General features: G+C 38.1%; 2 protein-coding genes across 9 annotated transcripts; both read right to left on the reverse strand.

Annotated features, from left to right (window-relative positions):
• Positions 1-6,062: 6,062 nt before the first annotated feature.
• On the reverse strand, positions 6,063-15,520 carry rcc1 (regulator of chromosome condensation 1). 2 transcript variants are annotated; one of them, XM_030157743.1, is made up of 10 exons: positions 15,428-15,520; positions 13,813-13,906; positions 13,539-13,726; positions 13,266-13,445; positions 9,742-9,838; positions 9,533-9,655; positions 9,288-9,428; positions 9,066-9,185; positions 8,642-8,794; positions 6,063-6,784 (listed from the first exon to the last, which is right to left on the reverse strand). In XM_030157743.1, exons 2-10 carry the CDS (start codon positions 13,886-13,888, stop codon positions 6,609-6,611), a joined length of 1,254 nt encoding a protein of 417 aa, XP_030013603.1. In that variant the 5' UTR covers positions 13,889-13,906; positions 15,428-15,520; the 3' UTR covers positions 6,063-6,608. The 2 variants fall into 2 exon arrangements, with proteins under 2 accessions (XP_030013603.1, XP_030013604.1); XM_030157744.1 differs by having other exon boundaries at positions 13,813-13,918; positions 15,428-15,495.
• A 2,007-nt stretch (positions 15,521-17,527) lies between these two features.
• Positions 17,528-54,853, reverse strand: phactr4b (phosphatase and actin regulator 4b). Of its 7 annotated transcripts, none has more exons than XM_030157739.1 (16): positions 54,794-54,853; positions 45,622-45,739; positions 45,120-45,164; positions 36,248-36,418; positions 35,623-35,703; positions 33,537-34,052; positions 29,244-29,588; positions 28,096-28,227; positions 26,503-27,034; positions 24,134-24,426; positions 23,035-23,233; positions 22,779-22,834; positions 21,547-21,608; positions 21,317-21,454; positions 20,252-20,328; positions 17,528-19,058 (listed from the first exon to the last, which is right to left on the reverse strand). In XM_030157739.1, the coding sequence occupies exons 3-16, from the start codon at positions 45,130-45,132 to the stop codon at positions 19,043-19,045; spliced, it is 2,631 nt and encodes an 876-aa protein (XP_030013599.1). In that variant the 5' UTR covers positions 45,133-45,164; positions 45,622-45,739; positions 54,794-54,853; the 3' UTR covers positions 17,528-19,042. The 7 variants fall into 7 exon arrangements, with proteins under 7 accessions (XP_030013599.1, XP_030013600.1, XP_030013598.1 ...); XM_030157740.1 differs by lacking the exon at positions 54,794-54,853 and adding an exon at positions 53,794-53,984 and having other exon boundaries at positions 45,622-45,736; XM_030157738.1 differs by lacking the exon at positions 54,794-54,853 and adding an exon at positions 53,794-53,984.
• Positions 54,854-72,089: the final 17,236 nt, after the last annotated feature.

Consider the following 72,089-nt stretch of genomic DNA (forward strand, 5'->3'; position numbering starts at 1 on the left):
GTTTGTATTTGCATTTTTTGTGAAACAATAGTTTCATAAATCTAAATATTTTCACAGTGCAGTGTTATTTTTTTTTCACTTAAATTTTTTCCAAATAATTTTTCACAAAGAAAATTTGTAGTTGTCATTAATTATGGGTTATTGTGTTGTTATTTTTACTGGAGATCACATTGGTTTGTATGTGGAACCTGAACCAAAAGGATTCTGACAACCTTGACTGTTCAGGTTCATTTTTGCACTTTCATCCCGCAGGCTGGAATGGAACTTGTGGTGGGCCAGATTTCGGCCCCGGGCCACATGTTTGACACCTGTGCTGTAGATGAACCCAGGACTGATGAACGTCCATTTGCAGATGGAGTTCCAGTCTGTAAAGATGCAGTAGGGTGGGGGCACATGAGAGGGTCCATCTTCTGTAATAGTTATTGGTTTTCTTAATTTACACTATTGTATGATGGTTTTCCTGTTCTGTGTCAGTGTGTATGTAGTTGGTCAAGTGTTTAGTCTTGGTATATTTTAATGTTATTACCCTGCCCCCCTGAAGGAAGGGCAAGGTGAATTATTTTTGGTTCAGTTTGTTTGTTTGTTGACACACTGGTAGCAAAACTGTTGGTTGAATTCATACCAAATTTGGTTTATACATTGCCAGTGATACAGAATAGTTCTGATTACATTGTGGTGAAGGTAGGTCAAAGTTTCTATTTTTTATGAATATTTGTAAAATCTTTTTTTTTTTTTTTTCCCCATTTCTTTCACAATATTTTTATTGGTATTTAAGTTTTACATAACAAACATGAATCAAAACAACATAAACACTCATACACACACCCATTCACACTATGTAGACTTGCACCAAATTTTATATATATATATATATATATATATATATATATATATATATATATATATATATATATATATATATATATATATATATATATATATACACACACACACACACACATATATGTATATATATATATATATATATACACACACATATATATATATATACATGTGTGTGTGTGTGTATATATATATATATATATGTATATATATATGTACATATATTCTTATGAAACTGTGTACATATATGTAGAAAAAAAATAATAATAATAAATATTAAAATACAGCAATCATGATAATAATAAAAAATAAATAAATAAAATTAAATATTGATCATTTATATGACATGTCCCTATTTTCCAGATACCATAATGTTCATATAAGGTTCCCATAATTGTACAGATTTCTCCAGTTTTCCTTTGGTAATGTCAGTCAGTCTTTCCAGTCCGATTTTTTTTCCTCATCTACTTATAATGGGTGAAATTTCAAATGTCTGTAGCAGCACAACTATTGGGTGAATTCATACCAAATTAATTTTATAGATTGCCAGTGACCCAGAATTGATCTCATTACATTTTGGGAACAGTAGGTTAAAGTCAAACGTTTTATGAATTTTTAAAATATCTACCCATTTACTTTTAGTGGGCAAAATATGTGGGAGGGGCGGGGTTTGTTGTGCCTGGTACCACTTGGTCTGTCATACTACTGTATTATTTTTTCTTTCAGTGTTTCTTCCAAGCTTAACTAGGGACAAGTTCTGCAAATGAGCTATAGCAGCTAAGTCTTACATACAGCATCAGCATCAGTTGCATTCTTTTATATATAATAATGTCTGTTTGATGTGTAACAAAGCCAATGGCCAAGAAACAAAACCTCCTATCTGCATATTTTTAGATTTTGAGTCTTCACATTAAATGGTGAGAACAAGGATGACTCCACATTTTCAGTCTATCTGGGAGATAATCCTGCCCTTTCTTATGACATGAAGGTCACCTGACAACAACAACAAAGACCATATTATAATAAAACCAAACCATCAATCAATCAATCCAATTTTATTTATATAGCTCCAAATCATAACAAAAGTTATCTCATAACACTTTACATATAGAGTTGGTCAAAACCAGACTCCAAGCCAATGTACAGAAACCCAACAGAATCCTCCAGGATCCACTTTTTTTTTTGTTTTGTTTTGTTTCCTGAAAAAAGTGATTTTTTTCAGATAGGAGGTTTTGTATTTTGGCCATGTGTTATCCCTGTCAAATAAACTATGAGTTAAAAAAGTGTTTGCAGAAATGTGCTCATTTTTCTCAGTAGAACTTTCTCGAACATTTCAACACTTGGCTGTGCTTCAATAATGAAAACTTCAATAAAGTGTAAAACCTGTCAAAAGTTTCCAAAATATTGCAAAAGGAAGCACATGTGAAATTTCAAGCAGAGTCATATTTCACTCATCTGTTCTGCTCACATCACAAAAGAAATAACCATGTGTTTGGGCAGAGCCTTCAGAGCATTTCACCAGTTTCAGAAAACTATTGGTTTGGTTTTCGTATCCACAATGAAACTGTGAAATGATCAGCAGGTTGGCGTGGTGGTGAACGGTGCCTCCAGCGAATCCCCAACATTTCTTCTTTGTCATGGAATAATAAACACCGATGCAATATAAACAAGAAAAGAGGTTCACTCTGATCAATTAACTGCTTGTGAAAGATTCTTTAGCATTTCAAAGCATTTTGAGAAGCTTTTGGCCACGAGGGCTTTTCACAGGACCCAGCCCTGATACTTCAGTCCTTTTGGTCAGATGAAAGAAAGATGAGACCTGCAAAGACCCCGTGCATTTCGCTCATGATGAAACACAAAAGCACACAGCTTTGATGTATGTACTTCTACCATCATTTGCATCCTTAAGTGTTTCTAATTTACATTCATGACAGTATGTTGTTTGTATCTGTAATAGATATAATGCAAGAAGAGTGCAGTGTTTAGAAGCACACTTTAATCCCACCCTTCAGCCTTTATATAAACAAAAAATTACAATAAATGACAAGGTGTGGCAGATCTGATGTTAATGGCTTCTTATGGTTACACAACCTGACCTAATTATGCTTGTTACAACAAATAAACAGGTTTGGACCACAATAATACCACAGTTTAAAAAGTTAATATCAAAAGAAGCAAGGTTTTAAGTAACTAAACTTTAAAGCAGGGGTGTCAAACTCCTGTTAGTTCAGGGGCCACATACAGCCCATGACCTGCAGTGGGCCGGATCATTAAAATAATAACATAATAATACATAAATAATTTAATTCCAAAATTTGTATGTCTAATTTCTATGTTTTGGAGTGACAAAAGTAAAATTATATTATCAACATTTTTACATCTACAAACTATCCTTTAAACTAGAAGCACTCGGAGAGCGCAGACCTCCGCCAAGGCTGATCAGTGGCGCCCCCCGTGGGCCCCCCCACCCCCGATCACCACCAAAATTTAATCATTTCTTCCTTATCCCATTTCCAACAAACCCTGAAAATTTCATCCAAATCTGTCCATAACTTTTTGAGTTATGTTGCACACTAACGGACAGACAAACAAACAAACAAACAGACAGACAGACAAACAAACCCTGGCAAAAACATAACCTCCTTGGCGGAGGTAATCATGACCAAAGTGAAATTTATTAAGAAAAAAAGTGCAATTTTAACAATTTATGCCAGGAGTGCCCAACCCTGGTCCTCGAGAGCTACTATCCTGCATGTTTTAGATGTTTCCCTCTTCCAGTACACCTGATGGTCATTTTCAGGCTTCTGCAGAGCTTGATGATAGGCGTATCATTTGAATCAGGTGTGTTGGAAGAGGGATACATCTAAAACATGCAGGATAGTAGATCTCGAGGACCAGGATTGGGCACCCCTGATTTATGCCATTATTTGGCCTCAGCTTCTCATTTTCACATGTTCATTACAACGTACAGATCACAGCAGATCTACAAATACACAAAACATTTAATAACAGACAGAATATTGGTAAAATTACTCTTAACCCTCCACTATCCCGTCCAGCGAGGCCCTTACTAAGCACCAAGTGTGCCTTTTTTGCACACTTGTGGAATAATGTCAAAAAAATTTCATACAGTTTGTTTTTAATTATTTTACACTTTTTTCTATTTCATCAACTTGAACTGTAAAAAAAAAAAAAAAAACAAATACTCAATAATTGTCACATTTTTTAACCCTTTAAATGCTGTGTTTGTAATGTAAACAAATCTTTTTTTTTTTTTTTTTTGGATGCAAAAAAACAAATTTTTTTTTTTTTTTTCAATACACTACATAAAAAGTGGATGACATATTATTACATTTTTGCAGCCTGGCATATGTCAATGATTAACTCCAACATTGGTTAATTTGCATTATTATTTTGCCACTAGGTGAAATGTTAAAAAATACTAGCATCTGTCACCAAGCGTGCGTAAAACACATGCCTATAAATCAAACTATTAAATATTATATATTGATTTATTTTTCTGCTCTAATTTGATTTAATTTTTGTAAATCCAGGTCAGCCCTAATCATACATATCAAATGGAAGAAACAGTGTTTTAGGCACACTTGGGAGGCAGATGCTAGTCTTGTAATTTTATTTTGTTTACAATGTGCACATTTTAGCTGGTGGTCAGAATTGTAAAAATCATGTAAAAATGAACAACTTTTGAATTCTAACCTTATTTAAATTGTGAAAAATAATATGAAGCTTTTTAAAGCAAAGTGTGCCGAAAAGGTGCACCTGAATACCGGAGGGTTAATTCTCTTAAGACATTTCAGATTGTTCATATTTGTTCAGGTTTTTCACATTTTTTGTAAAAGGCTAGTTTGTAAATGTAAACATTTTTCTGTAATTTAATTTTTTTGCACTAAAACAAAGAGAGAAATTTGTGGGTTTTATTATTTATAGTTTATTATGATAGTATTTTACTGGTCTGACCCACTTTAGATGGAACTGACCTAAAATTATTTTGACACCATTGATTGCTAATATCTTCAGTGTAATTTCTGCATTTCACTAATTCATCCCATGGGCCAGATTGGACCCTTTGGCGGGCCGGATTTGGCCCCTGGGCCGCATGTTTGACACCTGTGCTTTATAGCATGCAAATTTCTCATTAGAAGATTTATATACAGGTATCAAACAGTCAGTTGTAAAGCTTTTTCGAGACCTTTTCAAAGTAATTAATTAAAACTGACTTAAACTTTCAGACATCTTTTTTAACCCATAAAGACCCAAACAGCCACTGGTGACCAAAACCATCTACTGATCTCAACTGTTTAATACCCATTGATCCACTAATCCTACCAATCTATGTCAATAACTGGTGTAAAATACAGTTATTCATCTTTTCATGGTCATCTGATAGGACCCATTTGGATGTTCAGAGACTCCGTAGTTATAGTGGAAACACCGTCATCTTCTGCAACATTCATTCACCAGTAAAACCCATGGAGTTGGATCAATGACAGTGGATGGAGACGCTTGTTTTATGTTCATTTATTGATATCTTCACTAAAAGTCCCTTTTTCTTCAGTTTTCTGATATAGCATTTAATTTAATCTGAATTTTCATGCATATCTAAATGAAGTATAAGAAATTAAATATAGGAAGATACATAATTTACTGTGAACAATGCAAAATACAGAGGATAATGTTATAATAAATGGTGATAAATCATGGAAGAAAGGTTAAATAGACAAAAAAAAAATCATTTGGGAACTGATACAAAAGTTGCACTGGGTCTTGATGGGTTAAGGATTTCAGATGGATAAAAAAGAAAATGGTTTTTATGTGGCCTTTTGAAGAACCAGGTTTCAAGTAGGAATATTATTATTATTACAATGATTTAGGTTCCTCTTCACAGTGAACAGATAAGTACAAGTATTAAACAGAAACACAGTGTTCAGTTCAGAGGCAGGCAAAAGCATCCGTACTCAACTTGTAGACAATATGACATTAATAATAATAAAAAGGAGGATGAATTAAATTAGATAACAGTTTTAAAGCGATTAAGCCCAACCTCAAAGTCGACTCACTGGCACATAATATTTCAGAGAATAAATCTGGACACCCTGCAGATATTTTCAAATGAAGAGAATGAGGTTAGTTTCAGTTCAGTAAATTAAGTATTTGACGTTTTCAGTTCAACACTTTCACTACACAACAAAACAAAAGGCTTAAAAACTTAAAATGTATTATTTATTTCCAGACAGAAAAAAGCAACAGAATGCAGGATACAGTACATGTTACTGAACAGTCGCAACAACTGTATATACGCTCATGGTGGAACAACTGACAGATCCCTTCTGAACCAAAATAAAAGTGGAATTATTGCTTTAAAGAAAAACATTAAAATGACCGTTGTTTGGAGAAGTCAATAAAAGGCTTGCGCTCTCACTTTCTTTATGTACATGCACATTCACAACCACCTCATATTTAATCTTCCAGTCACGCCAATGACTTTTATGGAAAGAATTCAAAGGCAACGTCAAAAACTAGATTTAAAAAAATAGTCTCTCATTTGTCATGATCTACAGAAAACATCCTGGAAAAATGTTTCCATACGAGGAAGAGTTCTCAAAAGGGGCTAGAGCTGACCCCTCCCACCCAACCTCTGACCAGCACCTCAGCTCAGGAAATCACAGTAGGATCAAACCCCCCCTCCTCATATTTAGGCATCGTGAACAAGGCCCCCACCAGCATTATCTGCCTTCAAAAAGCCATCAGCTCTCCTGTTTGTCTTTCACCAAAAGCACCGTGTGCTGCCCCCCGCTGGACACCATCAGTACTACACGGTTCTCCAGCTGCTTGCCTGTCATCTTCACAGGACTCCACTCGTCATCCTCCTCTCCAGTGCCGAGCTGCAGGTTGGTGCCCATACCCCAGGCGTAAACAGAGCCTGCAGCAAGAAAAACAAACACAATGAGGCACTAGTCAAATATATTAAAGGGGTCATATTTAGCTAAACCCACTTTTATTTATCTTTGGTACATTTATTTGTGTATTTGGACCCTAATAGATCCAAAAAGTTTGAATGTGAACCCTCCAGGTGCTGCAAAGCTATCTTTATATTCATTTCGGCAAAAGTCGAGTGGATTTCTACAACTTGTTTCAATTCCTGCTTAATTTGTTATGTTTTATACATAGTTACATCATGACATCTGCACATACAGTCGTGGAAAAAATTATTAGACCACCCCTTGTTTTCTTCAGTTCCCTGTTCATTTTAATGCCTGGTACAACTAAGGGTACATTTGTTAGAACAAATATGAAAAGAACAACAATAGCTCATAAGAGTTTAATTTCAGAGCTGATATATAGCCAAATTCCATGTTTTCTTAATAATAACCAAAATCACTTGAGTTCTTACATCAGTATCTATGGCACTGTACTGACAAAAACAGGGCTTTTAGACATTCCATGTTTTCTTTTCTGCCCGTTTTAGTCACATGATACACACAGGTGTTAGTACATGATTGCATAACCATTGTTTTTGATGACTTTTGATGGTCTAATAATTTTTCTGTGGCTGCGTAAGGTCAAGATTTCTGACGAACATTTCTGCGGGTACGCCATAGTTTGTCAGCAGCTGTAGTAAAAAGTGCAAACATGTCCAAACTTCAAGCCAATTACCTAAAATGCTCAGTTGTTGGTTGTATTAGTGAACACAAGTGGCTGAACAGGACAGAAAGCACAGTTAACAAGCTGGAGGGGGTGGGGTGTGAAGTGGCTCATTTGCATTTAAAGGGCCAGCACTCAAAACAACTTTTCTGGTGTCATTAGTCAGAAATAGGGTTGAAAATGGACCTGTGGAGTTGAATTAATGAAGGATTCAGACCCAAGCAGAGCATTTACAGTTTATGTAGACCACAGGGAAATGTTTTAAAATGCATAATTCCATTTAAAAAAGCAAAATATTACTCCTTTAACATATTTTGAGAAAATTAAGTCTAAAACACAAAAAAGTTAGCGATAAAGAACATTATTTGCTGTATGTTGAACTGCACTTAATGAGCCATGTTTGTATTTTCCTAGTCTGATGGCGGAAAAAAACAAAGGTAGTAAGCAGCAAAGGCAAAATTCTACAAGTAAACTATTATACTGTTGCCAAACTTGATATGCAGTATTTCTGCAGGTTTCAACAAGTTGAATTAAATTAAATAAGACTAAGAATGTGTCACATTTCCCTATTGTGAAACAGAAGGGTTACTTGGAGGGCAATTGAATTGGAAAATTAATGAATTGATTTATAATGTGCTGTTCTAGTGCCAGATGTCACAGAATCTTACACATATTAGATGATATAATAACATAATATATATAATAACATAATAGATATAAGAAATGCAAAACAGTTTTAACTTATTTCGTAAAGTACAGTGTGTGTGCTCTAATTTGGTCTGAGCAGTTTGCATTAATGAATATTGGTTTCATGTTTAATTCTGTAGTTTTGTTACAGCATGGGTGATATGTCCCCCCCCCCCCCCCCCCAAAAAAAAACATTTAAAAGCTAGAGGGAAGAAGTTCTTTCAACTCATTAACATCATTGGATTTTGAAGTTATAAAATTTACAGGATTTCATTAATGCACAATCAGTAATAAGTGATAGAGCTCACTTTTCAAGGCACTGGCAAACAAACTTTACTGTTACTATTCTTTTTCTGTGATAATTTGCTGCATATTTTTCGAATTAAATCACAATCCAATTTATACACAGGAGACTGAATCATCTGCAGTGCTTTCCATGATTCCTCACCTTCTCTAGTGATGGCAAAGCTGACAGATGCTCCACACTCCACTCCACTGGCTGGCTCTATCCCAGTCACCAGTGAGGGCTCGCTTTTCTCTTCAGCTCCTTCGCCTAGACCAAGACGTCCATAGTCTGCTCTGCCCAGACTGTAGACCTGCCCTAAGAGGCAAAAAGAAAAGGGGCACAATTGTTTTTATGTTTTAAATAAAAATAAAGTAAAGCACAAATGGAGTACCCCTTCTTTGGGGAACTTTCCAAAGTAAAAAAAAAAAAAAAAATCTACTTATACACACATTTAAAAAGAGCTTTATTTAAAAAAACAACATATGTTTTACTGGTGTTCTAGATGAGCATGGTTATCAGACCTTACGGTCACACAGCCAAAACCTGGGCTGGATATGGTCTAACAATGCACTGTGTCACTGTTTACCTTCAGCATCGAGACAGACTGTGTGATGCTGTCCTCCAGAGAAATCGACCCAGGAGGTGGAGGAGTTTTTGAAGCATGTCAGTTTAACAGGAGTAAAACACATCTTTGTGCTTTTAGTGCCTGGATACACAAATAAAAGAAAGAGGTGTAAGGACTGAAAATAAGCATCTAACTTCAGATATCAGTTGCATTTAAATTCACAAACTGATGTGCAGTACTAACCCAGCTGGTGATAGTTGGCGAGTCCAAAGCCGTACACATGTCCGTCTTTTGACACAGCAAAGGTGAAATAGGCCCCACAGAAGGCATCTGTGAAATGAACCTTCCCTTTGACTTTTACCATCTGAGGAATGAGAAAACGGCCTGAAATCAGAGGACAGATGGTCAGAACAGCACAGAAATACATCACATCTACACACCTATGGTTAAAAAGTGATCCTTATTCAGTAAATGCTTGTGGAACTTACAGAGGCCTTGCCTGCCTCCACTGTGGGCAAACCGTTCAGGCACTCTTCCCAGTTGCCCCTGCTCTGCGGTGCCTGATGTGTAAAGATTTCCGTCCAGTGTCACTAGTGCAAGGTGGTCATTACCTGTTAAAAAAGTTTACTAACATTAGAAATTAATACCACAACAGGGTAATATGAAAACACAGGTATTTAAATACAGATTGTCTTACCAGATGCAATTTTCACAACACGTTCAGTCATGGGAACTTTCAGTGGAACAGTAGATGTTTTGAGGGGTTCCAGGAGACCTATAACACCATTGTTGTCCTGAAAAAAACAAAAAACAAAAATGAGTTCAACATATGAAGGACTAAAGTGAGAGGAAAACTGATGGTTAAAAGTTTAAATTTGACAAACAGATGTTCGTAAATGAAGAGAAGACACATAGTACTAGAAACAGATACTAGACATCTAATGTAGTCTGGTTCACTGGATGTATTCTGCTAGAATAAGGGTGAGTACTTCCATCTCTTAGTGGCCAGACTAAGAGTTAATCATAGCGAATCATGTAAATCATATTATATTTGTTCATAATAGGGCATTAGTGACTTCAGATTTTTTCACATCGACTTACAGGGTGGGGAAGCAAAATTTACAATATTTTGAGGCAGGGATTGAAAGACAGTGTATGACCAATTAGTAAGTAAAGTAAGTAAAGTAAAGTAAATTTTATTTATAGAGCACTTTTCACAGACAGAGTCACAAAGTGCTTTATCAATTCATTGATAAAAAATAAATTAGTTTATTGAAAGTCATGAGAATTTATTTGCCACAAGAAAATTTACATAATAGAAAATGTTTTTATTCTATGTGTCCTCCTTCTTTCTCAATAACTGCCTTCACACGCTTCCTGAAACTTGCGCAAGTGTTCCTCAAATATTCAGGTGACAACTTCTCCCATTCTTCTTTAATAGTATCTTCCAGACTTTCTCGTAACAGTTTTGCTCATAGTCATTCTCGTCTTTACATTATAAACAGTCTTTATGGACACTCCAACTATTTTTGAAATCTCCTTTGGTGTGACGAGTGCATTCAGCAAATCACACACTCTTTGACGTTTGCTTTCCTGATTACTCATATGGGCAAAAGTTTCTGAAAAGGTATGGATAATAGTGTTAGGTATGATTATGACATCAATATATGTTTGGTTTCAAAACAACTGACGTAGTGCCTGCTGAGAAAAAACAACTAAATGTTCATTGTAAATTTTGCTTCCCCACCCTGTATTTGTCAATAAAGTCAAAGTCGAGTCGACTTGTCGTATGATGACGTCATCACATTGACAGCGGAGGAACGACACACACACACAACCGTTCAACAATGAGGAACTTGTACAAACGTTCACTGTAACATTAACAATGTACAGTAAAGAGCAGAATAAAAAACTAAGACGCAAGCATCAACAGTCCTTCTCAGACATTTAACCAAAACAAAACATAGGTTAAAACCTTGAATTTTCTTTTAAATTCAACTGAACAACATAAAGTGGGAAAAAGTGAAGACAGCGGCAGAAAAGACGCACAGTATGTTAGAGAAAAGAGCACATTGTCTTCATGAAATAAATTAACAGAATAATCCAAACAAACTGGCTGTTCAATTTATTATTCAATATTGGTTGTGCTTACAGGGTTCACATAACATTACTTAGACTGAAGTTTTTCTAGATCACAGTCAGTTTAGTAATCCTACTCTGAGTCGTCTTCCTTCAGTCTTGGCCTTGCGCTAGTGATGCGTGGGTCATTTTTTACCTCCACCAAGAAGGTTATGTTTTTGCCAGCGTTGGTTTGTCTGTCTGTCTGTCAATGTGCAAGATAACTCAAAAATGTTATGGATGGATCTGGATGAAAATTTCAGGAAATTTTCTGACATGCCACGCAAATGCCGTGATATTTTTTGGACCTGCACCAACCTGAGCCGGGTCCGTTGATTCGCGGATCACTACCGCTCACTGCGCACTCTGTTTTCATGTAGAAAGATGAGAGTATCGATATGGACTGAAAGACAGCTTACGTGCTGTTGGGTGATGGAAAGGACAGAGAATAACACACGACTAGTCGACTCCTCCAAAGTAACGTCGACTTGTGCCACAGACGTCGACAAACCGACTTTTCAGTTAATGCCCTAGTTCATAATAATATAAAGCCAGAAACCAAATTATCTAATAATAAGTAACAGTCATATTATAGTATATTGTATAGATATGCTTAGACTAGGAAAATTATTATTGTTATTAACTATATACGGAGAAGGGGTGGGAGTTTACAAGTTATACCACTTCTCACTTCTTTTCAAATATGTATTATATGTCTTATGTTTAAGTGTTTCATTTATTTATTTTCTTCTGTTTTGGCATTCACATTTGAAATAAATACATCAATCAATCTGAGTTTCCACTTCCACTATCAGCATGTTATTGTTCCCCTTACTGCATGAAAGAACTACAATAAGCTGACAGCAAGTTTTGACAAATACAAACACCTTTGTATGTGGATAGAGATGTAACTGTGTTAATACCTCAGTGCCCTTCCTCTTTTAAAAACAAGTTCCCTCCTGACACTATTTTACAAGAGCAGCTATGTACAGTGCCACCCAGGACAGGTGCAATTCCTTAAAAAAAAGTGTGTGAAATAACACAGAAAAATCATTATTCCAACTTAAGAAGGATGTGGAGGACACCAGACCTATCTCTAGCACTGACACAGCATCAATAAAATGGGGAGGTAGATCTGTCTAGATGAGACTACATTTTAGGAATAACTACTGATCCCAAGGAAAATGCAGTTAGGGTTAGAGAACAACAAAGAAAAATATTTTTACTTTGTGTCTTAGTGGTACAGATGTTGAAAGATACTGTCAGGTTTCCCGAAGAAGCAAATTTCAGTCATGGGCTGTAATATGGTAAAAGTATCTGTCATATAGAAGCATGTAGAAAACAAAGAAAAGGAGCAGTTCTCATTGACAGCATGAGTGGACTAGTTTCTACTAGTTTGCTGTAAAACATGGAATGAGTTTGTCGTTCTGCAGTATGGTGGACATACTACACATTCATTCAAACACATTAAAATGAACTGTAGGAACTTTGTTGAAATAAACAAACAAAAAAATTTGTTTTTTTTCCAATTATGCTCCAGAAACAAAATGACTGATGAATGGACAGATGGACAGACATGCTAATCACTCCACCCACACATTATAATCCAGAGGAATACAAATTAAATGTGGAAAATAGGGGGTTCAAGTATGAAGCCAACTGCTAACATATTTACACACTGGAGATGTTACAGTATTGTCAACACTGCTGAACAGAAGACAGACTATGGAACGTATTAATATGTTTAGCTGTGGCTGATGAGCTTTTAAGTGTCTAAATCAAATATTGAGCAGGATATTATGTGTAATTCTCAAGACTTCCAGTCAGGAATAATTCTGAAAAGCATTTAACTCTGGAAGGAAATGGGTTGAAAGGAAATGACTGTGCTCAAATCGTTAAGAGGAATATTGTGAGGACACCAAACAGATAGTTTGCCTTAAGTGAAACTGGACACTTGACAAGAAAACACTGGAAAATACTTGAGTCTCAATGAATTATATTTAGTTTAACCTGATTTTGTCTTGGCCAGTGTAAAAAAGAAAGGCTTTATAAACCACCTAAGCACGCAAAAAACGCACACGCAGGTTGAAACCATGAACTCACCCTGAAGGAACCCCAGATGTAGACAGTTCCGTCTTCTGTGAGTGCAGCTGTATGGCTATCCCCTGCAGACACCTGGATCACCTTCTCTTCCAATGCCACCTTTCCTGGAGTCATCTCAGATCCCTCCACTGACGAGTCACGACCAAGAGCCCCTTCATCATTACAGCCAAATGTGTAAACCTGAAAACCACATTATGGTTCAAATGAGAAACTTCAGGACTGGTTTTAAAGGTTGAAGAATTATTTGTGGAAATGAGACAGATGTTCACTTACATGGCCGGTGTCACTGAGGCACACTGTATGCATGCCACCAGCAACGACTTGCACAATACTCTCGGGTAAAGACACAAGGGCTGGCTTCTTCCTTTCAACAATATCCTCACCTAAGCCCAACTGTCCAACATCACCCTGGCCAAGAACGAGAACCTGACCTGCTTCTTTACCATGACTCTTATGCGAAACTGGGAAACAAATACAATCAGTGTCAGGACAGCTTGCTATGACACAGCATAGAAAAAAAACATGTCTGAAGAGGCCAATTACTTACCTTTTGCTTTCTTGGAGTCTGTAGCTTCCACAGCAGCTTCAGGCTTCCTCTTGGTGGCGGACTTTCTCGCAGGCATGACAGCAACACTTTAGGCCTTTGGAAAAAACATAAGAGTTTGATTACCTATCAACATCACAAAGACTATAAAAACTGATTTTTCTACCTGTATATTCTGTATGATTTGATTCTTAGATTAAGATAGATAACAAAGGCACTAATGTTAAAGTGTTTAAGGTTTGTGAAAATTCTCCACATTCTCAAGCTAAATAAAGTCTTAAACCTTTTTGGATAGAAGGTCACAAGGCAGAAAGATGTTTTATCTGACAATTTCACAGGACAGTGATCGTTCAAGCATACAGTCATCATAGAAAATACAATGCACTGCTGTAGAGTAAATTACTCTGTAAAATATAAAGAATTCAAAGGTAGAAGGGTGCTCAGAGGGCTGATCTCCAAGGCCAACAGCAAACTCTTCCTCTGGTGCCACACATTATGGCATACGTTTGCATTTTAAATCAAATGATGTTACTGATATTCGCAGGTTGTTGAAAGCAATTATCAATTCCACCATTTTTATGGATTTGGTGAACCCTGACCCTCCAGCACTTTCAAACAGAACAGACTCTCACAGTCTTATCAAATAAAGATTGTAGGTGAAGGTCACACAACCTCCTTGACAGCAATAATGTTAATCCAAAAATGCATTAAAGTCAAACATTATTGTACTGCACGATTTTATTTTACTTTTCATACTTTTTAAGTTAACACCGATTGTGTACTTTTTCTTACAAATAGCTTTGGATACAGACCTTGTACTTACAAAGGAGCATTTTTAGTGTGATATTAGGTAGTTTCATGTTAGCATATGTTCTGAATACTGTAATACCGCAAGCTGTATATGGTCAATGAGACGACACAATCAGCCCTTCATTTATGTCGTAACATTAGGCGGGAGCTGTTGGTATTTAACAGTTGTCACAGACTCCTTTGAATGGCTGGCTCAGTGTCAGGTTCTGCTGAAGCAGACAGCTGGGGCTCTTCTTCTCTGGGACCCTGATACCATGAATTTAACTTCAGAAACATCAGCACGAGTCACACTCACCCCTCTGTCCCACCCAGATCTATAACCAACACATTTAAACCTACCCTTACTAAACTATGTAACACTTCAGTACTGTGTAGCATTCTGGGCTCCAATATCTCCTACAGACGTAAAGTTCAAGCAGCGTGATCTCACACACGTTAGCATGTGTCCTTACTAACATTAGACTGCTAAGTCACCTAGAGTTGTGCATGCCAGGGTAAAAAAAAAAGTGACGCACTCCATTACTGGTAAAATAGGAATAAGCCCTACCAAATGTATTCTGGGACTAACTAGGAAGTGAACCTAACTGTCTAGTTTTTAACCACAGCTAAAGCCAATTCATTTGACACAAGCTAACATTCAGAGCCTTCTGCTAGCCAGGGCTAACAAGCTAACAGGATTAGCATGACAACCGGGAATGACTGCACACAAACCACACAGTGTGTTCAATTAAAGGCATATACAGAACGACGTGTTAACAACTGATAGTGTTACTGATAGTGGCACACAGGTCTGGAAGGGTTTACCAACCTATAATGTGTAGAGCTTTGTAGTTTGCCCAGTAGTGAACGTGCGCAGCCTGTTCCCGGTCTTCATACACGCACCACGCGCAGGACGTCAGTGTGTGAACCACTGCCTCCTTAAAGAGACAGCGACCCCACACAGCACTGTGTGACAGAATAAACACACCACTGAGCCTGAAGACCCTGGGCTGGGTCCTACAGGAGCTTCAACAAGGGTCACATGGGTCCTGAGATTATTGTAGCAAAAATAAACTGTCTTATTTAAGATAGATAGATAGATAGATAGATAGATAGATAGATAGATAGATAGATAGATAGATAGATAGATAGATAGATAGATAGATAGATAGATAGATAGGCTTTATTACAGACTCATGGTCCACATTAAAAAGCAAACAGATAAAGACAAACACAATAAAAAAAACAAAAAAAACAAAAACCTCTATACTTTGAAGAGGCAGTCATACCAGTGTTTCCAGAACAGAGATGTGTAACGTACAGCACTATATGCAGGATTTGTCAGGAATAAAATTAAAGTATTTTCCAAGTGATTCAGGTGACACATAAATTTAACCCTTATGGACTGTTTTCATTCTTCAGGTGATGGCTTTCAGGCTGTGTTCATGTAAATGGAATACATTTTGTCTACATTGTGCATTTTTATTGGATATTGTTCAGCTCAGCCCCTGCGGTAGGTCTAAAATACACTAAACAAGCAACTGTAACACTCATACTTTTATGTGCCACTGAAACCCATGCTTATATAATACATGTATTCAATAATTTTTGGGTGTCAAATCTGGGCTTTTGCCTTGGAAATGGCCATTTTTACCACTCTCCATCAAATAGCATCTTTTACCATATTCAGCAAAATACAAGATAGTATTCCCAATTCCCAAAATTATTTTGCATGCAGTATGTAAAAATAAATAAATACATACATACTGCATGCAAAATAGTTTTTTTGTGTGTGTTGAATTATTACAGCCTTCCATCAGGAATATTTTCTTATATAAAAGAAAATATTCCCGATAGAAGGCTGTAATAATTCAACACACACAAAAAAGAATGGGTTTTACTCAAAAGGAAGGTTTTTCTCAGAGCTACCAGATATACTTCAAAACATTGTTTGCACTGAATATTACAATACATCAAACTTTTTATGGTCTTTCCAGTGGAAGATGTATATCTATTGCATAATATAGCAGTATCTATTGAATAAATGTACATAATGTGAAACAACACTTTGAAAACATCAATAAACCAGCAATTTGGTCATGTGCTTTCCAATTTGTCTTATGACATTATATAAGATTTAACACATTTTTACTCTCTGAGGCTGATCATTTCTAAAACAACTGTAGACTAATGTAGTCACAACTAGGTTTATTGTTTATATTAAACTAGCGGCATTGTACCCGTGGTGCCATTGTGTGTGAAAAGTGCCTATACATTATTGTAAATGCAGCCTTCACATTGTAGCATCGTCTGCTAGCAGTAGAAATTTCATGTACGGCAGCATAACCACTTCCGAAAATGGAGTATGGCGGCAGGGATGAAGAATTCAAAGTTGAGAGAGGCTAAAATCGTCCAGCATACCTCACAACATTTGAATTCGACGGACATAAAATTGTGCCTCGTAGATAGTCAGGTAATGTTTCTAATCATTTGGTGAGTTTGGTGGCGATCAGGCCAGTGAAGGCTCTGTACAAACGCCTTCCTGTGCTGCAACATCGATGGGACACAGAACGTGTATTATATAGCAGGATAGGATGACTTTTTCTTCCATATTGGTGGAGCTTACATCCTACCTTAAAAGATTACTTCGCCTGGCTCTTTCCTGTCCCCATTTTTTTTTAATCTAATCCATAATTCCTATTCATCTTTATTGTATTGGACTTTTTGGGATGTACAGTACATCCAGAATGCACATGTATTACTGAGTAAGTAAATGTATCCTACTATAATAGGTTCTGTGAATTAAATTGCCATATTCCTACCACAAGGTGTCACTGGAGTCTAATATTCCTATTTTACGGGTTACATATGTGAAGTTTCTTTGCTGAACACAACAGGTGAGAAAGGTCAGAAGAAAAACACAAAATGCTGAAGGAATTGTAAGATTTTTAATTAGATTCGGATGTAACTATTTACAATTAAAAAGAAAACTGTCGGTCCATACAATTCCACATTCATTTAGAAATGAACTTAGTTTTACAGAAAAGGTATACTTCCATATTCCCATTCTTGTAGTATTAATCATAAACTAAAATTCTGTGCTTAAAAAAATAGCAACCTATAATACTTTTATATTTAAAATTTCTTTTCAAATGAAAGGAAGACAAGATATACACAAGCATCAGTTAAACCTATATCAACCTGTACACAGCGAAGAGAACCCTGTAAGCTACTGGCCAGACAACAATACGAGATAAAATACATCTGCAGTTTCAAAATGTTCCAGCCAAAGTGACTCCCTGTTAACCGTTTACACATTTTTTTGATTTTTGATAAATCCCTGATCTACACTCACAGCAACTTACATTTAACTCTTAGTATAGACACTAATAGCTTGACCTTATTTTAGAATGGCTACAGAATGCATTGCATGTTGGATCTTTAAAGGGAAGTACAAAAACTCATAAAAAAAGTATAAATGAAGAGAGATTATCCAGATCCAATGGCACTGGATTCTGTGTTGGCTCATGCAGTGGATTGCAGAATCAGTGATATGGAAACCAGTATCCTATAGTCCTTTAGGCAACAGGTATGTTGGCACACATACAAACACAGCCTCCTGACCTCCACCCTTTTTTTATATCTAGTTTGATGCTTAAATAGCCACCTCACATCACAACCAATAAATACAGGCAAGCCAAATTAAAAAGGCTCAAATAAAAGCTGTTACTACTAACGTGATCAAAATTACAATATGAAATATCTTGTGCATTACAGAATATTTTTTAATTAGATCTCTCCAAGTGTCATTCTTAAGTATCACAATTGCAGTCTGTACACAATTATATAAAACAAACACAATATCCCAGAGATGTCCAGTCCTATAATCCCAGTCTTCATCCTCCAGTCCGTTCTCGCTGCACCAGTTTGTTTCTATCATCTATTATTATTGTGTGGAGTATTATAAGTCACTGTCATTATTACTATTGTATGTTTTTACATTAACAGGATGAGTTAGCATTTTCCATGTACAGTTAAGAAGAAAAAAGGCAACACAGAATGAGGCCGCATTAAAGGTTGTAAGTAGATCCAAGTCCCTGAGGGGTACCACATAACAGCAGAGTGAGAGTAAGCCCTGTAGGTCCTCTGCCACTTCTACACTTCATTGGCACGTGGTTCCCCCTGGTGTCCGGGAGGAATACTGCATCTGGTCCTTACCCACCACCACCACCACCACCACCTCCTCCTTCTCCTCAGTTTGGTGAAAGCAATGTAGTGAGAGGTCGATGGAGGGAGCGAGAAGCATTCTTGTTTTTCAGTCAGTTCCAGGCTTTCCCTGATAATCTGTACAGTACATTCAGGAAAAATTAAATCTGCCTGTATAAAGGCCAGAACCTTGCCACAGGAATCCTAAGTGCTTCGGTGTCCAGTAAGAGAGGGGTCGTTAAGGCCGATGAAACCTAAGACGAACAAAGGAGGAAGTGACAACATATATACACGTCTGTATTAGGGAGACATTACTGCAATTTTCTTTCTTTCTAAGACTTAAAATGATCTGGATGAGATTGCTACACTTTCCTGCCACTACATACTTGTACCTATACATGCTGAATTATTTATTCATTGCTGCATTGCCTAATTGTTTTTTTCACGTCACCTTTTACCATTAACGTTCAGCATATTAGTATACTGAGAGGACACAGGACTTCTGCATCTATTCCTTCCCTGTGGTTTTGGGCTACAGACAATGTAAGGAGGTTAAATATGTGATTGACAGCTATAATTACCAATCACTGATCAGATTCAGTCAGACGTGACCTAGCTTCTACTTCTACAGCATCAGACTATTTATATTAATATTTAGTCTTCAGATGTGGAAAACAAAAGCGCTGAAAAAAGTAGGTTTGTATTTTTTCCACATTATTTCAGCTCTTGCACCTTTAACTTATAGTATACTTTTATTCACAAGGGGATAAATAAAGTATCTACCTATGACTGACAGCATAGATAAACATTTTTGCAACTTTTCTTTAATAGAAAACTTGATTGTATGTTCATAGTGAAATAAAAAACTGTCTACAATGACAAAACAAAATTAAATATTAATATCTCAGAAACTGCATCACGTTTCAGGACCTTCTCTCACTCAACCAAATGTCAAAATAAAGTAGTACAAGTAACTGAATCGAGCTTTTTTGTGCAAATCCAAATGAAAATGATTTGCATTGCCGATACCAGTGAGAGACAACAGAAGCTGCTCGTTCATGAATGGTTTAGCGCTTAAATTTTTTGTCGTTTTGCCTTCGCTAGCTTCTACAAATTGATAATTTTGTGCAGGTTGATGTTTTAGTATTCGCTCTAAACATTATCATTGTTTAGTTTGTCTTGCAGACATTAGAAATTATGAGCCTTGTAACTTTGTTGCTCAAGGAGAAGATGTTGCACACCAACTACATATCTGCATGTGTAACTAACGTCTACATCTTGAGTCAATATGTGCATGACGTGAACCATGCATGTAAATTTGATTGGCACAAAATCCAATATTTCTGAGACAAATTGGCCTGTCACTGGTCATCAACCTGAAAACTCAATTCCAGTCACCCACGTATTGATTGGGACATTATAAAGCGTCAAACTGATAGATTTCTACCTCGTATAGATTCTGCTCTCTTCATGAACCTCCATTTCAGTGCTTTTATAGTCATTGAGCTCTTTCCGGATGGCCGCCTAGAAGAAGCAAGAAAGTAAGGAAGAGATTGAGTTAAATGCATAGTTACTCAAATACATACTAACCCTTAAAATACAAAAATGTGAGACCATTATCATAAAGAGATAAGACCAGACCTCCCAGGTAAAATAAACCAGATCACTGAAATAGCAGGTAAAGCGTATAAGAACGAAGGAGGAAAAGTGATATCAAAACTGTATCAGGGATTGGTGTCGAACAGGAAAACTTCAACTCTGTATATTAGAGATAAATGGAAAAAAACAACGGTTGGTAGAATTAAGTGATGATACATGGTATGAAATATGTGAAACTCAAGTAACTACATCTAATTCCAGAAATTGGAAAATATTTTGTTGGAAAAACAATGAGATTTTTTATAAAACCAAAGATCCAGAAGGCTTCACTATCATTACCTCAGCCCTGTTGGAGGGTGTGCGGTGAACAGGATGTGAGTCATGCACAGGTTTTTTGGCAGTGCAGAAAACTATCCCAATATTGGAAAAATATCAATGAAGAATTTGGAAAAATATTGGGATATGAACTACCAAGGACATGTTCTGTGTTATATTTGGGGCATCTAACAGGAAAAGACATACCAAGTAAGGATGAATATTTTATTAAAATCCTCTTGGCATCGTCTAAAAAAGCCATCACATGAAAATGGTGTAAAGTGGACCCCCCCTATCCTAAATAATTGGAGAGACGTTATGGAAGAAATTCACAATATGGAGAGACTTACGTATATCGTAAGACTACAGCAAGCAACTTATGAAGATCGATGGAAAAAATGGACAATATACAGGATGACAACTGACACTATGTTTTAATTGTTTGTGTTGTAAAATTTCTAGAATGTAACAAAATAGACATTTAAAAAAAAAAATACAAGAATGTGTGCTTGATAAATATGTTCAACACAATCCTCTCTATGGAGGTTTTTGTGCATTATTAAACTAGACTTTCAGAGAAGACAGACTGAATGAACACCTTGTCTGCAGGAGTCAGCTTGGTCCATGGCTTGTCTGCTCTGCGATCATAGTCTTGGGCATCTGTGACTTCTACATACTCGTGGAATCGCAGGATTTTTCTCGCCTGGAGTTCTGCGACTGTGGGTCTTTGACTCAGCTACAAGAAACAAAGAGGTTTTCAGTCCGTGTAATATCCAGCAGAGAGACGATTTGACACTTGGATATCTGAGGAGAGAGTGCTGCCCTCACCTTCCTTGTCAGCCGTCGTTTTATTTCTCTAACCTCAGCTTGTCTGTCAGCCTGATTTTTGGCTGAGGAGAAGGACAGAAAAAAACAACTGATCTTAATTTAGTCTGTATAAAAGCCTGCTTTGATGTGCAGTGAAGGTAAGTGAGTAAAATCAGTTTCTAAATTTAGACATCTACGTGATTGTCCACATTTCTACACATCTTTCAAGCTTCAAGTGTTGCTGTTACTATGGCTCAGTAATTTATTTGTTTATTTATCTATCAGGGACAATGCAGTGAAACATAGTGGACATATAGAACATCTGATGCTCTGTATAAGAGTCAAAACATGGTATTCGAAATCTCTCTGACGGGACATTTTAGAAACAATTTGACAGATTATTGTTGCTAAATGACCCACATTTTTACTTTTAAATAGATTTTTTCTTTAGTTGGACCATAAGGGATTATACAAAACAAGGAGCTACTTTATATTGAAATAAATGTTGGAATGGCAATCAATTAACGTTCGCTCTCTGATGGGACATTACCATGTTTTGACCCATAAAGAGTATATACCAGTGAGCTAGATAGCAACTCCTGTACCTGGTTGGGCTTTTCAACAGAGATATATTTACAGTATAAACAACAATAACATAAAAATAGCATAGTACAAACAAAGAATATAAAAGCCTAAACAGTCTGACCTCACCAAGTATTACATATTTTAGAAGTGAGTACATTCTTGTTTTGTTTTCAGCCAGTTCTTAATCTTTGCTGTAAATGTTTTGACATCTGTTACAGTTTTATGTCATTTGACATTGTCCAGATGTGGTTCTATAGTAGGATATTTCAAAGGTATAGTTGACAGAGCTCCTGTTGACTCTGCTGCCATCCTGTCTTTGGATGAGACTATGAAGTGGCTCTTATAAGTGCCAATTTATAAATTAATGTCAGAAAGTAGAGATCAGTGAAACTTTCAAAACTCAATAAGTTATATTTTTCCAGAATGTGACAGTGATGCCTATGAATTGGCTTATTATCCATAATTTTCAGATCGTGATTGTATAATGAATGTTAATATATAAATGGGAGTATCCATTTTGTGTGGAGGCAGTAATTAATAAATCAAATAAATCAATCTAAAACTAAAATAACAGTAATAAAAAAAATGTCTTTTTTTCCAGTTGCAGCATTACCAGGTTCAGTGATAAATAAAAAGGTGAAAAGTGGAAGAAAAGAGTTGATACTAACGCTGAAGGATGTTTCTTTGCTCAAGCTCCTCAACAGTGGGCCTCTGGCTAAGTCGTCTGAAGTGAAAAAAGAAAAAACAGTGGCACTATTTTTAAACGGTTTCATCATGTTGTCATTCAGGCAATAAGTAGGACAAAGATCTAAGCCATGGTCTCCTGATGTCTTTAGGAAATGCACACGGTGTAGTCACAGTCGAAGGGAATAAGCTCGTAGGTAAAAAAAAAAACAAAAAAAAAAAAACAAAGGTAGTTTTTACCTTGTGAGCGCTGTGCCGATCTGTGTGCGGATGGCCTCCCACTGCTCCCGGCTCTGCCAGGTCAGGCCGGTCTGCCCTGGAGGCTGGTCTTCTCTCTGGAGCCTGTCCTGGGTAAACCTGTCCCTGTCTGGGGCAGAGGGCCGGCTGCTTAGTTTCAGAGCTAGTGTGTCCTTCCTCTTGACCCGGCTGGCAAGGGCACCTGAATTAAAAAAAAAAAGGAAAAAAAAAAAACAAGCCAAAGAGAGATTTCATCAGGCTTGAAGGTGCAAAAACACAACTTCCTGGCTTTAGATCAGGGGTCTCAAACTTGTTTTCTTTCAGGGGCCACATTCAGCCGGATTTGATCTCAAGTGGGCCAGACCAGTAAAATAATAGCATAATAACCTATAAATAATGACAACTCCAAATTTTTGTCTTTGTTTTAGTGTAAAAAAACCCCCATTAAATTATGAAAATACTTACTTTTATAAACAATCCAAACAAAAAAAGATGTAAATAACCTAAAAAAAAACTGCAATTTCTCAAGAAAAATAAATGCAATTTTAACAATATTATGCCTCAACTTATCATTTATATATATTTCTTTAGACATTTCAGGTTGTTCATATTTGTTCAGGTTATTCACATTTTATTGTTACAGGAAGTTTGTAAATATTTAATGTTATTTTTTGCACTAAAACAAAGACAAAATTTTGAAGTTGTCATTATTTATAGGCTTAATGTAGTTTTATTTTTTTCACATCAAACCAAGAGGAAAATATGGAGTCATTATTTTTTGTAGGTTATTATGCTGTTATTTTGCTGTAGATCATATTGGTCTGTATGTGGAACCTGAACTAAAATGAGTTCTACAGCCTTGACTGTGGAATTTTTGCACTTTGCAAATTCATCCCATGGGCCGGATTGGAACTTTTGGCAGGCCGCATTTAGCCCCCGGGCCACGTGTTTGAGACCCCTGCTTTAGATGAGTCTGAAACATAAATCTCACAGAGACGAAGACCTTTTGTCAACTGATTGTAATTGTTTCTATGTCATTATCATTTTTGTCAAATTTTTTTTATTGTAAAGCACTTTGTAAAGATGTTAATATGAGGCTTACTAGGTGGGGGCTCATCTTCTTCATCCTCATCGGAGTCTTCATCTTTATAAAGCACAGGACCATCAGAGTCGCTGTCCTCACAACCCATGCCATGCTCTTCTTCCTCATCCTCTTCCTCGTCTTCCTCCTCCTCCTCTTCCTCACTGTTATTTCCCCCTGGGATTACACAAACACCTGCATCCCCAACCAAGCACCGGCGAGTCCTCGGCTCCAGCTCTGGTTGGGGTATCTCGCCATCGTACTCCTCCTCTTCCTCATCATCCTCCTCCTCCTCTGAGTAATCGTCCTCAGATCTGTCAGAAGGGAAAAGTTACAGTTACTCTAATCTAAACATAAACAATGAAGACACAGTTGCAGGGTTTCTGGAGTTTTCAAAGTATTACATTTTAGATCTAACAAATAAGTATGACCAAGTAGAAAATTCTTACATTTCAACAGGCATTAACAAAGAGCGTCATGCACAGTTTCAGAGGCAGGATAAGTTGAATTAAGTCGTATCAGATGAAAATAACATTAACAGAAACAGTATTAGCTCATTATAGCTAGAAGTAGCTATGGTTTCTTGATGAGAAGGAACTCAATGTTAGCCCACACACCACATCAACACACACTAACTAGATATGCTTGGATCAGTTCCCACACAGAGGAACCATTTTTGGACAAAATATACTTTCCATGAAGGATCTAAACACCGGAACAGTCTGCCACTCACAATAAATAAATGCTTCACATATCCGACCTTCAAACCTCTACTTAAACAGTGGCTGAAAGCAAAACAGTGATCATTTTTAACTTTTAAGCTTTTAATGTTGTTGTACTTTTACTGTATTGTTCCTTTATGGTTGTATTTGTTACCTCCGCCTGGAGGTATTGTGATCGCTTTGCTTTGTGTGCGTGTTTGTTTGTTAGCAAGATAACTCAAAAAGTTATGGATGGATTTTCAGGAAATGTTGATACTGGCACAAGGAAGAAATGATTAAATTTTGGTGGTGATCAGGGGTGGGGGGGGCCCACGGGGGGGCCCCACTGATCGGCCCTGGCGGAGGTCTGCGCTGTCTTTTCTAGAAAAGCACTCAGAGCACAGACCTCCGCCAGGGCCGATCAGTGGGCCCCCCCCCCGTGGGCCCTCCCCCACCCCCGATCACCACCAGAATTTAATCATTTCTTCCTTGTGCCAGTATCAACATTTCCAGAAAATTTCATGAAGATCCATCTATAACTTTTTGAGTTATCTTGCTAACAAACAAACACGGGGGGGGGGGGGGGGGGGGGGCAGATCTGTTGGCGGAGGTCTGCGCTCTCCCAGTGCTTTTCTTGTTACCTCCGCCAAGGAGGTTATGTTTTTGCCAGGGTTTGTTTGTTTGTTTGTCTGTTTGTTTGTTTGTTTGTCTGTCCGTTAGTGTGCAACATAACTCAAAAAGTTAAGGACAGATTTGGATGAAATTTTCAGGGTTTGTTGGAAATGGGATAAGGAAGAAATGATTAAATTTTGGTGGTGATCGGGGGTGGGGGGGCCCACTGATCAGCCTTGGCGGAGGTCTGCGCTCTCCGAGTGCTTCTAGTTTTAACTGTGATTTCCTTTTTTTTTTAATGTTGATTTTTTTTGTCTAAGAAGTTTGCTTAGATGCCTTCAGGCTGGCGTTACCATGCACCTCAGAGGAGAACCAACAGATATTCAAAATCTTTTATTCCTTCAGCTATCACACTTTTAAATTCTGACTGCAGTCATTTTAGTCGTTTTATGTGAGATTTTTTAATGTTAGCAGAACCTACAGGGTCTTTCAGTCTTTTAGCCTGCATTGGTATTTATTATTTATTGTTGATTATTTAAAGCATTTATTGTAGTTGCCTTCTAACGATCTTGTATTTGTATACTGACTCATGTTTGCTACATTGTACTTTGAATGTTGACTGATGTCTGTGGTAAGCTGCAAATGTATGGGATAAATAAAGTTTTCTGAATCTGAATCTGCCTAGGGATGCAAATTAACATTTTAGCAATAATTCAGTGTATTTACATCTGCTGTTGTCTCAATACACGTTCATTAATGTGCATTGTCCCTACCAAATAAGCTAAATAAAAAATACATAAATACATTTATGACCAGGCTGCACAGTTTGTATTAGTTGTTATTGGCTCCATGTTTCCTTTTGTGCTTGTCTTCTAGAATGGCAAGACTTCAGTCATCATAATAAAAGTAGTGGAAATTTAGAATCCAGTTGGCTTTTATGACATTAAAAAAATAATAAATATGAAATCTGTAGCTTTTAGATTTTAAGGATTCACAGACACTTGCATCAAAAAATAAAATCATCTAAGCCTGTGTGTATCATCAGAACTGTAGTTATTATACTTAAGAGAAACCTACAGCTTCAGCGGCTGGATGCTGACAGGTAGTGGACGACCTCGATCTCCTTGGTACTCCGATGGGGTTTCAAAAAGCAGAGCGTGTGCACGTTGTGATCCATCTGGATGTGGCTGTGCAGGACCAGGACTGGAAAGGGCCCGCTGGATCATGATATGCAACGGAACAGGAGCCGGGCGTTGGGGGGAGTCATTGGTCGGGCTTGGTGGGTCAAACAACATGGGAATGGGTTGAGGCAGAGGGTGGGGGTAGGAGTGCTGATGATGGAGGTGGTGGGTGTGTATGTGTTGGCGAGGCGGAGAGGGTGGAATGTGAGTAGGCAGAGGAGGGGAAGGAGGAGGGGGAGGCAGCTGAAAGCCTAGAGGAAGGTTAGTGTGGTCCTCCAGTGAAAGTGGGGAGGGGTTGATGGGATGACTTGCAGCAATGGTGTCCTCTGTGTTGCGTTTGGTGACGGGGGTCGTCCTCTTAGGAGGCATCGGTGGAGAAGGCTTGGCTGGCACGAGACTGGCACCTCCTGTGGCTTGGGTGAAATCACCTGCGGATATAAAAAGACAAGTGAATACACCAAATCGTTGACCTGCATAACTACAGCTTAGGTTTTATAATGAGTTGATGGTGAATACAGCTGTTTTATTCATCTGTGACATGAGGTCATACGCACCAGCTCTCCATTTATGATTTAACCCACGTGACAGAATATATAAATATATAAATACTCACATTACATGTTTGACTGAGCGTGATGCATAAATACAGTAAGTCATATCACATGACTATTTCAACATGAATGCACATAGAACCCTAACAAACCAGTATATACACAAAATGTGCCCCAGGTCACAGAGACAAAAAAGGTATGCACAGCCTGCATGCTCTAAACAGCCAGAATCGAAACCTGCATCCAATCTGTATCCATGAAAATCCTTTCAATATAAAGCAGCTAAACACAAAGCTTAAGATTTACATGCACATTTGTACATTTGCAATAAAAAAGGTGTAGAATGTAGCGTAGCTTTAAAAAAAAACATTCAAAGCTTTGTCACTGAGGCATTAGAAGAGATCAGCAGTTGAGACAAACAGTAGCTCTACATTTAGATTAAATTGAGCTGGATTACCTCTTACCATGTTAAATAAGTCAAGCTCCTATTCTACAAACCCGTCCTCATCTCCTTTCTTTCATCCATTCTTCCTTCCACACATCTCCATTCATCCATCCCAGCTGAACAGAAGCCGGCTGCATTAGCCCTGTAGCTCTCCATTGATGCAGAGCAGGCTACACGTAAAACCTGCTAAAGGGTCTCCCCTTATTCACATGCCAGACGAGTACAGTAAGCACAGCTTTGACAATAAACCACCGCTCACTCTTACATTAGTCATTTCTCATATACAGTTGGCAAAGCACCCAGCACACTCATCATTAGCACCTTATGCGCATGCGACCCTTATATACTGCATATCCAAAGAGAAGCAAAGGCCAATCAACAAGTTAAATGCATTGACGGGAAAATTGCTGGAAGCTAGAAAGAACGCCACATGATGGGGGCATTCCAGACATGGACGCCCAGGCCACAGAGATACCGTTTGGCATCATTTTACCTGAGCGCAGGCCTCCAGCCCGCCGACACAGGTAGACGGGCAGGGACAGGTAGACATCATAGTCGCACTCGCGCTTCCAGCAGGACCAGTAGAGTGGAAGCTGAGCGTTCTCTCCCCCCTGCAGGGCGGAGACTAACAGGGAGGAGACGGAGGCCTTCAGCTTTGTTTAATGAATGCAGGTGTATGGTATGATGTGGTTTAGATAATGTGCACTATGAGGGAGGGCGGTTGTTGTTGTGTCCCTAAAAGGCCTCTCATACCACTCCTACAAATAACTCACTCCCTGCAAAAATGAGTGGATTAATCTGATTAAGCTGACCCAAAAGAAAACTAATCTATTTTTTTAATTCCAAAATTACCATATGGCCAGGATGCCATCATTTGACTGGGATGTTATCTTCGTCAAATCTCACAGTTTGTATTTTTCACATTTTGTCAAAATTTTAATTGAATAAAGCAAGCATCGTAAGATTAACTTTGGCTATAGAAAACATTGAACATTGTTCATTATTTTCACACATGTTTAAAACAACACATATTATAAGCAGTATTAAAAGATAAAATAAATAAATCTGCTTCATTTGACTTGATTAACACGTGAGAAGAATAAAACACCTCAAATCTGCAGCGGTGAAAACTGCAGATTAAAGTCACACAGATGTACTGAAGCATAACGACAAGTGCAAACTTTTAGCGGAGTACCAAAGTCATCAAAACAATCATTAAAACTCCAATGGAGACGACTTTGTGCAAATTGGAATTAAGAAAAAGAAATCCCAAATGAAGCACACCCTCAGTTAATGTGTTACGAGCACTACACAGCATCTGTGTAAGTCGCAGCCCATAGCCACAAGAGTCCCCGTTATCTTCAGAGGGTAAAATACTGGGTGAAATTGTTGCTAAAATAGTCCAGGCGTACTAAGTAATTAGCAGGGGAAAAGCTGTTCAAGCTGCTTAGATAACATCATTACCAGGATCTGTGTGAAGCTGTGTTGAAAACTCTGCTCTTTGCCATCAGTTGTGCAATGATTCATAAAAGTACATATTATTTTTCCACCAGTGGGAAGAAGGACATACTAACTGAGCACGATTTTGAGTGTTCAAAATGCATATTTGTGGCTGTCAATGTCGGCTGCACATGAACTCACCAAGCATTGCAGCGTTGCTCCTGTTCACAGGTTTGGGTGGAGGCAGAGGAGGCTGCTTGGTGGCCTGAGAGGTGGAGGTGGGGACTATAGACGAACACTGCTGGGTGGACGCACCCGCAGAGGAGACGGACCGGACAGGTTTGGACACTGTCACCGTCGGGACAGAGGGAGAAGAATACTGCGCCGATGTGTGGTTGGACGGAGTGCGCGGCAGACCCTCGTTGCCGGGTTCAGGGGCGGGGCTAATCAGCCATTTAGGGGGCATGACGGACTGTTTTGGAGGCAGAGGTTCACGTAGTGTGTCCCGTAAGGCTTCCGGGTCAGGGATGAAATGGCTTTCTGACTCTGTGAATAAAGCAATACCAAGGGGAGATGTTGCATAATACAACTTCATTCCACGCAAATAACTACAGCAACGAGATGGTCGTATATGAACAACTAGTACACAGCTTTATTGTGTTCTAGATTGGGATTGGCAACTGACACCTTTCTACTTTCTGCTGTTTATGTACAATAGAAGTGCAGTTTCATCTATCTAGGGCTGCAACTCATTTGCATTGCTGGTTTCATTTGTCAATTATTTAGAGTTGTAGATCACTGTTTTGTCTATACAATTTAAAAAAATGTTGATTAGTGGTTCCCAAAGCCCAAGACAACGTCCATAAATGTCTTATTCACACCACGTTTTATTATCATAGAAACAAACTATTCAAAACATACCTCACAATATTAAGTGCAATACAGGGAAGTGGCCAATTAGACTTCCTCCCCATTTTGCACAAGCACAAGTGTTTTTATATATAGGTCTTTTTTCTTTATTTTTATCATTGTACAAAAGTCTTTCATATACATATTGCTTATATACAGGGTGGGGAAGCAAAATTTATAATGAACATTTAGTTGTTTTTTCTCAGCAGGCACTACGTCAATTGTTTTGAAACCAAACATATATTGATGTCATAATCATACCTAACACTATTATCCATACCTTTTCAGAAACTTTTCCCCTTATGAGTAATCAGGAAAGCAAACGTCAAAGAGTGTGTGATTTGCTGAATGCACTCATCACACCAAAGGAGATTTCAAAAATAGTTGGAGTGTCCATAAAGGCTGTTTATAATGTAAAGAAGAGAATGACTATGAGCAAAACTATTACGAGAAAGTCTGGAAGATACTATTAAAGAAGAATGGGAGAAGTTGTCACCTGAATATTTGAGGAACACTTGCGCAAGTTTCAGGAAGCGTGTGAAGGCAGTTATTGAGAAAGAAGGAGGACACATAGAATAAAAACATTTTCTATTATGTACATTTTCTTGTGGCAAATAAATTCTCATGACTTTCAATAAACTAATTGGTCATACCCTGTCTTTCAATCCCTGCCTCAAAATATTGTAAACTTTGCTTCCCCACCCTGTATAGATTTTACTGAGCTAATTCTGGAACCTCGAGTACCAAATTTCGTACCATCTCGTGTAAATGTGTGCTGGTATGACAATAAAAATCCTAAAAACACACACTATTCAAATCAAATCATTTTCATATCATTTTTTGTTAACTTGCTGATTTCTAAAGTAAGTACCTGGGTAATATGCTAGATAATGTACAACAAGCTGGTCAGTATGACAAAATAAACCCCCTCCTGCACCCTGGAGGGGTTTAAAATGACCAGGACACCAAAAAACCTGAAAACACAGTTTACTTGTGGTGCACACAAATTGCTCTACATGTCAGCCATTACTGAATTAGTAACAACACAAAATACCTCTCTACATGTCTATAAATGTTTCAGCTCAGGCACTGAGTTGCGAGCTCTTTTCTGCTGCTTCACCACTTACAGCGCTCTCTGTGATAGCACTTGTTTGAGAATAGCTTTATCTAGGGATCAGCTGTGACGATAAACAGTGTAGGCGGCTGCAATTACCACTAAAGCCCACCTCCCTCTGCCCACCCTACCCTCCCCAATCAGCCCCTGCACTGTTGCTCCCACACACTCCCTCAAAGCAAAAGTCCTGCAGTTCACTTATTTATTTACAGGCGAAGCTTTATCAGTGTGATGTCATAGAAGCAAAGAGGAAATAATCCAGAGGAAAAGGAGGAAGTGAGCATGAAGAACGGAGAGGAGAGATAGAAAAGCAGGACAGAGAAGAGATAAAGATAGAAAGAAAGTCAGAGAGGGAGAGAGGGGCAGCATTAGAGAGAGAAAGAATGGAAAATGAAAGGTGACAAAGACAGAAGTGCCCAGCAGGGATGCAAAAATTAGAAGAAATAGCGTTTCATTAACAAATATGTTAATAATTGATAGCGAACAAATTTGTCTTCCATTGGGTTTTCTCTATAAATGTAACAAAGCGGTTGGCTTTCCCTGTGGATTGGAATTATTCAGTGTTTTCATTATTAGATTAGATTAGCTTTATTAATCTCCAATATGGAAATTTGTTTGTCACCAAGACTGTGAAAATGATCTATGTTCTTTCCCCGTCTGTTGTTCTGTTGTAAGTTACATGTTGAAACTGAGCGCTGGTTCCAAACTGTCTGATCCATTAGAATCATCTGCACATAAAAAAAGCATGTAAAATCCATTTATATTGTTTAGAACAGGGGTGTCAAACTCATTTTAGTTCAGGGGCCATATTCAGCTAAATCTGATCTGCAGTGGGCCGAACCAGAAAAATAATCACATAATAACCTATAAATAATGACCACTCCAAATTTTTGTCTTTGTTTTAATGTAAAAAAAAAAACCATTAAATTATGAAAATACTTACTTTTATAAACTATCAAAAAAAAAAAAAAGAAAAAAAAAAAAAAACCTGAAAAAACTGAAATTTAAATTTAAAAAACGTAAGAAAATTTAGTGCAATTTTAACAATATTATTCCTCAACTTCTCATTTGTCCATGTGCATTATGGATCAGATCTACAAAGACACTAAGCACTGAGGAACAGGCAGAAAAATTGTTTAAATTGTGCTGAATTTTCTACAGACATTTCAGGTTGTTCATATTTGTTCAGGTTATTCACATTTTATTGTTACAGGATAGTTTGTAAATGTAAATATTTTCATAATTTAATGTTATTTTTTGCACTAAAACAAAGAAAAAAAATTAAGTTGTTAATTCTAGATTTTTTTTTGGCTTAATTCAAGATTTTTTTACTTAATTGAAGATTTTTTTTTTGGCTTAATTCAATATTTTTTTTACTTAATTGAAGATTTTTTTTTTTTTTGCTTAATTCAAGATTTTTTTTACTTAATTGAAGATTTTTTTTAGTTAATTCAAGATTTTTTCCTTAATTCAAGCAAAATTTTTTTTTGCTTAATTCAGTTCAAGACTGTGGAATTTTTGCACTTTGCAAAAACATCTCAGGGGCCAAACTGGACCCTTTGGGGGGGGGGCGCATTTGGCCCCCGGGCCGCATGTTTAACATCCCTGGTTTAGAAAGTCACAGTATGAAGGAGTCTTGGCGAAGGGGAGGAAAGGTCCATTGCATGAAGAAAAACATTTCATTAACCTCACTGCTCAATAACCTAAATCATATTTTTTCAAGACATAACCAATGATGCAAAATGAAGCAGCAGTGTTAGGAGAGTAAAGTAATGCAATTATCACAATTTGGCCTAAAACATGACGTAGGCAAATATGCTATGAGGCTAACAATTTGCTAATGCTGAAAAAGATATGTAGGCCTACTTTTTTAGTAATCACTAAAGGAATCGATAAAGAATCAGACTAACAGGCAGAACATACATGCACTGATATCACTGGTGCGCCTCATTTTGATTTCCTGTCATCTTGATCTTAATTTGAGACAAGTGGTATCAACTGACAACTGAGATCTAAAAACAGCACAAAGCATCCACTATTTCTCAAAGTGTAATGTTTCCGTAAAATCAATTAGCAGCAGCTCTTCACCAATTATCACTAAGATGACAGCGTTAGCATTAAAGGGCAATAATGGGTATAGTGATCGTGCCACATTAATTAGGAGCGGAGAAGAGAGGACGAGTTATTCCCTCATGTTCCTGAATAAGAAGCGTAGCTGGAACAGAACCCCTGGGAGTCCACAGGAGCCTGTCTATATCTGGGAGGACAGCACAAAAGGCAGGAGAGTGATGGCGAGAGTGAGCAATCCTCAAACATAGATGAAGGAGGTCAACTTGTAAAGCACACAGCTTTTCTCTGACTTTATTGACTTAAGCAGAAAACTCGAGAGGGATCTTATGATTACAGTTTTTCAAGTAGGTGGAAAATTTCAGATAGCAGGGGAGAAATTATGCAAACTAGAGGTGACTCACCTCTGCGGGCCCGTCCCTCCTCAGCAGACGCATGTCGGGGGAGTGTGGGTTTCCAGTCCACTTCTGCAGCCCGACTCCTCCTGCCGTCCTCTGATGGGGCCTTCTTCAGACCAGGCCTCTTCTGCCCATCATCTGGATGAAGCCGGCCACCGCGTCTGCCCTCGTCCATCTGCCCGTGAATCTGTCCCTGCCAGGCCATATTAGGCTTCCAGTCTCCCTCTCCGTGTGCACGTACCCCTACCCCACCCCCTCTACGCATGTCCTCATGCAGTCCAGTGCCCCTAGAGCCAGGAGCCCCCCGGCGTTCTCCGTCCGAAGGTGAGCGGCCCCGGCGGTCGTCTGGTTGAGACAGCCAGGCCGGGTTTATCCTAAAGTCCGATTCTGATGGGAGCTTGCCTTGGTTGCACGGGCTCCTGCCTCCGCCGACGCCCACTCCACCTCCTCCAGCGCTCACCGGCAGAGTGTGGCCGTTCTTCACATAGGGCTGCTTCAGGTTCTGTGTTTCTACATTTGCATCTGTCAAGGCAAACAAAAGACCATGAATCAGATCAAGTGAATATTTACCTCCAACACTACTGAATCAAAATCAAAGAGGGCTGGATACTGCCACTGATCCAGAATCAGTTTTATTTAGATTCAGTTAAGATAATCAATATGACAGATTCTAGTGTAGATTGTAAAAGTAACCTTATAGCCTAGTGGATTATCATTAAAAGTATAATGGAGAATGTAGTGAAGGAGGAATGTCACTGTTTTTTTTGATGCCATTATGGTTGAATAACTGTTATTGTGTTTTATTGTTCATTGTGTATCATGTATTTGTTTTGTATTGTTTGGACTTTGTATGGCTGCTGCCTTGGCCAGGTCTCTCTTGCAAAGGAGATTTCTAATCTCAATGGGACTTCCTGGTTAAATAAAGGTAAAATAAATAAATAAAATAAATTATTGAAACGATTACTCTTAAAATTAAGAATTTATAGAGCAATAGTTCCTTTAAAGTAATCATCACTTTAATGGCGTTTTTATGTGACATGACCAACATCTGCTGATGAAATCTTTCTTGAGTGATGATGAACTAATCAACATACCGACAGTATTTATAGACAATGATTTACTATTTTACTAAATACTTATGAAACTGAATCTTCCTTCATGTACTGAAGCTTGACATTCATTCATTTTTGATTGTTGTCTCTAGTAATTGGTTTTTGTGTCATTTATACTGTTTCACACTGTGTTGTTGCACACTGCGTTTTGTTTATCATCAGTCTTTTTGAGTGACTACCGTATTTTTAGTCTGTATGCCTGTATTGAGACAGTTTCTTATAAGCCTGATCAAATCACCCTAAACAGGAGTCCTATATGCACCAACTGCATTTTATTTAAATGTAACAATGCCAAATAAATAATAAAAGATTAACTAAAAAATGGCATAGAAAAACAATCAAAATATCCTTAAGGTGTTGATTTGTGTCTTTTTCTTTCTTATACATGTCTATATAAATGTATTTGGATTTATACTGTTTGTCACAAAAACAGAAGATAACTCAATGTTTGTGGTATTATGATTAATTTTTCTACTATGTTTTAAAAATTGTATTAATAAAACAAAAATCAATAGACTAATCAGTCCCACAGTGGTAAATGTAAGGTGCCCTTAACTGAAGCCCTGCAGACGGAGTGTGTGTTTGTTAGTGTGATGAAGGAGCAGCTGTAGGTTTAATAAATGGGCTTCTGCAGCAGCAGGGTCAGCTAACGCTCACACAAAACCCTCTCAAAGCTATTTTGCTGCAGGGCACAATTCGTTCCACTTTTCCTCAGCTCCAGAGAGTGGCATACCATTTTAAAAAGATACTGTGTTACTTATATAAAAAAAAAACACAAAAAAAAACAGCAAGGTGAAAGTAAATTTGCCTGTTTTAAATATGTCTCTGGCACCTGCTGGATAGGAGGACAGTGTTCCTGCTATAATGTACTGATGACTTAACTGTACTGTCTGTGTGGGTGTGATAGCCTCAGGGCCGCTACTGTCAGATACAGACACTGCTGTGCTCAGAGATCAGATGAATCACAGAAGCGCTCTTACCGTTGTCCGGGACCTCCTTCAACACTCCCTGCTCTATGAGCTCCTGCCTCGTACGCCTCGTCGACATCTTCCTTTCCAGTTCTGCAGTCAAGAAAAACAATGTATGTCAGCATGTTACACATCAAAGTTTCTTTTTTAAGATCCTTTTGCTGAACAACAGGTCACATGAGCTGTGCGAGACAAGTCTAAAGACCTTCGATCAATGGGATATTTTTGTTAACAACTTGTTTTCTTGTTGTAAGAGGTAGTAATAGTGGACAAACCAACATAATAACAACAGATAAAAAATTTAACACTGTTGGAAATGAACAATCTTTAGCTTTATTACTGATAAATAATTAAAAAAAAAAAAATGTGAATACACTTGCTAATAATTCCACCCAGTTACTCCAGTTAAGAAGCCTCCCATGTTCTGCTGATATCTATAATCTATAGAATCATCCTATTCTTTATCAGTTCAGTTCAATAACTGTCTGATTATCTGACTTGTATGTAAACAAATGCATTCATCAGGAAAAGATGTATTGAGGAATATCCGCAAAAGTTGAATGTAAGTGGTATGAAACAAAACAGGTAGAGAGGTGGTCACTCACACTGCAAACACAATAAAGTTCACAAAACAAACCCTCTGAAGTTTCCTGGAACTTGTCACTGCTTTTCTTCTTCCTCCACTTCCATGGCTTGAAGATCTTGCCAAGGGTCGACAGCTTGCCCTTGCGTTTCGGGTTCGGGGTGCTGTCTCCCATGCTGCCCCCCTCTCCCACCATTGTGCTGTGGTGCTGCTCAGCTTCATCATCTGAGAGACAAAAACATAAACAGGATACACTCAACTGAACGACAACATACAGGAACACAGGACTGTTAGCTGTGATGATATTGTGACAGAAGAGTTTTCTGTTGGAGCTGAGATCATCTGCTGCTTTTGTAAAGAGGGCTGTGCTCATTACGGCTGTTATTATCTTTAGCTGTTAGTTCTCGGGGACTGAGTGTGCTTTGGCAGGGTGATGCTGAGAGCTCATGGACTCCTCCACACATCCACAGTTAACAGGAAAGGTCTGAGGATGGCGAATGGCCAGAATTTCTCACTGTCAAGTGCTCACATTCCTTTGCTGGATGGAGACTAGTGCCTTATCAGCCTTTCAGCCCTCACTGCCTCTATAGCAAAGACAGACACACACATGGATGCAGTCACACAGCAGCAGAAAACGCTGTCAGCTGTGATACATACATGCAGCAAGCCACTGAGAGGTGAAACCTTTTAAAGGATGCTGAACATTATGAGCTGGGATTGAGGCTCTAAGTGCTCTGTTAAATGGCATTCTGCAGTCATGGTTACATGTTCTGGCTTTTGTGATTGACAAGTCAACTGACAAGGTGCTGAGCACAGGAGAGACTCAAACACTGACTCTCAAGGCTGCAGCTGCTGTATTCAGCAGACATAATATTTACCAGTGGATAGAGAATAGGAACGGATTTCAAACATCCAGTCTCATGTGCACACAGGATGTCTTGGCGACAAGAATGCCTTGCAGTCTGATTCACACAACAATATGCCCTCACGCAGTACGTACATACTGATACGGCTTACTCTGCAGTCTAATAAAGGGCACAGGAATACAACAACAATAATATCATTCCAGGGTGGAAGCTGACTTTTCGTTTGACACTCCAGTGAGGAAGTCAGGGTTAGCTGTGGATCGGCACCACTGGAGCTGGCAGGGATTCAGTATCTTGCAAAGGGACATTTCAGCATTGAGTACGCCTGCTGACACAGGATTAAACCACATTTTTCTGCAAGTGAAGGACAGACTCTTTAACCACTATTCTATGTGACCACCTCAATGCTGCTGGCAGGGGAGAATTTGACCTGAATGCTTACTGAATGTGATTGGGAGCCAGGTCATCATAAAAAACAGAGATCTTTAAAGTCACTTTTGAGTTAAAAATAAGCTTTCTTTTCCAGATGGTTTAGCTTTTCTTTTAAAGCTTTTTAAATAACAAACATCGCAGCTGTTCTACCTGGAAGAGAGGTGCTGAGAGTCCAGCTTCCATGGTGGCGGGACTTGAAACAGCATGCCATGGAGAAGTCGGGAGCATTCAGCAATCCCAAAACAAATAGTCTTCTATGTCCAAACCGTCAATATCTGAGAAAGAAAACGCCAGACGGACTAGTTGCAGAGAGTTGCTCCAAACTAGAGCAAAGATGGTCCAGGTTCAAAGAACAAGTCCCCACCATGAAAATCCATCTTAAATTGGCGAGGTAGAAATCTGCGGATTCAGAGCAGCTGCCATAACATCCAGATTAAGCATTGCTTAAGGCAGCTTCCCTGTGATCCAGAACTGAGGGTTTCACACAGCAGACTGCTCTGTCAGAAGAGCCTCTGACACAGTGGCTCAGCTGAAGCCAGTGAAGCAGGATAAGAGCTAGCTGTGCCAGGCCTGCACACTCCAGAGCACTGCAGAGATGACGATCGCAGAAGACTCAGCCCATGCAGTAGTCATCCATTTGAAAAAGGTGACTGACCATATCCTTTCAACGGTACATCACGCTGTATTGCCCGATTAAAACATATCGCTCCAATGACACAAAAAAAACACCCCTAAAAATGACAAAAAGTTAAGTCCATCCTACTTAATTATCACATTCATGAGAGTTGTGATCAAAAACACAACATGCCATTGTTTCAATTGTAGTGAGAGGAGGTCTGGTGTGCGGAGACACTACAGCTGTGTGCGACTCCGAACTTGGAATGAGAGTAAAGCCTTCAAAAAAAGAGCTACAAAGAGAAAAAGTCCAGGAGTTATGGATGGGGGCTGGGGGTGGGGGGGTGGCTGGAAACACAGGGAGGAAACGGCACTCCACCCTGATTCTGTGACCGAGAACAAAGACAACCTCTTCCCCTCACACTCTGTAACAGTCCACTGTACTGCTCATGGAGACACAGAGCTACAATGTCCACACAAAGTCCATATGCTCACAGTTACAACATCCAGATTTACTGCTTATATAAAACATATCATTCACAACTAAAACCCCATCCACAAGTCTAGTAGTCATGCTCTGTAATCAGGAGCTCTGCCAAGATAACGCATACCAGTCAGGAAACATGGGGGTGTGTGATTGTGAGTGTGTGTGTGATCGTCTGACGTACCCCTGTCCTGAAGTCACGCCCACCACTCTCTCAAACATCTCCCAGAGAGGCCAGATTTCCCTCCGACCCCATGACTCAATGACTCACGGCAGGCTCGGTCAGGTGAGGCAAGCAGTCAGTTATAAGAGATTGTTGTTTTACAAGAAGCCGGTCTTTAGACAATCTGCTAGCCAAGCCGTCCTGATCACTTACATAAGAGCCCTGGGTCCAGCGGGTTCGGAAATACCTCCATCCTCATTATAAGCCTAACCATTGCCAGGGCAGATTATGAAATTTAATCTACTTCACTGACAACACAAAGAAGTTATGATCACAGCGACTGCCTCGTGTGGAATCTTTTCTAACATCATCCAAACATAAAACTAATATAGTAGCAGTAAGTCAGTAACTACAACTAAAGCCTACCATTGAAGGTAAAGTAAATATTCATTATAAAGTAACAGTTAATGTTCTAAAAATATTCATCACCTCAAGATCATGATCTACAGCAGAAAATTAATTTGGGAGATAGATTCATATTCTGTAATATTAAAAAGTAAAACAAACACAGACAACAATTGGAATGGATGCAAAATTATGTGGGAAAAAAAATGCTTTAAACCATTTGCTCATAAAATAAAAAATGTGCTTTTTTAAAATTGTTTTGCACTCTTCTAAAATTAAAATAAGTGCGCAACAAATGCACGAGTGTGTAAAAACACAGCTGAGATTCTTCCACATGATCCCAGTGATTTAACATTCCTTGTGGTGAAAGTATGGGGGGGTTAGTGAGAGAGGAGACGGCATAGTTGATTATACAATCCTCCTCTTATCTGTCTTTTACACTCTCCCTTTGAAAAACTAAATAATGTCATGCAGAGAGTGTTATTGGTGGAGGGCTCTATATCTGTGGATGCACAAAAGTCAGTTATTTATGAGTGGCTGCAGAAACTCACCACCGTTGTTGTGCTGTTGTGGGTCCTGAGCTGGGTTCTCCACAGAAAGACTCTGTCCCATGATCCAGCCCCTGAGGGGCCTTTACCTGTCCTGCACCCAGACACTGCACACTAACCTGGACAGATGAGCTGCTACACCTGCCTTTGTCCTGCTCCAACTACGTCTACCGTCTCTGTCTCCGTTTCTTCTCCCCCTCTGTGTTTTCTCTCCTTTACCCTTCCTCAACACCGTTCACTTGAGTCCTTCCCTGATCCCTCCCTCTTGCAATCTCCTTAAGACCTTCCCTCCTCCAGGACTTGGACTCTCTCTCCCCCTCGTTCGCTGACCCTCCCTCCTTGGCTCATAGCACAGGTCAGCACTCACTCAAAGATGCCTACCATTCCTGGGAGAAAGACGAGTTATGCTTTCAACTTGATGTGTGCAGCAGCCAAATGTGTATTCGGCACAATGCATGCATCCCATAATACATGTCCAATGTAATCCGTGTTATGTGGTACAATTTGACTCACCAAACCTAGTGTTTACACACATTTAACAACTCTTTGAACAAAAATAGAAAAAAGGATTTAAATCTCACACACTAGACTCAGACCACATTGTAAACAGACTTTCCACAAAACTATTCAATATGCTATTTTGGCACCAATGTTCAAAGAAAATCGCCAAAACTTCAACTCAGAACTATGTGCTGAACTTACTAATCCAGCATTTACTCGCACTCTACATAGAATGACAAGCCACTCACCTAAAAATGTCTCCTTTAATTACTTCTTAAAGTTTTAATGCTCCTCTTCTGACAACAACTCTTAATCAATCAAGTGTGAATGTAAAGGATAGAGCAGAGGGAAACTGGAGCAGATTCAATTAGAGCTGCATAAAGGTCAACAATGTCTGAGATGCTGCTCCCTGTCAACATGAAAACAATACACCAAAATTACAGCATCTATTCACTGAGTGAACTTATTAAGTGGAAGAAATGAAGGATGAACAAGTTCATCTGACATACGAAGACTCATTGATCAGGTGTACAGTATGTATGCTGCCGACGTTCCGCTGCTACTGCTATTGTTCAGTAATAGCGGAAGGTGTTTATCATGCTGCTCACCTCTTTTTAAGCCCCCAGACACCATTTTATGCACATCTTCGAGTCTCTTATCACAATTTGAGCAGTCTTGAATGCATTAGCATGACTTTGAAACATGTTTGCCAAGGAGAGCTGCGCTGTTTAGGGTTTGAATGTAGAGAGCCAAGCATAAAAAAAAAAAGGAAGAGAGTGAAGACTTTCTCTAAACTGAAAGAAAGAAAGGGAATAGTGCCGAATGGACCCCCGAATTAGCGCCTTGATTCCTTTTGAGGTTTGAGTGTCTTCAGAAAACCTTGTCTAACTGTGCCTCGGAGGAATCCAGAGAACTGAGCTGTGTCATTATGCCTGGATAGATCAGAGTTTTCTTAGCGTTTGGCTGCATCTTGGCTGTTTCTAAAGATGGAGAGCTTGTGTGTTTGACAGCGTTCCTTTTCTCTCCCTGTGCCCCACATACAGCCTCCACACCGGGCCGGCTTCCAGAGAGAGCTGAGCCAATCCACATGAGCCCAGAACCTGTTGGCCTGACCTGGATAACAGACTGGGCCGGGCCACTTCATCAGGCAGGCAGACTGAGGTAGGTATGTACATACTACTTACACCTAAAGACCACGTCCAGCAACACAAGGAGTGAAGCATCTTCAATGAACTTTACCACTGTTGGAAGTCTAACTGATAGCAAAACAAATGAGCCTCTTTTGATGCCAGACTTTTAAATGTTTTTCTTTATCAAATTTAATAAATCTAATCTTGCTACAACATGTATACCAAACATATGGAGCCAAAATGAAGACTTTAATGTTTGATACTGAAAATAACATTTCGCATTGAAAACACACCCTGAAACTGAAAAAGGAAACATTGGCATTGAAAAACGTGTAATGTAAAAAATTGTAATGGCATCAAAACAGGTATTGGCATTGATAACGTTTCGCTGAAGTTTAAAACACGGACATCAAATGTCACATTATTACCTCGACCTCCAAAGGGGAGGCAAGGGGTATTGTTTTTGGTTTAGTTTGTTTGTTTGTTAACACTCTAGCAGCAAAACTATTGGTTGAATTCACATCAAATTTGGTTTATAGATTGCCACTGACCCAGAATAGATCTGATTACATTTTAGGAAAAGTAGGTCAAAGTTTAAATGTTTATGAATATTTTAAATCTTTTTTCTTCCCCATTTAATTATAATGAGTGAAATTTCACATGTCTGTAGCAGCAAAAAATATTGGTTGAATTCATACCAAATTGGGTTTATAGATTGCCAGTGACCCACAATAGATGTGGTTAGAGTTTGGGGAAAGTAGGTCAAAGTTCACATTTTTAATGATTTTTTTTACATCTTTTTTTCCTCCCATTTACTTACAATGTGCGAAATTTCAAATGTCTATAAAAAAAAAAAAAAAAAATTTTATTTCAATTTACTTCAAACTTGGCACATATATAGATGTAATTAATACGTTGACATCAGCACATGCATGGACATGATGACATCAGCTGGATTGATGCCAAAATCAGCTGCAATACATACAAGGGGCGGGGTTTGTTGTGTCTGGCACCACTTGTTTCATTTTTATTTTTTTTTGTATTCTGATGTGTTTTTGAATGAAAATCATATTATTTTTATTTGATGTCACTGATTATCAATGACCGTTTATAATTTTGATGACGTTTTTTTCTAATCAGTTTTTTTTTTGTTTTAAATCAGTTTTTTTTTTTTTTTTTTTTTTTTTACACTTACTGTGGATTTTCAGTTTCAACTTTCTGTCACCTTTTTGGCGTGGAGGGGAGGGTTTGAAGGGAAGGACTAGTAGGGCGCGATTTTCATATTATTTTGCATTTTGACGACAGCGACATTCGGCTCAATCGGCTGGACCCCACTGGACTTACTAGACCCTTGAGCATAAGAGCTATCTAAAAATGTCATCTACAAGTTCACCTGGAGCTCCAAAACCACAAGTAAATCTGTTTCTTTAAGTCATTGTTGTTGAAACTGAAAAACCACAGTAAGTGTAAAAAAAAAACTGTGATCAAAAAAGAAACACATTATTGAAATTATAAACTGTCATTGATAAAACAGTGACATCAAATACAAATATGATTTTTATTCAAAAACACATCAGAATGCAAAAAAAATATCAAAAATGAAATAATATAACATTTGATGTCCGTGTTTTAAACTTCAGCGAAACATTATCAATGTCAATACCTGTTTTGATGCCATTACAATTTTTTACAACACACGTTTTTCAATGCCAATGTTTCTTTTTTTAGTTTCAAAGTGCATTTTCAATGTGAAATTTTATTTTCAATATCAGACATTAAAGTCATTGTTTTGGCTCCATACAGATGGAAATGTGACTATTCTGGGGAGAAAAACTTAAAAGTAAGTAACCTGAATGTGCATAAAATATTCAGGGTTTTGCCACTGGCTTTTATCATATTTTATTTTATTTTATTTTATACATATTCTAGTGTTTAGGTATGTGCATTTATGATTTTGTCTTTCCTTGAGCATTTCATTATGCCTGATCTTATCCATTTCGCTGCTTTTGAAATGATCTTCACATGATGATGATGGCTCTTTTTTCCATTTCATCTTCTGTTAAAAAAGAGCTGTACTGTTCCATTTTTCATGTGTATACTAAAAATACAGCAGCTTAACTGAACACCTGTGCTGGTGTATAATGAGTTTCAACCAGAAAAATAAAATGGCGTAAGGAGAATTTTGACTTTTATAATGACTTAGCCAAGGGAAATCTTACATAACAGTGACTGGGGTTGGCTTTGCACTGCACATTAGGACTGTTTTAACAACCTCTTTATCATATTAGTGCACAATGTAAAGGGAACTAGTTAAATGTAGAGCAACAGGTGAGGTTGAACCAAAAAAAAAAAAAGGGAACACAGTCAAGGTTAGTCCTTACTTTCCTGCACAGCATCAATGCATCTCAACAGAAAAGCATTAGAAAGTAGTTAACACAGTGAGACAAGCAAAAGCAGACAACACACAATACACACAGGTAGGGCTGCACGATACTGGAAAAAACTGACACTGCGATTTTTTTAACCCTGTGATATATATTGTGATATGAAATAGCTGTGTGGTCAGACAAATTAGTTGTGCTACCTCACGTTGTGGGAACAATTGCAAGGCACTATCGACACAGAACACATTTCAATATTATCCTTCTTGTAGCCAAAATAATTCCAGATAACTATAAAAGCTTTTTTTTTGGCACCAAGTCTTTGTTTTCTGTGATTTTCTCTTGTTCGTTGCTCATTTTTCAGTGTTGTTACCAGTGACTCACTTCGTGTGTAGGGGCATGGTCTGCTTCAGCAAACCGATTAAGAACTGTGATTGGTGGATCGCTGCACGCAGTGTGTGACAAGTACCCCTGAAAGTAGTTGAGAACAGGGGTGTGTATTGGCAAGAATCTGGCGATAAGATATGAATCACAATACTAAGATCATGATATGATATATCACGATATATCATGATACTGTTAAAAAGGCAATTTTTTTGTTTGTTTCTTTTTTTAAATGATTATTTCCTTGAAGAATTGAATTACACCAGAAATATGCACAAATACTAAACACATTTTTATTTGATCACAACAGGATCTAATGCTATATCACAAAATTTTCCTGTGTTAAAACTTAAATTATGTTTTACAGACATTACAGTTTAAGATCCTGTTCAAATGTTCATATTCTATTTGTTCATAACTAACATCATAACATTATTTTTGTGCAATCCCAAAAAAGGAACTAACATTATTAAATAAAAGAGTCTTAAATAATAATAAATGAAATATAAACAAAAAAGTAAAACAAAAAAAAACAAAAATGAACCTCCACAATATCTGCATTTGAATAAATACCTAAAAATATCAATACAGTACTTTTCAATATCGATACAGTATTGTGAAATGAAATAGCGCGATATGTTACAGAACCGATATTTTCTTACACCCCTAGTTCGGAACATGTTGCGTTCAGTTGCCTCCTACATTGCAGGACCTACGATGCGACTATTGCGCACACGAACATTGCGATGACGATCCTCAAACGATATATTATGCAGCTCTACACATAGGCCTACGCGGATTCATGGAAAATCCTGAAAATCCACTGTTCGGAACTGGAAACTACCCCTCACTCTTGCCCTGAGGTTGAGAAGATGTATAGCTGATCCTCCTGAGTGGCTCATAAAATGTGCAGAGGCTAGACAGACCTCATAAACACAGTGGATGTACAGCTAAATGAGTGGATCCACAGCATTAACACTGCACTTAACAAACCACAACGAGCGACTTACTACTCACCACGATTTTCCATTACAGAGTTTGAGGCACACCAATCCACGGTTCCTGAAAAACAACATTTCGAGTGTCAGCAGCAGTGAGAGACATGCGCTTACACACTGTCGGTTAAAACAACAAGGCTGCATCTTTTTCCTCATGCTTTGTTGCATGAGAATCTCAAAAAACAACCAACACCAGGGGCTTTGGATTTATGCAAAATTAAGCCTTAAACGTGTTAATTAAAATTCCTCAAAAGCCTTAATTAACCTTTCAAGTGTGAAACTATCTGAAGCATCTTACACAGATTAAAATGATTCCCAAGTCCAAACACAGCTCACATTTTTAATCACATAAACCAACACTAGAGTAAATATTTCTACCACGCACCAAGGAACCCTGCCTGTAGCAATGTCAGAAAATGCAGAAGGTAACTGTGTTTTTACTACGTAGGGGAATAGTGTTACATGGCACCTGAATTCGATGACTTTTGCACACATGTACATATAAATAGGTATAAACATACACTGTTGAAAGTCATGGGTGGCGTGGGAGTGGTAGAGGTCCTCGGCAGCAGCACAGCAGGATCTGTTCAGGTTTCCAACATACTGAAGGTGGCAGCTCCTCCCATCTTAACCCCTCTGCTGAAAGAAACACAAAAATCATATAATAATCAGTCATAAATGGACACACAGGGTAGAGGGAGCAGAGGTAAAAAAAATTAATGAGGATTCATGACGATGAGGAGGAACACAAACATCTGGAGCTAATGAGGAAAACACCGTTTACAGCCGCTATTAAGTGTAATCTGGTATTACATCTACATAAAGTCAAATGTTGTGTGTAAAAGAGGTCAAAAAGACTAGAACATCCAAATGGTATCACATCACATTTAGCAGATCTTTATCGTCCTTAAATTTGATTCTGGGTGTAGTTTTAGACCAAACATACAATACTTACAACTAGTGCTAGGCAGTGATTAAAATTTTTAAATCGCAATTAATCGTGTGGATTTCTGCAATTAATCGCATATTTATATGGGGGGGGGGGGTTTGCCGGCACCAACAGCGTGTATTGCCTTTAAGTGATATTTCAGACTCGAAGTACTCCGATGATAAAAAATAATTCCACGTTGCAGTGCTTCCAAACAACTGTGCCCTTCTCACCCCCACCATCTGAAGACATTTAAAATGAAAATGTCTATGTAAAAGACTGGTACTTTTCTCCATGTTTATGTCCCCACCAGTTTATTTACGGTTGTGAGTGACTGACAGGAGTCTGAAGCCCGCTAATAAGTACTAATACTAATAAGCCCAATAATATGTGATGTTCAGTTGTTCAAAGCAAGCAAAGGGGGCCCTCTAGTGGTCGGAATAAGTTGCACTAACGTATGTTTTGTACTTGCGGTGTTCCTGTAGCCAGTTTGGACATAAGAAGGAACTAACAGACACGTCTCTTTCACTCTGTTTGTATGGCCTGAAAAATGTTTGCCTGTGAGTATTTTATGTTCAGTTGTTGTAAGAATGTATAGTATAAAATATCTCTGATGTGAACCTTTGTTGCTGGATAAAAAGCCATTGTAAATCTTAAATTAATCTGTAAATGCTAATTGTTAGCGTGTCTATGGATTTTCCCATTCAAGTTAGCATCGAGCTAGCAGTCTTTTTCCCATTTTGTATGTATGTTGCAGTTTTACAGTGAGTCTCAAGTAAAAGATTTGGAGAGAAGTTTTCGGCGTCCGGCTTTTCTTGGGAAACCTGTTGTCTATCTGCTGAGCTAATCCCTACACGCACACAAGCAGGGGCAGAATAATATAAGTTATACTCAAACGGCATTAACGTGAGATGAAAAAAAATGTCGGCGTTATTTAATGAATGCGTTAACGCGGTAGTAATGCATTAACTTGCCCAGCCGTACTTAAAACGTATCATTGTGTATGATTGAATATTCTTGGGTAGTGGTTTGCATGTATTCTGAAAAACAAGCTGCTAACATGACTAAAGAAGATGAATATTGCAGCAATATTCGTGTTTACATGCAATTGTGCAAACCCTGATTAGAAATATGTTTTTCTTCCAAGTTTCCCATTGTTGGCAGATGCTCCACTGCGTTTTATTCCTTAAAACACCTTCCTGCAAAAGGTTAGTTTTTAATAACTGCTCATATCCAAAAACCTCTTTATATCCATGTGGACTTCTTTCTTTGGCTTCACCCAAACGTGCACATCAGATTCATTTTCTACTTGTCCAAAGAATCCCCATAAAACCACAATAATATCAGCATATCTCACGTGCTTTACTCAGAAAATGCTCCATTCTGTAAAAGGCCTAATTCAGGGCATCCAAACAAAATGTGCTATTTATGTGGTTCCTGTCAAATAGTGTGAGCATGATTGTAATTTATTTTTGAGCCACAACTATTTTCCACTTCTGACAAAAGAATAGATTTAAAAAAATATATATTAAAGAATTCCCTTAAGACAGTGTAGGAGAAGTATAAGTTAAGGGGTGTGATTTCAGTGACATCATGCTGATGAAAGTGTTATAATCTTAGTGTGAACAGTTTCCTGGCACACACTCAGACTTCTGCTTCCAAATGGGCATTGTTCAAGCTATTCACAAATCACAAGTCAAAACCCTCTCATCAAAACACTTCAGTAATGTAATTAAACACTTATGTTGGCGAATGCAACAGAGGCACAGAAAAATCCTTTTGTGCCCGAAGTGGGTAAAACACTATGTAGAAAAACACATGATGTTGATAATTATTTTTGTTACTGGCTCTGTAAAAGGGTTTACTTATTTAGGCATATTAACCCTAAACAGCTTCCAGTAACCAAAAGCATCTACTGATCTAAAATGTTTAATAACTGTTGATCCACTAATCCTATAAATACATGTACATAATTCAGGTAAAATATAGTGTCTCAGCTTTTCTTGGTCATCAGCTATGACCCATTTGGAAGTTAAGAGACTGTAGTGAACGTGGAAACAGTAGTCGCTTTTCCATTGACCCTCAAATTATACAAATTTAACTTGTGCACAAAAATTTGCCTGATGGAAAAACAATTTCGCCATACCTCTTGTTTTTTGATGAAAATTTTTTGTGCTGGCAAGAAGTGTTTTTTTTGGGCGCAGCGAAATTGGTATATCACGCAAAGCTGCAATGGAAAGACCTTTTCCGCAACTAGTATCACATGAATTTAAAAAAAAAAACAATGTTACAACAAGCGAAGAAGAAGAGTTTTTAAAAGAAACATGACACGGTATGTGTGGACACACCAGGAAACCGAATCATTTTTAAATTTAGTGTGGGATAGAGGGGTAATATATAATAATAATAATGAATATATCTGTAAATCAACATGATATTTACGTTCGTCGCTATGTTTATGGAATGACTTCTCGTGTCATCTCGCGAAAATAAATAAACAAATCATCGCATTTGTGATTTAATGGAAAAACCAACATTACGCACTTCTGTTTTTTCGACATTTAGTAAATATCGGTAAAGTTTTGCACAGACGTCCAATGGAAAAACCCCTAATGACAGCCTCTGCAACATTGATTCCTCTGTAAAACCCATGGAGTTTGACAAATGACAGTGGTTGTTTTCATGTTCAGTTAATGATATATTCATGAAAATTTCTTTTTTTTTTCTTCAGTTTTCTCTGTTAAATAAAAGGCGATCACTTAGGAATGGTTAGATGTGATGAGAAAAATGCATTTGGAAGTCCCCTCAAAAACTGTTTTGGGTTTTTAAGGGTTCAAGAAATATATTGGCAAAGCCAACTAGTCTTTTCCAAATATTAATTTTTTTTAAGAGTAATATCAGGTGCACATATGGGTGCTTTTATGTGTAACTGTCTGTGTAAGGAGTCAGTTTTTGTAGGTTTAATGACATCTCAGTTTGGAGGTTAAAGACGAGGCACATGATCTTCATGTTGTTACTGACCCAGTGTGTGGCGTCAGAAGACAGAGCAGAATGAAGGAGCCCCAGGGCAAAGATCAGCAGAGGGGGAGGAGGAGGAAGAGGGAGGAGGAGGAAGAGGGAGGAGGGGGTGACAACATTAACTGTGATTTGAGTTCAGAGAGGAGAACAAGCCTGGCATCACCAGACTGAGGCTGTTGTAGGAACATTCAGTACAACAACGAGGCTGAACAGAACGTTAATGTGAGGGAAACATAAATTGAGGAAGCTTCTCTTTCCTACACCTACTACACCTGTTGCATATACCTGTTTTTTGAGAATGGAAATGTTAACATCTGCTTGTGTCAAAATGAAATTATAATAATAGATGATCAATTTGCAGAAGCACTGATATGAATCAATTTGTAAAGGCTGATCCAGATAATGAAGTAAAAATGCATTAATTTTCTATTATTTACATTAAAAAAAAACAAGTTATTGAGTACATGTGCTATTTTCTTACATATTATCACTTCACCTAAGTTATTACTCACTTATTTATTATTTGAAGTCATGTTAGAATGTAGTCCTAATTTCCACGCTCAACCCTGTTGTTATGTAATGCCCTCCAGGCGATGTGACAGCCATATTATTGCCACATTTAAACAGCTAGAGGAGTCAAAGAAATCTGCTCACTGACACCGTAAACACCGTACAGCTCAGTGAGTTACAGCACCGAGTCGATTCCTCTGACAGTTTGCAGTTTTCGCATCATCTTTCTTAGCTCATCATCTTTGACAGGTGTATTTTTTAGTTGTCTGACAGATTTTCCCTTTGGTTCTGCTGTAAAAACGCCACAAGATGATTTGAACTTGTTTTCAGTTGTGATTTTACTGCATCAGTGGCAGCAAAACATAAAATAAAATAAAATTAAAAAAAAAAAAAAAAAAAAAAAACACAAAGTGAGAGGTTCCAAAACTGACTGAGCTTCCAGTGCAGACAAAATCAGCTTTTAATGGTGAGACTGAATGATTACAATTGCAGTTGAAATATCAGCCTGTGGATTTATATAGTCACAATAGGTTGCCATTTAAAAGGAGGATTTTAGGTTAACTTAGCTACAGAAATGGTAAAAATAAACCTAAGCTCTACTCTGTGGTGATGCTTTGGACACTGAGCAGTAAGAGCTACTGTGTAAAACATGATAAATTAATTTTTAGCATGTTTTAGGCCAGTAGAAGTTTTAACTTGACATTTATGAATGCGTAATAAGTGTGTTTCTCACATTAAAATCCCACTCACAATATTACATCTTATAATCACATCATGACATTTTCACCATATCATAGAAACCTACCTAATGGACTTAAATACACTCGCAATTATGCTGAAAATCAGTTAGGATTCAATGCTCTCTATAAAATACCCCAGTGTCAAGGCACAATTTCAATTTTATGATCAAAAGATGACACCAACATTTAAAGACACTATTTACAGAGAGCGAACGCTGTCTATTCTGACTGATAGCATCTTTTCCCTCCAGAGCAGAGCATAGTTTTTCTGTTTCTGTAGAATAGATGCTGCCAGAAACACTCGGGTGCTGCATCGAAGTGTTGTTCCAGTAGGAAAACCCTGCCTTGCCTTCATATAGTGCAGTTTTGCAGTAACAGTGCTGCAGTATATGAAAGCCAAGTTTCTGGGGAGGATGAAAAAAATAAAAAATAAAGCAATATAATGTTGCTCGAACATTCTGCTTGTTGTAATTATCACTTTAAAAAATGTATATGACCAAACTGTAACTGTAAATGAGACCACAAAATTCCTCTGCAGTTTCTCTGCAAAGTAATCTTTCTGGTGGTCTAATGGATCTCCATATCATGTTACATTTCAGTAAATTCCTGGTCTAAACAAATTGCGGCAGCCTTGGGCTGTGGGCTTACATTATGTTCAATAAATGGAGAGATAGGAGGAAGAGCCCCAGTAGACTGATGATGATGGTATCTGAGATGAAGCACAGGCGACCAGTCTGACATGACTAAATCAATGATACATATCTTAAAATGAAGTAAAGCTCTGTTTGCCTGTGACTGTGATATAACTATTATATTATGTGTGCGAGGGTATTATTGTCTGTTCCTCTTGCAGGGAAATTTACTGGCAGGGTCAAAGGTAAAGTTCCCCATCAAAAGAAGAAGCCTGAGTAACGACATTTTACATCAAACAGAAGTCAAAACCCTGAGAATGTTGACTACAGTCCACAATCCTGTCTGAAACTACTTAGAAAGGACTTAAAAGTAATCATAGCTTTGGTCGCCCAGCCGTTGAAACAGACTGGAGGAGAACCCTAACACCACTGAGAGCAGGCAGATGTATCCGTGGTTGGAGATGAAATTTTTTACACTCCCGCCCAGTGCCACAGCCTTGGCTGGATGACTCAAAATAATCGAGCAGAGCGCGGAATGTTTCACTCTATCCAGGCAGGAAGAGAGAAAATATCTTTGGTGTCTGAAAGTAAGAGCAGATTTGAGGCAGTGAGGGGGTAGAGATACAAATACTGAGCATTTTCAGCCGTACATGCATAAAAGCACACGTGACTTCATGTTAAATACAACACAGGCCATCCACAAAGCGCTGGCTTGAGCAGACACATTCCATGATCAAATATCGCACTGTTTCACTTGCAGTTTTTTGTCAAGCTCTCAGCCTCTGAACACGCCGGTAAAAAAGGGATGTTGATGGCCTAGTTCCTTTTTTGAGTTGTTAACCCTCTCCCTGCTTTAAGTCACACAGGACGGATCAATATGAAAGTGATGACACTGTCCAGACCGACTGCAACTTCTGTCACTCCTCACTGACATGAAAGACCTGTTCTCAGAGACTTTTGGCAGCCGTCACTGCAGAAGCAGACAAGTAATGTCACCTCACGAAAAACAACCAGATCAAAGATGACATGACACAGATGAACAGTTAATGACTGGAACGTCTGGTCTATGAAGTTTCACTATTCTGACAGTGAACAAATTACCTCCCAGCCTCATCCATCTCTGCTTATACTATAATCATGTTCAGACTTCCATACAATCAGGATGCTCTATGAACCCACATCCTTTCAAAGATGATAGCTTTACGATGGATGTCACCAGCTGGGATTTTGTCCTCGTCCCAGCTTCTGTCCCACAAATGCACTCACCAGGAATAGGAGCACCAATCAGGTATGTGAAAGTGGCCTGTAAAGACCGCCTAGAAGTCCCGACTGTATAATCTTCTGTGGAGCGCACACACCCTCACTGGCGCACTCTACTAGAGCTGATTCAATTACGATGGGAGCGGAAACAGCAGCAGCTGGCTGAGTTATGCCATCTTTAAATAGCAGTTCACATTTCACTCCTGGGTTCGAGTTTTGGGCACAAAAGCCACCAGCGAGGTGGAAGAAAACCATTAGAGATACCAGTGTCAAAACAGACCTGACAAATGACATTATTACAGACAAACGCAGATGGTAAGAAGTACTCACAGGATGGTCCAGAACGGTATCAGTGATAGATTTGTGGCTCAGAAAACAAGGCTGCTGTCTGGACTTGGAGCACACCTGTGTTCTCGGCTTGGCCCTTTGCAGTGCGTATCTGAGCAGCGCAGTTTCCACACCCCTCTCCGAAATGGATGGACGAGGGTGTCTGTTCCCAATCCGGGCCGGGTGAGCGTCATCAGCGAGCCTGCCCCAGAAAAGCACCACTCACCGCAGGGACCAGTGGCCCACTTTTACAAGGAGCCCAAAATGCTCCTTGCCTTTGCTAAACTTTTCTCAGTGTCCCTCCACCTGTGTGTACACTGCACTGCAGCGGAATGGAGCATTACTTTTCCACCACATAATGCAATATTCACTACATTAAAAGGGAAGTGAGTGCGCAGAACCCAGGGGAAAAGTGTTGAACGTATGCTCATTTCATACCTCCAGCTTGAGGCCTGGATGTCCATCTCTGCCTTCTGAGTGTGAAGGAGAATGGGGGTGGAGCAGAAACATTTAGCTGAGAGCTACAGAGGAATCTCCGATCAGTCTCATATGAGGTCTAACTGAATCAATCAGGCCCAGCTGACAGCTTAACCATCTTGGTTGCCTCTTAATGGCCCATTAAAGAGGGGGGCTTCCAGTGGGAAGTGGAATGAGCTACCACACAAGACATGAGGCAGCATTTCTCCAAAGAGAAAATTAACTTCAAGAGATATTACGTCATGGGCAAGCACCGATAAAACCAGAGAAGATGGACTGGATAAACAAAGAAAGGTAGCCCCTGACCAGAAGATGCAGATCTGACTGCATCCATTTCATGACTTCCACTTGGAAGAACTGGTACAAACAAACAAAAAAGGATATTTAGACAACAGTATAGCCTTATGAAAACACTTATCCTGGTTTGTAGATTGGCAGTGTTTGACTTTTGCTTGGAAAAAAACACTTGTGCAATGTGAAAATACTGTTGTTTTTTTTTCCTTATGGCATCCAGTATTTTATAATGTCCTTGAAAAACAAAAACACTCTCCTTGGACAACTGTAGAAAAATGAGAAAGAAAAAAAAAGCAGAGCTGCGTAGACACAGTACACACTTTAATATACCAGCCAAGGACCGCAGTCATTGCTGTGAAGATGAAGAGCCAAGTGTATCACGTCTTCCATCTTTGCCCTAACAATCCATGTCCTAATTAGATCTAAATGGAGCGCCGATTTCTAATTGTATCACCGAGATGAGACTATTACTTAACCGCTTGTTTCCCGAGGCAAAATATAAATTACCTGAGCAGTCGAGTCGGTTCTATGTTGTGTGAAAAGCATCAGATTTGTTCAGCTGGTGGTCCCGGCTGCAGACGGAGCGCAGCGGCGTGTGGAGGCTCCGGCACCGACACCGACCTGCCTCCTGCGCACACACACACACGCACACACAGCGGATCTCGCGCCAGTGGACTCGAGATGCTGATGGGTGAATGGGAACCCACGATCAAGTCTGTCACGGCAAACGCTTCAACATCCGGTCAAACACCGAACGCATTTCAGAATAAGAAACTATGATGGGGAACGCATGCTGCAACATTATGCACTTTGAACAAGAGCGGTTACGAATGCGCACGTTTGTTTTTTAACACATATGGGACTGACTCAGACGCACATTGAGGGTTATTTATATTTATAAGCAAAACCCATCTGCAAATGCAAGATGAAGCTTAAATCCACAGTGCATTGATTGGAAACTGGTCAGCTCAGGAGAAAACGCGCATCCAGGCCTAAAAAAAAAAATGACACAACCGAATTCTATATCCATGCGTAGCCAATGCAAAAAAAAAACCAAAAAAAACCGGATCTTTTAAACGCATCTCGATTCGACACACACCATCCACATCCTGGAGATCACACACATCCTTTGTTGGGCATGGACTCCTCTGCAGAGCATCAGTGCAAAATGGAGTGAAGGTGGAAAACAGACGCATTCAAAAACAGTCATGCGTTCCCCAGCTGCTACACAAACCCCCCCCACACTGCCACATCTCCACATGGGATACTGTTGCTGCACATTTGTTATTTATTCGCGGTATCAGCTCGGTTTGTATCGCCCAACTTGGAGCGCAACAACCTTATTGTCTGATGTGGAATCCTCCCTCCACAAACAGCCACTGCGCTTCACTTCTGCTCCTGTGCGCTCATGTTACCTCTTGTCCTGACTCACCCTCCTCCTCCTCCTCCTCCTCCTCTGAAATTAGTTACAGCCGATGTAAAAATAGCAGCCTGGTCATTTCCTCACCTTTCCTCACACTTTCCCCCTCTTCCAAAGCCCGGTCCAAACATTTTACGCACTTACCGGAAACCATCCCGGGCTAAGCATCCTGGTCCTGGTAGTTCTCGGTGGAGGATGCAGCTCCTCTGGGGGCGTTGCAAACACTGCTCCTCTTTGTGTTGGGAAGACTTCAGTACCCACCAGGCTTTGCTGATGCATTGATCTGCGGTGGGGAAGAAGGGGAGGGGGAGGGGGGCGGAGGAGCATACCGTTATATTATCCAGCTTGCCTCTGTGATCCTGAGGCATGGAGAGGAGGTACTTAAACGCATCACTTTAATGAGATAAAAATAACTCAGGCTGAACCTTCAAATTCACCATATTTCCCCACATAAACTTCACATTAAAAATGTGTTTTACTCTGATTTCTTACAATTTAGTGTCAGTGGTGATTATGTGTAATTTTACAAAAAATCATTTTCATTTCTCTCCTGTCTCCTACTTAACCCTTTCATGCATGAATTGTGAGAACCTGAGTCAAGATTTATTTTTTGAGTGTTTTTATTCCTCCTTAGCCATGAAAAAAACAATGTGATTGAGTTTTTTTTCTATGGAGTTACAAAAATATCCATGCATTTCATTTTTGAAGTAAAGAAACATGTTTAAAACCCAATATCAGAAAGTAATATGAAAACAATGAAATAAAAACATTTTTAATGCTGCTAATCTGATGTCTTCTTACATTTTAACATATTCTAATGCTAGTAATTACTCACTTCATGGAGATAATATGCAAAAAAAAAAAAAAAACTTTTTGTCTAACAAATAACAATTGATTTACATTCAAACATGTCACAGTAGATCAGGTTTATCAAGAACAGCACAGTTACAGTAATGGTATGAATGTCAGTGTATGGGATGATGCATAAGTGTCCACTGTGTTGGCTGATATGGAACTAAAACAACAAAACCCATTAATATACAAGAGAACAGCTGGAGAATAACTGTCCACTGGAGTGACCTATGCATGAAAGGGTTAAAGTTCTTAAAAAGTAGTACTTTTTTTTTTTTTTTAATTTACAATTGTATATTCCTATTCCTTTATTATTTTGACCTGATGGAAAAATATTATGCTGTTGAATCTATCTATCTATCTATCTATCTATCTATCTATCTATCTATCTATCTATCTATCTATCTATCTATCTATCTATCTATCTATCTATCTTTATGGTCGTGTGTGTCTGTGTGAATAAAGTCAAACCTCTTAATAATTTGTTTGAAAAAGTTGCACTATGAAATCAAAATCTGACATTCAGCAATCAAAAGCATACCAGAATAAAAATAAGATCTGTTGTGGACAGTGGCGTGCACAGACATTTAGAGGGGCAGGTCCTCAGCCAACAAAAAAGGGCACTCCTCTCCCGACAATCCTGATCTGCAGTGTTTTCATAAATATTGGTCCGCAGTAACTTGCCATCACTGTTTATTCAGTATTACACATTTGTTAGCATTCTACAAAACAATGTACTGCTACTGCAATGGCCTTACACTTTTCACACCAAATAACTAGAAAAAAAAACATTCATACTTGTAAAGTACAATGAGCATAGGGGTTAAGAGTCCAGGAGCAAAAAAATGACTAGAGGAGGATTATGAACCACCCAACCGTGTTAAAATCTACAAAGCCAAAACTGAGTCACAAAACCATGACAATCACTAATTTACTGAACAACCTCTATCAACCTGAACAAACCAATATCATATAATCAATCTAGGACCGCACACTTGACACAACTGTGCATAAGGTCTAAGTACTTTCTGTACAATGAGAACTATTACAGTAACTCCCTAAAGGAGCAACCTCCTTGGTGTCATTTCTTGAAAGATTTTGATTACTTCAGAGATGCTGCCATTAGTGAAAAAAAACACCGGATATTAGTCACTATCAGCAAAATATTTTGTATCCCTTGTTCTCACAGGACAGCAATGCTCCAAAAATATGAACATCCCAGTATATGATGCCTTACTCTGGATTAAAGTGGACCTGTACTGGTCATGCTTATGACATTAACTGTGCATTGTGTATTACTTAAAGGCAGAAGAGGCACAAATTCAGTAAAAAATCGCTATAAATGCACCACACTGGACCTTTTTATTATGTGAATTACATGCGTGAGCAGAACCTATGGGGAGCAGCCATTGCTGGCCGTAAGTGACGTACCTGTTGTTGATTCCAGGTGATGAGCACAAGTAAACAAGCAGTAGTCAGTGAGCAGATGAAGTGGAAAGCACATACTCGACCTTGTTGTTTGTGCTGCCGTAAGCTTTGTACTCCAACATTGTCTCTGTTCAGCCTGACACCACAACAACACGCTCTTTTAGATACAGTTTGGATTAATAGGCTATTACATATTTGTGACTCTGGAAATATACCGGGTACTCACAACTTTTCACGCAAATAAGTAGCAGAGGATTTTCGTCAGTTTGCTGGTTCGCCCCTCCATCTCTCCTCACATTATCAAATGTACTGAATTAGCATTACCGGGCTGTGGGCCTTGACCTCTGTGACCTCTGTGTGACCTCTGTGTGACCTCTGTGACCTCTCCGCTTGCTACAGCTAATCAGCCGACACACGCTAGTATTGGGCTACTGGCTACACTAACCAGCCAAACTTGTGGGGAACGGGACAAAGATTTGCTTAAACAGTTGTAAATCAAAGGCACCGCCATTCCTACCAGTTTGTCTCTTGCAAAAAGTTGAGGCCATGCGATGTGTGATCAGCAATAGGGGAGATCTGACCAAACTGAGCAGGAGAGAGAGGCAGAGAGAGGAGGAGGACTCAGGGAAGGACAGGAGGCGCTGGGAATTATTTGGATTTAACTTAATATTAAAATATGATTATAATGGCATGTCCATGTGGACTGTATTGTCTTCTTTGAATGAGGAAAAAAATAAATAATTAAAAAAAAAGAAAAGAAAAAAAGATCGCCAGAGGGGCAGGTCTTGAGGGACACCTCAGGTCTACCTGTGCACGTCCCTGGTTGTGGATATAAAAAACATATAATAGAGGGAATGCACATACGTCACTTCCCCCCTGGGCCACGCCCCTCTAAGTCAGACTGAGTGGCAAAAACAAACTGGCTCAACATGATGGAGCATAGCAGTAAGTACAGCGAGACTGGGAAAAATGTGGAATATAACATGAAATTAAAAACAATTGGAGTCGACATGGATCCACATAACCTACAAACAAGTGGTCTACGAACATTGATATGTGGCCGGAAATCACGTATCCTGACATTTATATGAACCTGATTTCAACGGCGGGAAAATACCCAATGCAAAGGCTGAAAACATACAAAAGACAAAGAGTTGTTGACATCCTCGTCATCGTTAATTAGATGATTACAGCTGGTGAGTGCTTTCAGTTCAACATACTATTGTTTTGGAGGTTTTCTGTCAGTGCAGACGTATTCTCTTGGCGGTGATTGCCAAGGTAAAGGCCCAGCAGTAGTGCTCACAGTTCACTACTGATTTACTGGAGTTGAACCCTTAGTACTGACCCAAGTGAGTGTATGATCTACTGGTACTGTGGATATTTAAGTAGAGTTAACATCAAATACTTGATACAACGCAGCTACAACAGCTTTGTGCTAGAGTACCCCCTAATTTGGAAAACTAGGTTAGCCTCAGTTTAAGCTAGTTTACAAATCATGTAGAGCACAAGGTTCAGAATCACACAACTGAAGACAAAAACGTTTCAGTTATGAAATATAGAACTAAATGACAGATGCTAACATTAAGAGCTTTACTAAGAAGTAACATTAGCTAAAACAATATGTAATTTAAGGTATGATTTTACACAAGAATACAGCATAAATTAACGTTACCAGACACGAAATGGCAACCACAAATCCAGGTTTCGTTGCCTGGATTCCAGTTATTTCTACGAATTGCAGCGATCCATCTGCTTCTTCTGTCTTTGGCTTTAGGCCGCTGCTAAAACAATAGCTCCGAGTGCTTTTTAAACCTATTTGTGCAATCAGTGGCACAACAGCTCTTCCCCATTTTCTAGATTGTTCTCAAGTTTTCGCAGTATTCAAGCCAAAGCCGCTACTCATCTCCCTCTTTCTGCCACTCAGTGGGCGGAACCACGGTGACTTCTGCTAGCGGTGACGTCACGTGCAGGTGTCAAACATGCGGCCCGGGAGCCAAAACCGGCCCGCCAAAGGGTCCAATCTGGCCTGTAGGATGAATTTGCAAAGTGCACGTTAGGGCATCAAACTCAAAAATAATATCATAATAACCTATAAATAATGACAACACCAATTTTTTTCTCTTTAATTTAGCACAAAAAACATTAAATCATGAAAATGTTTACATTAACAAACTATCCTTTAACAATAAAATGTGAATATCCAGAACAAATATGAGCAACCTGAAATGTCTAAAGAAAATTAAGTGCAATTTTAACAATTTTATGCCTGTTACTAAATGTTTTGTGCCTTTGTAGATCAGATCAGTAATGCATACAGTACAGGCCAAACGTTTGGACACACCTTCTCATTCTTTGCATTTTCTTTATTTTCATGACTATTTACATTGTAGATTCTCACTGAAGGCATCAAAACTATGAATGAACACATGTGGAATTATGTACTTAACAAAAAAGTGTGAAATAACTGAAAACATATCTTATATTCTAGTTTCTTCAAAGTAGCCACCCTTAGCTCTGATGACTGCTTTGCACACCCTTGGCATTCTCTTGATGAGCTTCAAGAGGTAGTCACCTGAAATGGTTTCCTAACAGTCTTGAAGAAGTTCCCAGAGATGCTTAGCACTTGTTGGCCCTTTTGCCTTCACTCTGCGGTCCAGCTCACCCCAAACCATCTCGATTGGGTTCAGGTCCGGTGACTGTGGAGGCCAGGTCATCTGGCGCAGCACTCCATCACTCTCCTTCTTGGTCAAATATCCCTCACACAGCCTGGAGGTGTGTTTGGGGTCATTGTCCTGTTGAAACATAAATGATGGTCCAACTAAACGCAAACCAGATGGAAGGGCATGTCACTTCAGGATGCTGTGGTAGCCATGCTGATTCAGGTTGCCTTCAATCTTGAATAAATCCCCAACAGTGTCACCAGCAAAGCACCCCCACACCATCACACCTCCCCCTCCATGCTTCACGGTGGGAACCAGGCATGTAGCATCCATCCGTTCACCTTTTCTGCGTCGCACAAAGACATGGCGGTTGGATCCAAAGATCTCAAATTTGGACTCATCAGACCAAAGCACAGATTTCCACTGGTCTAATGTCCATTCCTTGGGTTTCTTGGCCCAAATAAATCTCTTCTGTTTGTTGCCTCTCCTTAGCAGTGGTTTCCTAGCAGCTATTTGACCATGAAGGCCTGATTCACGCAGTCTCCTCTTAACAGTTGTTGTAGAGATGTGTCTGCTGCTAGAGCTCTGCGTGGTATTCATCTGGTCTCTAATCTGAGCTGCTGTTAATTTGCGATTTCTGAGGCTGGTGACTCAGATGAACTTATCTTCAGCATCAGAGGTGACTCTTGGTCTTCCTTTCCTGGGGCGGTCCTCATGTGAGCCAGTTTCGTTGGAGCGCTTGATGGTTTTTGCGACTGCACTTGGGGACACATTCAAAGTTTTTGAAATTTTCTAGACTGACTGACCTTCATTTCTTAAAGTAATGATGGCCACTCGTTTGTCTTTACTTAGATGATTGGTTCTCGCCATAATATGTATTCTAACAGTTGTCCAATAGGGCTGTCAGCTGTGCATCAACCTGACTTCTGCACAACACAACTGATGGTCCCAACCCCATCAATAAGGCAAGAAAGTCCACTAAGTAACCCAGACAAGCCACAGCTATGAAGTGAAAACCATTTCAGGTGACTACCTCTTGATGCTCATCAAGAGAATGCCAAGGGTGTGCAAGGCAGCCATCAGAGCTAAGGGTGGCTACTTTGAAGAAACTAGAATATAAGAGATGTTTTCAGTTATTTCACACTTTTTTAAGTACATAATTCCACATGTGTTCATTCATAGTTTTGATGCCTTCAGTGAGAATCTACAATGTAAATAGTCATGAAAATAAAGAAAATGCGAAGAATGAGAAGGTGTGTCCAAACTTTTGGCCTGTACTGTATGTATAAATGATAAGTTGAGACACAATATTGATAAAATTGTACTTATATTTCTTAACAAATTTCATTTTTTTCAGGTTATTCACATCCTTTTTGTTTGGATAGTTTGTATCCTGGCCTGCAGGATGAATTAGTGAAATACAGAAATTACACTGAAGATATTAACAAATAAGGATGTCAAAATAATTTTTGTTCAATTCCATCTTAAGCAGGTCAGACCAGTGAAATACTAATAAACTATAAATAACGAAAACCACCAATTTTTCCTTTTTGTTTTAGTGTAAAAAAAAAAAAAAACCTGAACAAATATGAATAACCTGAAATGTCTTAAGAGATTTAAGAGTAATTGTACCAATACTCTGTTATTAAATGTTTTGGGTATTTGTAAAACCACTGAGATCTGTATGTTGTAATGAACATGTAAAAATGAGAAGCTGAGGCCAAATAATGGCATAAATTGTTAAAAATTGCACTTTTTTTCTTTATAAATTTAATTTTGGTCATGGTTTGTGTTTTTCCACATTTTTTGAAAGGATAGTTTGTAGATGTAAAAATTTTGATAATATAATCTTACTTTTTTCACTCTAAAACATAAAAATTAGACATACAAATTTTGAAAATCGATATTAATGTACTATTATGTTATTATTTTAATGATCCGGCCCACTTCAGGTCATATTGGGGTTTCTGTGGCCTCTGAACTAACATGAGTTTGACACCCCTGCTCTATAGTATATACAGTACTGTGCAAATTCCCTATTTATAAATTTAAATGCTTTAAAACTACACAATCTTGTCAACTTTAATGCTCTCATCATAATGTATATAAGCTCCTCTACAGTATAAAGGAGATGTTTGAGCCAAGGCAAAGTCACTATAATTTAAGGGGAAATGAAATATTCAAGAAAATTAAGTGTAGTACAAACATAAAAAGCCAGTGTATCTCTGTTAGAGGGGTACATTTATGGAATAATCTGGATCAGAACTTAAAAATGTCTTCTTCAATTTGTGCATTTAAAAGGATGTATAAATCCAGTATAATAACAAAATATAGAATATCATCTGAAAAAGTGAATATCGAGTTATAATATAGAAGAATGCATAAAATAACATATTAATGTGTATTGCCTATTTGTAATTAATTAATTAACACAGACTGTCATGATTAGGAGATATTATCACATTTAGTATTAACTGTATTTGTAGTAAATAATTAAAGTGCATTTAAATATAATAGTTTAGTTTAATAGTATAGTTTTGTCATTGCTCATTTGTCCGACACAAACATGCTTTTTGGTTTGTCAGGATCTGGTCTTTCATTTATTCTTCAAAATTAATAACCTGGTACATTTTTAAAGTATGTACATATTTCATTGAAATAACAAATACTCACCTCTGATTTCTTCAGGTAGTGGTTTGCAAACTTAATGTGTTTTGCTTGAAGTAAAAAGAGTACAAAGACCAACTTCCACTTCTGTTGTTTAGGTATATGACTTCCTGTTAACCAGATAACCTGATAATAACGGGGGTATAAACATTTTTAAGGGTTTGTCCCATATTTGATCTATTCAATTTATCCATTCCGTTCCACAAAATTTACTAGATGCACACACACACACACACACACACACACACACACACACACGGACGCATGCATACACACACATACATACACACTTTTCTTTAAAAATGTTTATACCCCTGATATTATCAAACTGTAATAGTTAAGAATGACAATAACTAGCCAACAGTTGGCTAAGTATAATCAGCTAACTTTGAATACACTCTCAATAATGTTATATCCTCTTGCACTAAATATATCATATTGTACGTGGTATATGCAAGAATTTCAACAAAATGAACTGTTCACCAGAGAAAATTGATTACTGATTACCTTTCAACATGTGTGCTAGAAAGGAAGCAAGGAAGTTTGGACAACTGAAGAAAGTAAGTGAGACACCATTGCCCTCTTGTGGTCAATTATGGGAAATCAAAAAATCCTTAGTGAAAAAAATTACTATCTTCAAGAGTGAGTTACATGTCATACATATTTCATATCATACTATGTCTGCAAACACGTGTGCTTCCATTTCATTTGGGGATACTTTGAAAGGCTAAGGAGCAGCAGACAGGACTAGAGATCATTGTAACCATCGAGTTAAAACGACAAATACATGGGGGGGGGGGGGGGGGGGGGGGGGCAGAGAGAGAAAGAGAGGGAGAGGGAGAGAGGGGGAGAGAGATTTCATCACAGTTATATCTAATAAATGAAACTTAAATACAGTGATATTAATATATTATTTTGTTATTGGCTCAGTTATTACATTTGCAAAGAATTTTTTTTTTCTATCAGGTCAATAACGTAATAAGCAACCGATAACGTAATAAGTTATTACGTTATTGGTCAAAAGTTATCACGTTATCGGTTCAGGACTTTTATTACGTTATTGGTCAGTTATTATGTTATGGGTCGTTAATACGTTATTGGTTTCTACAGGGACTTTTTCAGTAAAATCTCTCATTAACTGAACATAAAGCAAGTGTCTCCATCCACTGTCATTGATCCAACTCCATGGACACCATTTATTATAATATTATCTTTTGTAATGTTGCATTTTTCAGTGGAAATCAGGTATTTTCCCATATTTAATTCACTAATCATGTATATCCTCCTAAAACTTCAGATCAAAGTTGAAGGTTATCATATCAGAAACAGAGAAAACTGAAGAAAAAGTGACTTCTTCAGCAAAGATATCAGTAACTGAAGATAAAACCCAGTGTGTCCATCTACTGTCATTGATCCAACTCCATGGGTTTTACTGGTGAATCAATGTTGTAGAAGATGACAGTGTTTCCATATTCACTGCAGAGCCTCTGAACGTTCAAATGGGTCATATCTGATGAGCATGAAAAGATGACAAACTGCATTTTACACCAATTATTTCAACATAATGATAGGATTAGTGGTGCTGAAGTTATTAACCCTTTTATGCATAGTGGTCACTACAGTGGACAGCTGTTCAAAGGGTTTCTCTTGAATAATCATGGATTTTGTTGTTTTAGTTCCATATCAGCCAACACAGTAGATGCTTATACTTCATCCCATACACTGAAATTCATACCATTAGTGTAACTGTGCTGTTCTAGATAAACCTGATCTGCAGTAACATGTTTGAGTGTAAAAAAAAAAAAAAAAAAAGCTAATTGTTATTAGACTGTAATAGATTTTTTTTTATTTTTTTTTATTTTTTGCATATTAGCTCTATGCAGGTATGCTAAAATGTGAGAAAACATCAGATTAGCAGCATTTTAATTTCAGAGTTTTCACATATGTCTGTAAACACATGTTTCTTTGCTTCTAAAATTAAACACATGGTGTCCAGCTGAGTGGACATTTTTTGTAACTCCATGAAAAATATGTTCATAAAAAATCAAATAGTTTATTTTTATGCCTGAAGAGGAATAAAAAAAAAAAAAATCTTGATTAAGGTTCTCATAATTCATGCATGAAAGGGTTAAACATTTAAATCAGTAGATGCTTTTGGATGCCAGTGGCTGTTTGGGTCTTTATGGGGTAAAGAACAGCAAAAATATACAAAGAATCAGCAGATGGATATTTGTCAGCAGTTTAATAAACCGATCAGATAGAAGAACAACAAAAATACACAAACAATAAATTTCAACACATTTTATGGTCATAAAAGTTAAAACTAAACAACAACACACACTGAGGATAAACATCAGTAACATGTCCCACTTTGTCCCACACAAACATCCACTTTGTCCCTCATTTGTCTTGATGGGAATCTCGACACCCAAACAGCAGCACTTTCTAGGAGCACAGTGGTTGACAGAGGCCATCTAATGGCCAACCGCACACATCACACACTGGATGCTTTTTATTTCATCAGTCAAACCCACTAAACCTGTAAATTTACCGTTTCTAATCTTTGGGAAATATATACATATGTAATGACTTATTGAGGAAGCTGATCATCCGTTTTTATTACACAGGAAGTTCCACAGTGTCAGAGATAAGAAACACTATCCTATCAGCATACTGTTGTTATCTGATTTGTTATCTCCTGGCATGGGGTTTTCCTCATTTTATTATTATTAGAACTATATTTGTGGCTACAAATAACAAATACAACTTTAATGTAAATGATCCTCCCATAGTTACTGCAGCCCACACTGGAACACTATTAATCTGTGGTGATACAACTTCCAGAAGTTCAGGTTTTTAAAGTTTCAGATTGTAATCCACAGTGCTGCATGAAAAATTCAGCTGAACTATTCTCCAATGTGTTTTTCCAGTCCTTTTGATTCACTCATATGCAGTCCAATATATGCAGAAAAGATCTCATAGGTTTGCTTTAATGCAGTAGTTTCCAACCTTTTTTGTCTCGTGACACCATTTTAACATCGCAAATTTCTGGTGACCCCAGACATTCAAAATGGAGATTTTTTTTTTTTTTTTTTTGCGAAAATTAATTTAATATGTTGCAAAAAACCCCATTAATTTTAGGTGACATTTAGGCTACATAATTTATATTATTATGAATGGATGCAGAAAAGCCAGGTGTAGATTACTGCACAAAGGGAGAATTTTATTTCCCTTGGTCAGGATATGTGCAGTCAGTCCAGCTTGGATTTACAAGGCTGACAATTAATACTGAACAAACAAGAACTCAAATAATGAATTATGAAAGAGCTGCAGCATCTGAAACTGACCACAATGAACATTTGAAAGATAAACAGAACCACAGTGCTTCAGTTTCAGCTTCAGAGCTTGTCATGTCTTTTATGGATTGGGATTGTCTCTGTCAACTCACCATATGTTTTTATTCGTAAGGTGTTTTTTTGGTTTTTTTTTGTCAATTACTAGAAATTTCAGGTGACCCCATTTGAATTCCATGCAACCCCAAGGTTGAAAAACACTGCTTTAACCCTCCGGTATTCGGGTGTGCCTTTTAGGCACACTTTGCACTTCGTTTTAAAAAACTTAATATTATTTTTCACAATTTAAATAAGGTTAGAATTCAAAAGTTGTTCATTTTTTCATGATTTTTACAATTCTGGCCACCAACTAAAATTTGCACATTGTAAACAAAAGAAAATTACAAGACTAGCATCCGTCTCCCAAGTGTGCATAAAACGCACTATTTCTTCTATTTGATATGTATGATTAGGGCTGATCTGGATTTACAAAAATAAAATCAAATTAGAGCAGAAAAATAAATCAATATACAGTCTACTCTCGTTAAACCGCCCGCCGTTACACCGCCATTTCCGCTTATCGCCATCCGCCAGCCCAGTTCCATGCACAAACAACACTTATACCATTGATTTCCCAACCGTTATACCGCCAGCGGCGCGGCGCGGCACCTCCGAGGTGCGCCCAGTGTTGTCTTTTCCGTGGAAACCGGGTCGAAATGGCTCTTTGAGTGTTAAAGGTTGCCGATCCCTGCCTTACAACATAATAGAATCAAGATTTATTTAGAAACGCAATCAGAACGGGTTAACGGAGGCAGCATAGACATCATATAGTAAAGACATGCACATTATGGACGCAACCCGTTGTAACGCCATTTTCGCTATACCGCCAATTTGGCCGTGAACGGAAGTTGGCGGTATAACGAGAGTAGACTGTATATTTAATAGTTTGATTTATAGGTGTGCATTTTACGCACACTTGGTGACAGATGCTAGTATTTCTGAACATTTGACCTAGCGCCAAAAATAATAATGCAAATTAACCAATGTTGGAGTTAATGATTAACATATGCCAGGATTCAAAAATCAAATAATATGTGATTCACTTTTTATGTAGTATTGAAATTTTTTTTTTAAATTTTTTTTTGTTTTATTTTTTGCATCCAAAAAAATTGTTTGTTTACATTACAAACACAGCATTTAAAGGGTTAAAAAATGTGACAGTTATTGAGTATTTGGTATTTTTATTTACGGCTCAAGTTGATGAAATAGAAAAAAGTGTAAAAGAATTAAAAACAAACTGTATTAATTTTTTTTTTTAGATTACTCCACAAGTGTGCCAAAAAGGCACACTTGGTGCTTAGTAAGGGCCTTGGGGGATACCAGAGGGTTAATGTATAGTGTATTATATGTGCAAATAATGTCGATTTAAGCACAAAACCAAATGAAGTAAAGAAATTTCTGCCTTTTTTTTTTTTTTACTTTAAAGACCTATTTTTAAGTAATAAACACATGGTTATATAATCCCCACCGAGAAAAGCTTTTGCACTTTGCTCTAACTATGCAAATCATTCCACTCTGACAAACAGCAAGGTACCACACAGTGTTTCACAGCATGGCTTGTTCCTACATGGGTTAAAACGTGTTGGATGTGGACATAAACAGGACGGGCAGCTGTCTGAGCCCACATGAAGAAACATGATCTTCTATACTGCTGCTAAAGAATCATTGCAATGCACAGCAGAGGGTAAAACACACACTTCTTCTGCTGTAGGCATTCATTTATGTTATTACTGTAGGATCTGCTTGCTTTGCGTGATACTGAGCAGTCCTTTTTTTTCCCCTTTGGACAAACATCCCTTGTAGTAAATATCCAGCACCGGTTGTATGTGAGCATGTGCATGTGTGGGTGACTGACACAATGGGCTGTTTAACTCAGTTCGTTCAGCTGTATTATGGAGTGGAAAAACGCTGTTATCAATCACGATCAATGCCAGTTATGCATGAACCAAACAACAGCCTTCAATCAGAGCACAGCGGCCTAAAGCATCTAAGGAATGTTTACTGAATCAGAATGGGTTGTATCTAATGTCATGTGAGCACTTGTGTGTAAATGCAGCAGTGCAGGTTTGATACATGAGTCATTTAGAGCACAGGTGTCAAACATGTGGCCCTGGGGCCAAATCTGGCCCACCAAAGGGTCCAATCTGGCCCCTGGGATGAATTTGTGAAATGCAAAAATTACACTGAAGATATTAATCATTTTAGTTCAGGGACCACAAACACACCACTTAAATCTCCAGTGGGTCGGATCACTAAAATACTATCATAATAACCTAAAAATACTCACAACTCCAAATTTTTCCCTTTGTAAATGTAAACATTTTCATGTCATTTTAGTGTACTTACACTAAAACAAACTAAATTTTCACAAAAACACAAACAACCTCAACAAATAGGAACATTTTGAAATGTTTGACGTGTAATTTTTACGATATTCTGCCTGTTATCAAATGTTTTGTGTATTTGTTGATCCACTGTTATTTGTACATTGTAATTTACATGTATAAATGATAAACTGAGACAGAATATTGTTAAAAATGCACTTAATTTTCTGAAGAAATTTTCATTTGTTCATGTTATTCACAGTGTTTTAAAGGATAGTTGGTAAATGTAAACATTTTCATCGCATAATTTTACTCTTTTTTTGCTCTAAAACAGAGGAAAGTTTGGAGTTGACATTATTTATATGTTATTATGTTATTATTTCACTGGTCCGGCCCATTTCAGATCAAATTTGGCTAAATGTGGCCCTTGAACTAAAATGAGTTTGACACCCCTGATTTAGAGGATTCAATGCTGTTAAACTGTATCACACTCACAATATGAATAAAAAATAACATGCATTCCACAACTTAAGTGCTTTTCTTGGCCACTTCTATTTCACTGGGGTTTTGGGAAACAGATGCCAATTAGACTACAGTGACTTCCCTTCAGTGAATAACACACAGGATGAAAAATATCTGAAATCAGCACCAGATGTTCTTTCTCCTACACCTGCTCCTTCTGACACAATTTTAGGTCAGTGTCTGTCTCGTAGGCTCAACAAAAACATGTCTTATACATAGACTCTAAATTAAAATGCATATAATCTGTTATGTAATTTATAGCCGCAGCCGTGTGTGTACATGTTAGTGTTCTGATGTCTGATACTGAGAGAATGTATAGTTTCACCTGGTACATACTGTACTGGAAACCCAACCATAAAAGGCAGATAGACTATAAAGAAAACTATTATTACTTTGTTGGAAGGTTTCAACAAAAACAAAGTGCAGACTGTCCTATCAAGCTCCATTTTTCAACATATGTTTTTTTTCAGCACTGCAATATAATCCACTATTAAAAAAAAAAAAAAAAAGACTTAAACTTACATTTTCTGATCTACAACAGAAACATGTCAGTGTACATTATTTTTCAGTGTTGGGGAAGTTACTTACTGCTTTAAAAAGTAATCCATTACTTTACTCAGTTACCCTCTATGGAAAGTAACTTTTTACATTACTCATTGCTTTTATGTTTCTTTAATGTTGCCGGGTTTTGGGCAGAACCACATATCTGTTCCTAAATGTGTAGGCCTACAGAAAGTTCTACTATAGAGGACATAACAGGCATTTCTTTTGTTCTTTTTATTACAAAAAATGCCACAAATGGACAAGAAAACATTGTACTACTATATGACGAAAACTACAATTGCAAAAACATTTTCGTTAACTGAAATAAATAAAAACTATAAATAAAAGAAAACAACGATAACTGACTGAAACTGTATCGTGTGCTAACAAAACTAACTAAAACGTATAAAAATTATGGGTAAAATTGCCTTCGTTTTTGTCTTTATCAGTGTCAGCTTCATATGAAATCGATTTGTTTCACTAAAGAAATTTTAGCTGCTGGCACCATACAATATTTAACTGTCCGTCACTTCTCGTCAGTTGTGGTTTAGAGTCGTCTTCTGGTCCCCACTCTACCTGTAAACATAGAGACTAAAGTTGTGAGAAAGCAGCAGAGTTCTGTCTGGGATTTATTTGAATTCAACGGCGAGGAAGATAAATATATATATATATATATATATATATATATATATATATATATATATATATATATATATATATAAACTAAAATTAAGAATTTAGGAAACAAAAAAATTTAAATAAAAACTAGCAAACCTGATCAGAAAACTAATTAAAACTAACTGAACTAGAGAAAAAAAAGTAAAAACGAAGTTGAAACCATTTTTGAAGAGGGTCATTTTCGACCACTGCTACAAAAAATCGTAAGGGGGGGGGTATGTGGTCCGGGAAAAAAAACGAGATTTTGGTCCAACTTTTGTTTTTTACTCAAAAACACTTCTCAACAATCCCAAAGGCAACAATGAGTCACATGTGAGGTATTTCAGACTGTTTGAAACAATTTTTGAAGTCTACCACTTCTTGTTGCGACTACTGATTAATTAGGCACACCTGCGTTAATCAGTGTGTCCAATAATGAAAGACAGGAAATAAAGGACCCATCTAAAGTTCAGGAAGTAGTGAGGCTGTGCACAGAGTCCATTCTCTTTAATTTCATGTTATATTCCACATTTTTCCCGGTCTCGCTGTAGTTACTGCTACGCTCCGTCATGTTGAGCAGGGAATAGAGGGAATGCACATACGTCACTTCCTCCCTGGGCCACGCCCCTCTAAGTCAGACTGAGTGGCAAAAACAAACCGGCTCAACATGGTGGAGTATAGCAGTAACTACAGCGAGACCGGGAAAAATGTGGAATATAACATGAAATTAAAGACAATTGGACTCGACATGGATCCATACAACTACCAAACAACAAGTGGTCTACGAACATTGATATGTGGCCAGAGATCATGTATCCTGACATTTATATGAACCTGATTTCAATGCCAGGAAAATACACAGTGCAGACGTATTTTCTTGGTAGTGATTGCCAAGGTAAAGGCCCAGCAGTAGTGCTCACAGTTCACTACTGATTTACTGGAGTTGAACCCTTAGTATTGACCCAAGTCAGTGGTTCTCAATCTTTTTCTGTCGGGCCCCCCTTTGGAGCACGAAAAATCTCCAAGCCCCCCTCAACCCCAACAACATTGTACCTGTGGTGCAATTATTACTTTTATTGAAAGAAACATCAATATCGTAAAAAATACTTTTTGCTTTTCTTTGAATAATTTGTTGTGCAAATTAAAAATAACGTAGATTTTTGATTGAACAATACAAATGAACTCAACAACACTGCTCCCTGAGACATTATTTTTCAAAATAAAAATAGGAAATGTGCAATTATCTTACAACTATGACAATAAGGTAAAAAAAATTTTTAGAACAACAAACACATTTTGGTAACAAAGATGAACATTTTAACATTATCAGTGGCTGCAATGAGCCCGTTTACGTTGCACATCTCAGAACATCAAAGTGCAAACTGTACAAACTGTGCAAAAACAGAAACATTGCACATTGTTCTTTTCCAGTCCAATCCTTGTCCACTCTCCAAACCTAAACTCTTTGTCTAGTCTAGAGACAGATCAACATGGCAGTAGATTTGTTTGTTGTACATCCCTAAAATGAGTCCAGAATGCTCCAAGGCTAAAACATTAGTTCCACCTGCTACATGTTCGAACCTGAAGAAAAAATAAACACCTAGGAATGATCCCATGCCACCCCTAGCAAGCCTTCACGCCCTCCCGAGGGGGGGCCCGCCCCACTTTTTGAGAAACACTGACCCAAGTGAGTGTATGATCTACTGGTACTGTGGATATTTAAGTAGAGTTAACATCAAATACTTGATACAACACAGCTACAACAGCTTTGTGCTAGAGTACCCCCTTATTTGGAAAACTAGGTTAGCCTCAGTTTAAGTTAGTTTACAAATCATGTAGAGCACAAGGTTCAGAATCACACAACTGACGACAAAAACGTTTCAGTTATGAAACATAGAACTAAGTGACAGATGCTAACATTAAGAGCTTTACTAAGAAGTAACGTTAGCCAAAACGATATGTAATTTAAGGTATGATTTTACACAAGAATACAGCATAAATTAACGTTACCTGACACGAAATGTCAACCACAAATCCAGGTTTCGTTGTCTGGATTCCAGTTATTTCTACGAATTGCAGCGATCCATCTGCTTCTTCTGTCTTTGACTTTAGGTCGCCGCTAAAACGATAGCTCCCAGTGCTTTTTAAACCTATTTGTGCAATCAATGGCACAACAGCTCTTCCCCATTTTTTAGATTGTTCTAAAGTTTTCGCAGTATTCAAGCCAAAGCTGCTACTCATCTCCCTCTTTCTGCCACTCAGTGGAAGGAACTGTGGTGACTTCCGCTAGTGGTGACGTCACGTGCATACCCTCGATACTTACCTGCACACACTAGCA

This window comes from Sphaeramia orbicularis, chromosome 16 (assembly GCF_902148855.1).
Source record: "Sphaeramia orbicularis chromosome 16, fSphaOr1.1, whole genome shotgun sequence".
Lineage (NCBI taxonomy): Eukaryota > Metazoa > Chordata > Actinopteri > Kurtiformes > Apogonidae > Sphaeramia > Sphaeramia orbicularis.

Bases quoted from the DNA above. Each gene is read 5' to 3' on its own strand.
- phactr4b (XM_030157736.1), bottom strand. From the start codon at position 39,770: ATGGGACAGAGTCTTTCTGTGGAGAACCCAGCTCAGGACCCACAACAG. The intron at 29,589-33,536 runs GTGAGTCACCTC...CTTTATTCACAG, and splicing joins GGAGGGACGGGCCCGCAGAG to AGTCAGAAAGCCATTTCATC. The intron at 22,835-23,034 runs GTAAAAACTACC...TTTTCACTTCAG, and splicing joins ATCGGCACAGCGCTCACAAG to ACGACTTAGCCAGAGGCCCA.
- rcc1 (XM_030157743.1), bottom strand. From the start codon at position 13,888: ATGCCTGCGAGAAAGTCCGCCACCAAGAGGAAGCCTGAAGCTGCTGTG. The intron at 13,727-13,812 runs GTAAGTAATTGG...TTTGTTTCCCAG, and splicing joins AGACTCCAAGAAAGCAAAAG to TTTCGCATAAGAGTCATGGT. The intron at 8,795-9,065 runs GTAAACAGTGAC...TTTGCCTCTTAG, and splicing joins AGTCTGTCTCGATGCTGAAG to GGCAGGTCTACAGTCTGGGC.